A 72,089-nucleotide genomic window follows, 5' to 3' on the forward strand; every position below is an offset into this window, starting at 1 on the left:
ATGCAGGTGGTCATTAACAGATGATGCTGTGATGAATAGAAAAACAGGTACCCAGGATTGGGCCTCTTCTTTGTGGTAGACAAAGTGTTACATTATCTTTAATTGGCCAATTGTTCTGAGAAAGAGAAAATATGACCTGCATTTTTATCAGTGAGGAGTCTAAGACTCAGAGGTCAGAAGCCACTTGCCCTGGTGGAACACCATTCATGGCGTGGAGCAAGGTTTTAGGGGACCTCTCTTCAGTACCTTAGAGCACGTGCTGAATAGAAAATCACGACCATGCCTCAGAATGGTCATTTAAAAAACTTTTAATTATTGTACCTTTTGTTTTCCATTAATGTAAAAGAGAATACAAGTGTAGAAAGTACATGGTTTACACACAGCACGTGTGTAAACAACAACAAGAATTTCAGAGTAATTTCTGACAAATGCATTTGCCTGCACTATGTGTGTGTAAACATACATGCCTTCACTAACAATCAAAAGGTCAGAAATGGGGATAGAGAATAATAGCTTTCATGATACGGCAGTGTCTAAAACACCCTCCTATTTTTGTGTGTTTGCGTTCTATGTTTTGTTTGTTAGTTGTGTCTTTCAGCTGCAGAAATCTGTCATCACACTGCTCACTAGTTCCGTTTTGCTTTGTGTCTAACCAAGGATCCAGAGCACTCAGAAGTAGGAGCATGAAACAGGGAAATGCTATCTGAAGCTCGCTAATTCCATAACCAAGGAGAGGTGATTAGAATTACTCCATCTAAATATGTTTCATATAGCTCAGAAACAAAGAAATAACAAATAAGCCTGAGACAATGGTTTAGATGCATGCCAAATAATATCTATCTGCTCAAAATATTTTTATGGGAAAACTATAAAACAAACATGTTAATTTTCCCATGAATTTGTTAGGGATTAGAATACATTAGGTTACTAAATAGAAAAAAAATGGTCTTTCTCTATTGAAAATGGAAGAGCTTATAAGATAATAAAGCAACATATCATTTTTTGGCAAAATACATATTTTGATTGAATATGACAATAGTAATCAAACAAGGTGTGGAGAGATGTGGTGAGGGGCTCCACCCACAGGGCCCCCCCGGCCGCCATGGATGAGAATAAGTCTATCAAGACAGGATCTGCTTGGGGAGGAAAGGTGGCCAATCTCTCAAAGGAGAAGGGCCAAGAGCCTTTTCCTCAATGGGCTTTTATTGGGTTCATTTGCACAGGAATACAGGTAAAGCTCATTAATCATTGTCAGGCAATAAGGATTAAACAATAGATAACAAAGAACTCTGAGGACCTATTTTGAGTCAGGGTCAGATAGCTAAAGAGCAATAAAACTTTTGAGGAACAAACTCACTTCTTGCTTGGACCCTTATTTAATTGAGAGCATTCTAAACAAAGCAGGTTTCATAGGATTTTACACATTCTTTCTTAGGCCTGATCACCTGGGGAACCTGCCCTTTCCAGCATAGGGCTGTACCACCCTCTGTCATTGTTTCAGGCTTAAGTCAGGCAGGGGAAGTAAAGTAGCCAAGAGATTAGGAGATTTCTCACAGACAGAATGAGGACTCAGGCTTTATCAAAGCGGAGGCGCGAGGGTCCATCACCCCCTTTAGCTGTAGCCCCCCAAAGTCTTTCCTTGGGGGCCTCCCACATGATCATGCCTATCTTAAGTCATTCCCTCCTTTGGGGAATCTTACCCATCATTGGCTAACTGACCAAGCATTGGGGGCCAGTTATGGATGAAGTGAAAGGAGCAGAAGCAGTGCTCCTGCCAGGGAGGTAAGCTTTGTCTCCTTAGTGGCTTCTGGTCCAAAGGTCGTCCACTCAGCCTTAGCCATGGGGGGTGGTTACAGCTTCTGGCCCAGGCAGGGCGGTTCCCAACAGAGAGATACATTTTGGTAGTGTGCATGCACAAATTCTTTCCACAACAGGCAGTTCAGGTGCTTGCTGCTGAAGGATATAGGAAAAAATAGGAACTAAAGCAGTCCCTTACTTGTCCTTCATGTGAGGATGACACAGCATCAGGCAGGTATGAGTCCCTGCAGACCTACTGTCATACACTCTACAGAGCTCACAAAACACACATTCTCATTCTCAGGGCCCAGGGTCTAAGATACCATCAGTGTCTTAACACACCTCTTCCATGTCTCAAAGGAAAAACTAGAGGGGGCAGAGGAGGGCCCTCTGTCTGCAAAAGGTTTGAACAAACTAATTGAGGTCAATAAATGGTTTATTGATATATTCCATGGGCTGTGTGTTTCCTGTGTTAAAGTGAACTTCTCCCTTTGGTAACAAAGGCCCCCTATGGCAGGAAATATCAGATTTTTAGTATTGTTTAATCCAACAGGTAATTAGACTGGAGATCCTGGCTTGTCAGCAGCTGTTGGTGTATTAGTGCTGCTCTGGTGTTTCACTTATCAATTTACTATTGATCTTAATGGAAAGGTAGTTAAGGACACAACTGTCTTCACCTCTGAAACAGGACAAAACTGACAAGAAATAAAAATATGAGCACATTTACAAATGTGACAAATTTGGTTCTCTCATTTCCCTTCCAGCTCCGCTTAGAACACTTACATTCTGCAAAGAGCAATAAATAGAAGTTATAGTAGATGAATTATTTCCTTTCTTTTCACAAAAGAAGAGCAAAAACCACTAAAGCTTGCAAAAAATCTACTCCAACATGCCCTGATGAATTTTTATTATTATTATTACCCTTTTCTGTCTTAGCTGCTAGTCATCTCCTTCTGAATAGTTAAACAGAAAAGTTTTGCAGTGAAATCCAAATTAGTTACATCATTAGAGTTAATTATGTTAAAGAGGGAAGAGGGACTTCAATTTGCAGCTTTTACTTCTAGAGTTCTCCAAATAATAATTCACACAGAACACAAACACTTTCAATCGTGTGATTTACCGTAAGTGCCCTCACCTGTCTCTGATGTGGGAGAAATGGGCAGGAGCAGCACATCTGAAATCCTCAGAGCAAGTCCTCAATCATAAGTTAAATCCATGTATAATCAAAACCTGACACCAAGTGCTTTTTGTAACTCATGTCCAGGCCAGGTCAAGGTGCAAGAATAAACTGTGGCATTAGAACACTGCATCACGATGCTTTTCCATAACACCCTCATTTGGCCCATTTTCACTGAACTCCCTGCACACCCCAAACTCAGCCTACAGACCAGCTGCTTGTCAAGTTCTCTGCATATGTGATTTTGATTGCCCCATGCTTTGTTTCATATTGCCATTTAAATATTTGCTATTACTTCAATTTTCTGACTTCAGTCTGGCCTCCACACTTATCACTGGGATATGAAGATGTCTTTATGTTAGTCTCTCCCTCCTAGTACTGTGCTTCCAAAGATACAGATTAAAAAGAATTTTGATTTAATTGTATCTTAATGTGGATGTTGTCAGCTGTGGATGTTTTTTTCTAAATTTCCATTTGTGTTCAGGCTTTTCACCTCTCAACCTGAGTCCAAACTTTTCGAGAACAAAGGTTAAAGGTTATACTGCTGAATGAGTGGCCCGGTCACATACATGACAACTGATTGACCCGTATCATCAATGGTACTTTCAACACCCTTGGCAGCACCAAGAGAACTAAAATCTTAGTTACCCTGACATAGCCAATGAGTCAGGAATATAATGGTTTCAAGGTGGTTTTAAAAAATAGCCCATAAAATCAGTGCAATCATTGAAATTGGTAAGACTCATTTTTACCCCATAATTCAGTTTCTTCCCTTCTTCTTTAAAAAGTAAACTAGGTCAGCAAAAATGTGAAAGTGTTGTATAATAATCACTACAAATCACTTAGAGTTCTGGTTCAAGGGGTTTTAACCTCGTAATAAATTATTCTTCTGAGATGAGACTCAGAGTTAATTATGTCCATTACTCTAATTTTATTTTATATCTAGAGAGGAACTAAGGAGAAGAGACCACAAATAACTCACCACCAGCAGCCTCTACATTTCCCCTAAGAATATTGGAGAATATTGTAAATGTTCCAAACCATATCTGGCAGTGAGCCTTTCATTTTATGCTGAACAAAGGACTAAAAATGAACTGGTAGGAGGGCTGGGAAGTAATTTTTTCTATTTGTAGACATCCGTTAGAACTGCTTCTTTGTCATCATAGCACTGCCCTAGTCATCAGTAAAAGGGATCTTTCCCTGTGGGCCAGAGTCTGGGTGTTTAATCTGACTGGGAAGCACTCTGCCTCAGGGGTCGGAACTCTCCTCCTATAAAAGCCTAATTAACCAGAAACCACATAATCAACTAGAATTCTCCCTGGAGGAATAGATGACTCACAAAAATCATATGAAAGGCAGCTTGATCGGGAATTTTCACAAAAATTGCTAATATCCCGGACTTAAAAATCCACTCAGACACTTGTGCTTCCTCTACACAATGAAATGAAGTTTCTTAATTACCCTCACAAACCTTGGGAACTTGAGTCATTAAAAAGATTTAATTATGGTTATTAGTCTCTACTCACTTGTGATGGAAATGTAACTTGACTATTTTAGAATGATATCTAACCACTCAGACAGACTCTTTCTTTGCTCAATAAGAATATTTGAGCATTTGCATAGCTCTTTAGCTTTTGAGTAATCGATGTTCTTTCTACACATGTTATTTTACAGTATCAACTTAAAATATACACAAATAGACATTATCCTACAGTACATTTAAATAAGTTTTTAAAACGCTGTTAGCATTTATACTTTCCCAAATTAATTCCACTTCTTTTTCATTCATAATCGTTGGAGAATTAGTCCAGATCTTCTCTTCTGTGCTGTGATCAACTGAAAGATAAACTGTTAATGCTTCATATTAAATTTGAAGGTGAGATGTATATGACAAGCACACAGGAAATCCTTGCACCAGCTAACCTCTGTTACAAGAGTCCTGGATGTTTTTCAGGGGCGCAAGCATCAGTTAATTTGAGCCATGTCCCCCCACCTCAAAAATAAGTCATCCTTGAAGAAGGGGTTTGCCAAACTGTCTGTCCTGACTCTAACTTATACACACGACAGCTCTGAATTTCTTCTCTAATGATTGCCTCAAAAGTATTGAGTAAGTCACATCTTCATGCGTGAAAGCACATCCCATAAGACTATCTTAGACAGGCAGCAATATTTCCTGGACAATGTCGGTTATTAAGAACGGGTCTGGGGCCCTGACCAGTGTGGCTCAGTTGGTTGGGTTCCTCCTGCAAAGTGAAAGCTCACAGGTTTGATTCCTGGTCAGGGCACATACTTGGGTTTCGGGTTTGGTCCCTAACAGGGCACGTATGAGAGGCAGCCGGTCAATGTTTCTCTCCCTTTCTCCCTCTCTTCCCCTCTCTATAAAAGTTAATAAATAAAATCTTTTTAAAAATGAATGTGCCTGGAGATTTTTACATAGTGACTGTTCAGCCAAGGAGTGAATGGCTGTCCCCATTTCCTGAGGAGTCTTCAGGAGGGACACTATGGGAAATCTCCTATATCTCTATGAGAGAGGATGAGCCACTTTCCTCTCTGATCCCACCACAGAAAAGAAAGAGCTCCTGCCCTTGCATCCTATACTCCCCATGAGTCTTCTGGCCCCTTTCTGCCTCCTCTTCTGTCTTCTGCTATTGAGATCGATTATGAGTTTAAAATTAACCTGGTAGGTCCAGTTCTCTCTGTTCTTCATAACTATTGAGGGTCTGTCTGGCCCCAGGCTTTTGTGACTATCTTTAGAATGCTAAGTGTTTTAACCCCAATTTTGATCCCCAAGTGATAATTCAGGGTAATATAAAATGTCTTCCACACACAGAATATCATGTTAAATCCATACAGCAAAAGCTTTTTCATTTTATAAGCACTTAACTTAGAATTCCAGAACAAGAGTTCATCAACAAAGAAAGTAATAAAGAAATTTATAATTTGCAAATCTGTTATAAGTAAATATATATACATATTATATGTAAATTTATGAGGTCTGTTCAGAAAAAGTCCGGCCATTGTTTATATGACAGTGTACATGACATTGATGTAACCTGGCAGTCAAGGAAAGTGGACTGGAATGCACATGCATGAACAATGACAACTTCACTGCACTAATTAATGGGGGGGTAGACACCATTGAATGAGCATGTGTACTGTGTGGTCGTTGCACTCAAAATGACTGAGCAAGTAGAGCAACAAATCTGCATCAAATTTTGTGTTAAATTTGAACATTCCTTTGCAAAAACAATACGGATAATTCAGAAGGCTGAAACTATGGGCAACTGGTGATTTGGAGCTTCATCATGACAACACACCCACTTCTTGTGCAGAGTGTTTTGGTAAAACATCAAATCACCCAGGTTACTCAGCTCTGCTACAGACCAGATTTGGTACCCTGGGACTTCTGACTTTTCCCAAAACTAAAATCGCCTTTGAAAGGGAAGATATTTCAGATTGTTGATGGGATTCAGAGAAATACAATGAAGCAATTGATGGAGACAGGGAGAATTGTGTGAGGTCCCAAGGTTCCTACTTTGAAGGGGACTGAGGCATCATTATCCTATGTACAAAGTTTCTTGTATCTTGTGTCTTCTTCAATAAATGTCTCCATTTTTCATAGTATATGGCTGCATACCTTCTGGACAAACCTCGTATATAACATGTATTGTATATTGTTTCTTTTACATATATAAATACTATAAATAAATATATAAAGATATTTAAAATAAATAATAAATAATGTATAATAAAATACTATACATAAATATATCAATATATTCTTAAAATAAATTTAAGTATCTAGAGTTGCTAGAACCATTGAATAAAAAGTAAATGGAAAGCCTCATAATGAATGGGCCAGACCCCTTAAACCAAGGGTTCCCAACCACCCCCCGACCATGGTCACAGACAGGTACCAGTCTGTGGCCTGTTAAGAACCAGGACACACAGCAGGGGGTAAGCTTAAATATAATGCACTTGAATCATCCTGAGACCACTTCCTCCCATCCCAGTCCATGGAAAAATCATCCTCTATGAAACTGGTCCCTAGTGCCAAAAAGGTTGGAGACTGTAGCCTTAAACCATTGATCATTACAGAAAGTGAGCCATTTTTAACAGAAAAATTAGATTTATAGAGGCAAAGAGATTCAAGAAATAACCATATGAAGTCTTTCCTGGATATTAGATAACATTAAGGAGTTGTTTACTTTTAGGTGTAAAAATAATACTGTGGTTAAGTTTAAAAAGTCACTATCTGTTTAGAAATGTATACCAGATACTTATAGGAAAAATGATAGAATGACTGAAATTTGGTTTAAAATTTATTTTTGACACTGGAATCTTCATAGTTAAAATAAGCCCACTATTTTCTTATTGTTTTCTCAGACCACTGTTAATAGGACAGTGAATATGTTGGCCTCTCATAACCTCAGCCAGGTGTCTAGTTGGGTGGTTCTGGTAGAAATATGAAAAACCATCATTAGCCTCTTCTGAACTTCCAAAGAGCAAAGTGACCATAGACACCTGCTTTAGAGGGCCCACCCGAACATTACCCAGTCCCCTCAGATAGCAATGAAGGGATGACTCCAGAGGCAAATTCCTTTGAGTCCTTGCATGCCCTTTTTCTAGACTATAATAATAACATGGTATTTCCCAGCCAGATGACTTCATGTTAGCATTTACAGACCTGTGCATTCAGCCATGGTTTGGTAGGTGTCAAGTAGTTCTGAGCTTAAATGTGGATGCACCTATAAGGAAGGACATTTGGTTGAGCACATGTTCCAAAAAGAAATGTTTATAGGATAATACACTGCACCGGGCATCACTCTAAATACTGAGAATATGAAGAGAGAAATAAAACCTCCTGTGTTCAAGGTGATCACGTTCCAGTGTTATTTTAGATAGATTACCCCAGATGTAAATCCTGAAATGCAGAATTGAGAACAGCAGTGGGGTATAAAAATGAGCAAAGAAAGAAATAAAGCCATGAGAGAACAGAGTAATTAGCAGGAAACCACTTGGAGAAACCAGAGGTCCATTCCAACAGTACCTCCAGGAGACAATGTGAAACAGGCTCCCACATCTGAGCAATTGCCAACAGAGTTCATCATCAGAACTTGGAGTTCAAAAGGGTTTAGAAATTTGCTTAAGTTGCCACTTCCTGGCATAATGAGAAAATCAATGTGCCTTGCCTCTTGAAATCCTTATCAGTTCAGAATAATTCAACAAGAATGTGCCATGATCACTGCAAGGACTTGCTCATCAACTTGGAATCAGAGATCTCTCACAGAGAAAAGTGTGGTCATTTGTGCATTAGGACCCTCCACACTTTGTGTCTATAGAAACAAACTCCAGCATTCAGTTTAAGATTCATTTGCAATCATGAGTGATATTCTGGGAAGCACAGAAGCTCCATTCTTCTCCATAATCAAACAGATTAGGCAACCTGTGTATGATGGTGAAGTTTACTTTGAGGCTTGTAAGAAAGGAAAAATTTTAAGAAGTAAAGGAAACATGAAAGAAAAAGTGAGACTATAGTTATGGAAGTGTTTATGTACAAAACTGAAACACAGGTATGTAGTAATTACACAACAACAAAATATGACCTGAAAGTCTGTCCATGCAGTGTGGTCCTAGAGAAGAAGTGGAAGAAAGAAGGTCTAATGAGAGGACAAAAAACTGTCTTAGGGTGAATCACTGTGAGATGAAGGTGGAGATGAAGGTAAGTGACAACACTCAAACCACTTTCTCTTCTACTGGGAAAGAGTTACAGTGATTCCATAAGTTGCAAATGTGATTTAGAAGGGTAAGGTAGCTTCTCTTGTTAGTGGTACCATCAGTGATGCCCAAAGGATCTATGGGCTTCTGAAAAGTAGCCAAGACCTAACAGTTCAGAGACATGGCCCAGAACAGTGTCCAGCAAACTCCAAGGTGTGGCACTTGGACACTAAAGGGCAAGCCTATACCCTCTGGAAATACCTTGATAAAAATGTGTTTACCTAGGTTTTGGAGATGATAAAATCATAGTACTCCCATTACTATTCTAAGGCAACAAAGAAGCTGTGATACTGCAAAACATATCAGCACAAGAAATTCTAAGTTTTTCTTTCCTTCTGGGGCTAAGCAGATTTACAGTATCGATAATGTGGGGTAAGATAAATGGCCATTTAACCTCAAGCTAGTATAAACCTGAACAACATTACTGTACTAGTCAGTAGAGGTGGTAGACAATTTTGAGTGAGCATGTGTACTGTGTAGCCATCACATTCAAAATGACAGAGATTAGAGCAATGGATCTGTTTAAAATTGTGCATTAAGCTTGAACATTCCTCCACAGAAACTAGTTGAATGACTCAGAAGGCCACAGCTCTGGGCAACTGATGATTGGCAGCTTCATCACAACAACAACCCCACTCATGCATCATGTCCTGTGCAGAGTATTTTGGTGAAAGATCAAATTACCAAGGTAACTCAGCACTCGTAGAGCCCAGATTTGGTATCCTATGACTTCTGGCCTTTTCCAAAACTAAAATAACCTTTGAAAAAAAAGGGGGATTTCAGAACATGAGTGAGATTTAGAAAAATACAATGGTGTAGCTCATGGCAACTGGGAGAACTGTGTGAGGTCCCAAGGTGCCTACTTTGAAGGAGACTGAGGTATCATTGTCTTACGTATAATTTTTCTTGTGTCTTGTATCTTCTTCAGTAAATATTTCTATTTTTCATATTACATGGTTGGATACCTTCTGGACAGGAAACCTGCATGGAGAGAGACAGACAGACAGACAGACAGACAGACAGAGAAGCAAAAAACCAGCCAAGGGAGATCATAGGGAAATTCAACATATAAAATTCAACATACAAAAAGAAGAGTTACGTAGGTGTGTTTATTTTCATTTTACAACATGAAACCCATTATCTTTCTTCAATGAGAAAAAGCATTTTCTTGTGTTACATAAACCATTACTCTTCTAGCAGGTATACTAGGCACTATGTACTCATTAAAACCCATACATACTTGAAAGGCATATGCATTAAACCTATCTCAGATATTTTCTTTCCAAAACATCAGATAACAAGCTGTCTTCTACTTCAGATAAAATTATTGATTTTAAATTATTTTTATTAGTTTTAAAATTTTATATAATAAAATGAATATTTTTTTAAAAAAGCATTAAAGAGACATCGATATTTATGAAGAGAAAGACTAAGAAAAAATTGCAAAAATATTTTTAGCATCTTTATGTTTTAGTATTATTTTAATATTTTAGATATTAGTATAAATATTTTAATACCTTCAGTCAGCCATGAGTTTGTGGACATACACCACGAGGCATGGGCAATTTAATATAAAAATCAAATCATTTTAGAACCATGGTCAATATCCTCAGATTGATTTTTGTACATTACTAAATCACAATAACAAAATTCAGGTTCTCTGAGGCAGTCTATAACATCAGTGAAATATGATGACACCCTCTTAAATCACCACTCAATAGCCTTTTAGTTCTATTTTATCAATAGTGTTATTAACCTCACCAGTAATAACTACTATCGATTAAGTACATAACATTTGCTGGGATAATTGTTAAAATCATTTATATGTGTTATATCTAATCCATACAAAAATTTCAAGATAAAAATTATTTCTTCTAACTTATTTATTTAAAAAGATTATGGCTCAGGTAATTAACCTGGCTAAAGGCACACAGTAAATATTGGATTTATAGTTTTAAAGACAGGTTAACTTACTCCAAAATAGTTAATTTGTCTATTTTTATTATTCATGAGCTATTTCACAAAGACAGCTTGTTATCTGATATTTTGGAAAGAAAATAACTGAGACTGGTTTAATGCATATGCCTTTCAAGTATGTATGGATTTTAATGAGTACACAGTGACTAGTATACCTGCTGGAAGAGTAATGGTTTCTTATGTAACACAAGAAAATGTTTTTTCTCATTGAAGAAAGATAATGGGTTTCATGTTGTAAAATGAAAATAAACACACCTACGTGACTCCTTCTTTTTGTGCTTGGCCTATGACGAGATGAAAAACATACACACATACATGGGAACAACTTTTTTTAAGATAGAGATTTCAAGAATGTTCTGTCCTCATCTTCTAGTTGGAGATATTGTAACAATTAAATTAGAGACATTTAGTATACAGAACATAAAACTGTGATGGACATTAAGAAAATGGAGCCCTCTGTCTAAGTGTTATATAAGCACAACTCCCAATACCAGATCAGTGAATTAAGTAAAGAAAGGGAAAGATTTCTCTCTCAAAAATTTTGGAGGAAATGAAGGGAGTGACACCCACATATCCTCCAAAGACTGCTCATGTGCTATAGATTAATTTCCACCACCAACCCTGCCCAAACAGTCTCCTCATGAGCTAGCTGCCTCTCTATCTTATGTGCTAACCACAGTTCTAGGTGCTGCTTCTGGATTTTCAACCTGTGCTTTTACTGCCTTACTCCATTTTGCCTTTGCCCTGCCCCTGATCAGTTCCATGAGGAATTTTATATCATTGTTTTCTCACTCTTCCTTTTTTTCCTTTTTTCCCCCTCTCTGAACCTGGGTACAGCTCCTTACTCTTATTAGTTTGCTTCCCCGATCCTCTCAAAATCATTTTTCTTTACTGTAGACATCTCATACTCATTTTTCACTTTTCTACAATATCCTTATTTCTGTTCCACCTTTATTAAAATTCATTCAGCTGTCATTGCTATTGACCCTGCTGAGGTTTTTCTACAATTTTACTTCTGTTGGTCCAGTACCTTTTCTTTTCTAAAAATTTTAAAAAGGATTTTTTATTGTTGTTCAAGTACAGTTGTCTCCATTCACCCCCATCACCCCCTCCAACCCAGCCATTCCTACCACCCACCCTTGATCCTATTGCCTTTTGGCTTTGTCCATGTGTCCTTTATACATGTTCCTAACAACCCTTCCCCATTTACCCCCTCATTATCCCCTCTCACTTCCCTTCTACCTTTTCAATGTTACCTCAAACCTCATAATATTCTCTTTCCTCTTCGTACCCCATTGTTTACATCTCCCTTTTGTGTTTTACTTAACATTGTAAATTTTTCTCTCTCCCTTTCTTTGCCTTGGTTCTATCCCAACTCTTATCAATTCTCCTCTTAATACACAACATTTTCCCCTCTTTTAGTCATCTCATATTCCTTTTGTCATATCTTATAATATCTGCAACCTTCCTTCACCTTTATTAATCTTAGTTCAATTGCAATTGAGACTGCTGATGTGGTTCTTTTAGTTTGGTTGTCTGGTAATACTGCTTTGTTAACCAACAGCTGTACAACATCACACAAGACAAGGTAGGAGTTGTAAATACCACTAAACCCCCTGGATGGAGGAACCCATCAACAAAGCAGATGCCAGCAGGTAAATCCCAAGTACAACAAGAGAGCCCACATAAATGGAAGAAGGGGCAAACCTAGAGTATCCGGACAAGCAGACCAAAGAGACCACACCACTGAGTCCCACAGGACCCCTACTACAGAAGTTTACCCTACAAAGACAGCTGGCAAAGCAGATCATCTGGAATCACAGAAACAAACAAAAGAGTCACCTAAAATGCAGAGACAGAGAAAGAACCTGCAGTCAAAAGGAATGGAAGATTCCCCAGTAAATGAGATAAATTAAATAAAAGCAAGCAAACTATCAGATATAGAACTCAAAAGAATGGCATAAGGATGCTCAAGGAACTCACTGACAACTACAAGAAACTGAGTGACAATTACAACAATATAAAAAAAGAATTAGAAACTATAAATGAGAATCAGGAAGAAATGAAGAATACAATTTCTGAAATAAAAAAAAAATCACTAGAAGGAAATACAAACAGCCTGGATGAAGCAGAGGACCAAATTAGTGAGCTGGAAGACGAAGAAGGAAAATACCCAGGTAGAGCAGCTGCCTGCAAAATGACTAAAAATATATTAAGATAGCTTAAAGGAACTGCAGGGCAACATGAAATGCAACAACATTTGAGTCATAGGAATACCAGAAGGAGAAAAAAGGAACAAAGGATAGAAACCCTGTTTGAAAAAATAATGAGAGAAAACTTTCCAAACCTAGAGAGGTAGAAAACCATGCAAGTTCAGGAAGCACAGAGAGTCTATCAAGATCAACCCACAGAGGCCCACTCCAAGACACATCATAATTAAAATGCCAAGTTTTAAAGACAAAGAGAGAATCTTAAAAGCAGCAAGTGAGGAATAAGATGTAACATAGAAAGGGGCTCTGATGAGGCTAGCAGCTGATTTCTCAACAGAAACACTCCAAGCCAGAAGTGAATGGCAAGAGATATTCCAAGTAATGAAAAACAAAGGCCTCCAACCAAAACTACTTTATCCAGTGAGGCTCTCAATTACAATGGAAGGGGAAATAAGGAGTTCCCAGACAAAAGAAAGCTGAAAGAATACATCTCCATCAAACCAGCACTACAAGATATACTAAAGGGACTACTATAAGAAGAGGGGCCCCTCAGCACAGGGTTCCAGTGGCAAGAAGGTAAGTCTCCAGAACTTCTGGCTACAAAAACCAGTGAAGATTGAGTTGGTGGAAGAAACTTCTTAAGTCCTATTTCTCACAAATGGTTCCTTTTAAAAAACCCAGCATGGACTCACCTATTGAGACTCACTCCCTCTGAGATCTGGCAGCAGGGTAGTAGCTTCAAAGGCACCAGTGGTACACAGGGAGAAACCGAAATATTTGGCATCAAGGTGAACAAAGGTCATTGTCCCTTTTCTAAAACTCCCCTCACAGAGCTGGCAATCTGGTGCCATATCTGAGACTCCATCAACCTAGCTAACACTGACCTGTATCAGAGATTCCCTCAGCCTCCACCCCACACAATTTACAAGGCCCATTCAAGCTACTTTTCCATATGAATGGCTCATCTTGGCTCTTGCTTTACAACCTCCTAAATCCTCTCAAATAAGCAACAGCTGGCCTCAGTGAGTCCCCAGCCCCCATACTACTTGCTAAATGGCCCCAGGCCTGGCACTAGCAGCAGCCAGCCTAGATTCACAGTTTGGCTTCACCTGGGAATGTCGAGGCCAGCACAAGCAAGAGCCATCTCAGATTGCTTTATAGCTCAGGGAGGGTGGCTCCAGGCAAAACGCAGGTGGGGGATGACGTTGGCCTTCACCACCTGGGAAACCACACAGCCAGTGGACACCTACATACCATGTTGGAGCACCATCACCCTGCTCCTGTACAGCTGATGCTCCATGGAAGGCAGAGGTTGGTGGTAACTGGTCACAACCAATCCTTGCACCTGACCAACCTGGGTAAATCTCTCCCATTGGTCTGCCAACAGCAACAGGGACTCAACTACAAAAGGAGGGTGTCCTTAGCTCACAAGAAGGGTACACTTTGAGTTCCCACATTGGGTAATAGGGGAGGCTGTGCCACTGGACCCTACAGGACACCTACTACATTAGGCCATACTACTAAGACACAGAGTCAAAACAGTTCTACCTAATACATAGAAACACAGGGAGGCTGCCAAAATGAGGATACAAAGAAACATGGCCCAAGTGATAGAATAGCTCAAAACTCCAGAAAAAGAGCTAACCAAAATGGAAATGAGCAGTCTATCAGATGCACAGTTCAACAAACTGGTTATAAGGATTCTCAACAAACTTAGTGAGAATCTCAACAGCATAAAAAAGATTCCATCAGAAATGAATTCACTAACTGAAATAAAGAACAATTTACAGGGAAACAACAGTACAGTGGATGAAGTCAAAAATCAAACCAATGAGATGGAACATAAGGAAACAAAAAACAATCAGAAAACAAGGAGAAAAAAGAATCCAGAAAATGAGGATAGTATAAGGAGCCTCTGGGGCAACTTCAGAGGTCCAACATTCACATCATAGGAGTTCCAGAAGTAGAAGAGAAAGAGCAAGAAATTGGATATCTATTTGAAAAAAATAGTGAAAGAAAACCTCCCTAATTTGGTGAACAAAATAGACATGCAAGTCCAGAAAGTACATAGAATCCTAAACAAGATGGATACAAAAAGAGTCACTCCAAGACACATCATAATCAAAATGACAAGTTTAGAGATGAAGAGAGAATCTTAAAAACAGCAAAAGAGCCCTGGCTGGCGTAGCTCAGTGGATTGAGCGCGGGCTGTGAACCAAAGTGTTGCAGGTTTGATTCCCAGTCAGGGTACATGCCTGGGTTGCAGGCCATGACCCCTAGCCACTGCACATTGATGTTTCTCTCTCTCTCTTTCTCCCTCCCTTCCCTCTCTAAAAATAAATAAATAAAATTTTAAAAAAAGAGCAAAAGAAATCAGTTACCTATAGGTGAGTTCCCATAAGACTGTCAGCTGATTTCTCAAAAGAAACTTTTCAGGCTAGAAGGGATTGGCAAGAAATCTTCAAAGTCATGAAAAGCAGGGACCTACAGCCAAGATTGCTCTACCCAACAAAGCTATCATTTAGAATCAAAAGGCAGATAAAGAGCTTCCCAGACAAGAAAAAACTAAAGGAATTCATCATCACCAAACCATTATTATATGAAAAGTTAAAGGGACTTATTTAAGAAAAAGAATATCTAAACTATAAACAATAAAATGACAAAAAATACAAATCTATCAACAACCAAATCTAAGAAACACACTAAGCAAACAAAAAGAACAGAGACAGAATCATGGAAATGAAAAGTGTTTTAATGGTTGTTAGAAGGGAGGGGTTGTAGGGGAATGGGTGAAGAGGTGAGGGAATTAAGAAATACAAATAGAAAGTTACAGAATATCCATGGGTATGTAAAATACAGCATAAGAAATGGAGCAGCCAAAGAACTTATACAAATGACCAATGGACATGAAAAATGATGGGGGGATTACTTGAGGGAATGTGCAATGCTAGGTGGAAGGAAGCAAAGGGAAAAATCAGGACAACTGCAATAACATAATCAATAAAATATAATTTTAAACAAGTTATATCCTAGGAGATGAAAGAAACTTAACTTTTCTGAAAAAATAGAAATCATGTAAAGTATGTTTTCATATCACAGTGAAATTATACTAGAAATCAATAAGAGAAAGAAGCTGGAAGATTTCCAAATACTTGGAAGTTTATAAAAGAAGATTTTTAATCTGTAAATCAAAGCTGAAGTCTCAAAAGAAAGAAAGATACATTTTAATCTAAATAAGAACAAAAATAAAAGTTACCAAATTTTGTGGTGTGTAGTAAAAGGAGTGCGTGGAAGGAAACTTATACCATTAAAAGCATATATTAGAAAACTATAAAGATCTAAAATGAATAACTTAAGCTTCGCTCTTGTCAAACTAGTGAAAGAAGAGAAATTTAAGCTTAAAGCAATCAATGAAATTGAAAATAGGAAAACCATAATGAATGAAAACAAATGCTGGTTGTCTGAAAAGATCAATGAAATAGATAACCCTCTAATCAGGTTTCCTATTAAGAAAGGGGGAAAAGGTACATATTACTAATGTCAAAAAGAAACAGGGTCGCCACTACTGACCCCATGGATATCAAAGAATAAAAAAGGGAGACTTCTAACACAGTTACGCCACAATTTTTATAACATATAAAATAGACTAATTCCTTGAATTGCACAAACTGCCAAAACTCACCAAAAAATAAATAAATAATCCCAAGGGTCCTCTATCTGTTAACAACAGACTTAACTTGGTAATTAATAACCTTCCAAAAGAGAAATCACCAAGCCTGGTGGTTTCATTGGTGAATTCTACAGACATTTAAGGTTGAAATGATAACAATTCTCCACAATTTTTCCCTGAAAGTAGAAGCAGAAAGAACAATTTCTAACTCACCCTGTGAGGCCAGAATTGCCCCTAAAATCAAAACTAGATAAAGACATTGCAAGAAAATAAAAATAAAAACAAATATCACTTACTAACCAAATTACTAAAAAATGTATCAAAATAAATCCAACAAAGTATAAAAATAATTACACACCTTAACCTAGTAGGACTTTTTTCAGGCACATGAGATAGTTTCAGAATTTGAAAATCAATCAGTGTAATCCACCATGTCAACAAGCTAAAGAAGAAAAGTCCTATTTCTCAGTTACAGAAAGAGAGATACATCATAAAATCCTCCATAACTATTGATGTTGACTTTCAAATTGATTTTGAGTTTCAAAGTTTCTGAAAGAAAGGGATACGTACATATGTGATTCAGTGTGATAGTATTATGATATAAAGAAGGCAATAATATTTTTATCATTTTCAAAAAATTTGCAATTAGAATTTAACACATAAATTTTATCACATTACAATCAGTTGAACTTTTGACTAATATTTTTCAGTTAACTCAATAATACAGTTGATAAAGAAATAAAAGTTCATAGGAGAAGGGAAAGCTACAGAGACATTTTTAGGAATAATTAAAATGACATTTTTTAAAGCTTGAATTAGATTTCTCTACAAAAGTATGCAAAGAATGACATATTGCCATTATTTTAATTATTGCATATATTAAGTAGGGCCTCAGTACTTGGAAAATAATTACTTATCCTCAGCAAATGGTGTGTCTTTATCTTATGAATAATGTGAGCCTTGAGTATGATGGTATTTTCTTCTTGGTTTCAGTTACTAAAAAACTCAGTTTATTTTGAAGTTCAATTTTAATAGCTGTGGAAAACCTTATGACTTATTTTCATGACCAGACTTGTCCTTGAATTTAATCTATTTTCTTGATTTTTCAAGACACAGTTTTTCTTCAACTTTTTCTGTTTTTTTTTGTTTTGTTTTATTTTATTAACAGTGTAATGTAAATTTCTGCTAACATTAATTCATTATATCATTTTTCTCTTTAAATCTTTTATTATTTTTTCCTTTCTTATCTCTCCTCATGGTTTTATTTACTTAAGATACATCCCCACCAGATGGTGCATGTGTTACTATTGATGAATTTATAATCCCATGTCATCATCGCCCAAAGCCCATGATTGACATTAGGGTTTGTTCTTGGTGTTGTACATTCTGTGTGTTTGGACAAATGCATAAGGACATGTATCTACCATCATAGTATCATACAGAGTAGTTTCACTGCCATGAAAATCTTTCATGCCCCACCTATTCACCAGCCCCCCCACACACACCATTTTACAAAGAAGCTTATGCCAAGAATTATTAAGTATTTTGCCCAAGGCAAAATAGATATTTAGTGACTGATCTTGGACTATTGATTTCCAGCCTGGAAGCTTTTTCCTAATCAAATATTAATAATAAACAGAGAAATAGCTCTTTACTTTTATATTATTATTGTGCTTAAGCAAAAGTTTCCCCTCTGTCCCTCTGATATAATTAAACAAGTAATAATTTACTTCCAGACATTAAATCTTGGGGATAATTTGCAGTATCTATAGTGGCTTCTTCACCAACAATTCTTTTGAGCAGATATTGATGTTTTTGGCTTCATTAGCTCTTTGCCATCTGCTGCTTTGATGGCATGGCAGTGGAGAGTGAGTGTTGCAGAGCATTTCTGACAGTCAGAGATTTCTTTACTATCTTCTCTCCAGTACAGTCTGCTACTCCAGTTACACTGGCTCCTCCATTGATGGTTCCCTACTTGTCTCACCCAATCAATCTTCCCTCCATGGTGCCTCACATTCCATGAGTTTCCATAATTTTTCAGTGGGCTCAGTCACATCACCTTTTACATTCTGCCAACTGCCATTATTTAACATTTCCAGGTCCTGATGTATAGTTTTGTTCTGCATCAAAGTGAACACTGTTTTTCTCAAAATTTTAAAGAGTTTTCAATAGTCCTTTATTATTGATCTTCCTTAAAATAAGTTTTCTGTAGAAATATTTAACCTTTGCCCTACCTGAGATGTAATTATTCAATTGAATGTCTGTGAGTTGATTTTGCTAGTGGTACTAAAGAGTTTCTAAAAAAAATACTGTGAAAACTTTATGAAAATATAGTTTAGGAATTAGACAATGATATTTTTTCCTAATCTTCATCCCTGTACCTTCTTTTGTGAGTCTTTGAGTTTCCAGACTTGGGGCAGAATTAAACTCATGAATAAGAGAATTTTCTCAGGCCCATGCAAGTGATTTAGTAAATGTGAAGAAGTAAGGTTCATTTCACTATTGTCTAATAAGGATGCCACTATTGTCTAATGAAGATAATCACCATCGCCTAGGAGAATTGCTAGGATCTACTTCTAAGGCAAGTAATGTCATGAAGAAGACAGTGATGATAATGGTGAGGAAGATTTTAGTGGTAAATAATAATTGAAGAGCATCTCTGTATCTTTTACATTTCTCTGTCAATCTAAAACTGCTCTAAAAATTAAATCTTTTAAAAAGTAAGATGTTCATGTTTTTTCAAAAGGAGTTCTACAGCACTGCCCCAACTGTGGAGGGCCTCTTAGGGCATGGGAGGCAGGAAAATTATTGGAAGAGAACAAGGAAACCCTCTTCCCTCCTTCCCCCTAACACACACACACACATTCATCCTTACCAAAAAGAGTTTTTCTCAAGATACATTCATGTTGTTGCAAATGGCAGTATTTCATCTTTTCTTACGGCTGAGTAGTATCCAATATATCCATATATGTACTACTTCTTCTTTATCTAATCATGAGAATATCATGCTAAACAAAATAAGTCAAAAGGAAAAAGTCAAGAACCATATGATTTTACTTATATGTGATATATAAAACTGAAAGCAATAAATGAACCAAGAAGATAAACAAACTAACAAAAACTCAAAAACACAGACAACAGTACGGTTGCTACCAGAAGGAAGGGAGATGTGGGGGCAATAAAAGGAAAAGAGGGTCAAATATATGGTGATGGAAGTAGATTTGGATGTTAAACACACAATGCAATATATAGAGGATATATTATAGAATTATACACTATAAACATATAATTTTACTAACCAATGTCACCCAATACATTTAATAAAATAAATAAATATCTAAGATAAAGAAACAACAACAAAAAAGAGTTCTTTATCAGGACTTTCGCTTTTCTCTGTTTTTTTTGAAGTGATACCACTAACACAAATATATTGGAAAAGTAAAGAACTTGATGACCTTCATAAATAATGGGTTATAGATTCAATCTTATTTTCATGAAAAAAGCAAATTGTGCTCTGAATCAAACTATCAGAGCCTTATACTTGATCTTCTATAGTATAAACACACGCCATTTCTTGATTTCAAACTTTCAGTCTCCAGTACTGTGATAAATAAATGTTTATTGTTTAAGCCATCTAGTCTGTTAGAGCAGCCAGAGCTGACTGAGATACCTGTCTAGCCCCTCAAATCCTGGTTACCTTGTGGAAGAGGCTAGACTTCAATGGTAGGATGATAGTCCCAGGGCCTTCAAGGCCAATTCTTAGTCAGGAAGCTCCATCTCTCTTTAGACTGTGAGAGTACCAGTTACACTGTTAAAAAACCGAGAAAGCACTCACTTATTAGGGGTGAAGAATCTGAAATACTCTTTCTCCAATATACAAATAGGAAGTACTTTGAGATAGTGTTCAATTGTTTTGTTTGTGGTAGTATCCCTTTGTGTAACTTTGTGTGCACAGAATGTAATAAAAATTAATGGAAAGAGTAATCTACTGCTATTCATTTTGAACTCCAAATCCAATCCAGAAGATGGGCCAAGAAAAATCTGAAGAGAAGGGTTTCACTTCTTTTTTCTATGAGGCTCTTTCAACAACAGCACCAAAACCTGTGCGTCGCTCTACGAGGATGAAAACTCTCAGAACCAGGATAGCACGGATACTCCTGTTGGGTTCAGTAGAATTGCAATGTTTCAGGTTTCCAGTTTTATCATTTTCCCCCTCACAGCTTTTCATCCCAGCTCCACTGTTTGACAGTTTCATTTCTATAACTCATTAAATATTCAATGATTCATAATAACAATTTCCCATATAATTTTATTGTTCCCATTCTGGCATCAGCTTCCTGTACCAAATAACAAAAGTATAAATACTTTATTTGAAATAAGGACATTTCAGTTTTTATTTTCATTGAATTAATATTGTCAAAAGAGCTCAATGCAGAAGACTTCCAAATATTACTGAGACAGCGTCACTATTATAACCCGGTACAAATGAGGATTATGAAACAAAAAGCCAAGAAGGCAGGGAAAATTCAACCAATATCACACTAACTGGAGAGGAAGCTAAGAGAGTGTGAAATCAAAGAGTAATCACTTTCCTAAAGGAGTAAGGTGCTGCTGCGTGTCATTACCAATTATCTCAAGGGCACAAGAAAGACAAAGACGTTTGGAAAGTTTGAGCAGGAGGAACTTGGAGTAGCAAGTCTGGGTTTTTCCACTGGAGAAAACAATTCCTGCCTTGCACATAACATTCATAGTGACAGGATTATGCTATCAGGCATCAAAAAATAAATAAAATCCCACTTAATTCTAATGGTACTTACTGTGTGAGGACATGAATTCCTAAATAGCAAAATAGTGTTTCATGAGGATACATGTATGGAAGCCAGTTTATTAATCTTCTACTCAAATATTTGAATTCTCTTTTAGTGGTTTAAAGAACTCTAGCTCAGAAGCTAAGGTTCTCTGAAATTATTTCCTTCTTATTAGCTCAGCATTTGCAATCCACTGTTTGACTAGTAGGGTCTCTGGTGTCCCAACCATCCTTGCTGCACATCTCCACCCCCACGTTGAGTAGGACACCACTGAAATGGAGTCAGTGTCTTCTCTCTTTCTGACTGCACCGAAGCAGCTCAGACCAGACTGTGGGGGGAAGTCTCGTGCAGTAGATGGGTGCTACTGTGAATTCAAGCTCAATGACCTCAAATGAAACACATCTGGACAGATGTCATGAGCTCCTTGTTGCTCTTAGAATATGTGTCAAAATCTTAAATGAACTTCCAGCCTGTGCATATCTTGTCTCTACCTACACACACCTCTATCTTCACTGGATCTTATCTACACCTTCCTGTGCCCAATTTTACACCTGAACTTGATTTGCAAATAGAAGTCCCTCCTGGAATCAAATCCTAACTAACGTCTGTGTCTGCTGAAAACATTTCCATTTTCTTGTTCCTCTTGGCATTGTAGGAACATCCATGAAATTGCAAGCTGCTAAAAAATATCAAAAGTCAACACAACTGTTTAAAATTGTGAAAAACTATGTTCTAGTTGGGAAACTGAAGAACTATGTTTTTTTTGTCAGTTCCCTGAGATCTTTTCTGTTGTGTGCCAACCTTGCCTACTTCCATCTGTGAGTGCCCTTAATGTGTTAGATCTCAAAGATGACTCACTTACTATTATAACCATGCCTTAAAATATCTATAAGCACCCATACATACAGTCCTACTGATGTTTTCTTTCTTCTATCAATTCTCCTTTTCATTATTTTAGTAAAGATTTCATCTATGTTACTATGAAGACAGTGTAGAACTGTGACTATTTCTTTAATGCAGATGCTTCAACATTGTTCTTCCTTATATCTCTTAATTTAGTTCTCTTGAGATGCACCCTTTCAAATTATCTATACAGATTCCTTGTTATTCTTAAATAATATGTAAATTATGTAAATGTTCTGTGAATCTTTCATCTTTTTTGTTATTATATCAGTAAATAGCATGAATAAGATTTTGTACTTTTTTGCATTTTCCATAATTATATTTTTAATTTGCAGAGTACTATAAAATTTCAGATTTTCCTTTGATATTTTCACCTCATAAACTCTGCTTAATTCAAACCAACTAGTAAGTTGGTAAACATTCACATATCATTTTATAGTATTGCAGATATTCAAAGCTAAAAATGTTGTTGGCACTAACAATTCATTACCACCAATGCTGACTAAGAAAGTTGGACTGTATGTTTTAGGAGAGGGAAATGGGTAACTATATATATTCTAGGGTAAGATGAGTGTCAGTGTATAACATTTGAATGTTTCATTTCATACATTTGTCCCAAGAACCTGTTATTGAAAAAATAAGACAAACTAGTTAGCAGGTATGATATAACCTACACACAAACCTATTGCAAAGTATATTTTTTCAGTGCATACAAAACTTTGGTTTATGCCAATGTCCGTGTAGAATGACAATCTGTATTCAAAATCAAATGAAGGGAACTAAAAGAAAATGTATTCAGCCCTGGTTAGGCTGGTGTGGCTCAGTGGCTGAGTCTGACCTGCAAAGGGTTGCCAGGTTTACTTCCAATCAGGGCATATGCCTGGGTTGCAGGCCAGGCCCAGAGTAGGGGTCGTGTGAGATGCAACCAAACATTGATGTTTCTCTCCCTCTCTTTCTCCCTCCCTCACCCCTCTCTAAGAAGTAAATAAATAAAATTTAAGAAAGAAAAAAAGCATTCATTTTTATCAAATATTTCTGTATTAATCAAATACAAATCAATGAACTTGAGAAGACGGTATATTTTATATTTAAAAAAGTGCTCATAAACTATTTTATTCAGAAGTTTGGACCTTTTTTATAACCCTATGTTCAGAGAAGTCTACCACATTTTATCTCTGCTTTTATTGCTGATAGCTAAGTCTTCAAAAAAGTATTATAAAAATATATTTAAAAGTTGTCCTTCTTTTCCTTCTGAATTTTCATAGAAGCATCCCAATTCCTTTGTGTCCAGTCATTATAAACATGCATGTATTTAACATAACATATGTATGTTGCCCAGTTCTACTGGAGAGAGGTGGCTCTTTGATTCAGACAGAAAGGTGGTCTGCATAGCTCCATGACCACAAAAACCACATTTCATGGGGTTAAACCCCTGTGTCTTTTATTTTATACCTATCCTCTCACTTTTATAAAATCAAACCATGATCTCTTATACTTGTTTCCAAAGACTTCTTCATAAATCTTGGATTTTCAGTAATGTCTGAGGAAAAGAAAATTATTGAGTCATTCATTGAATCACCCATTCACTGAAACCTTGAACTGTGTTAAACAGGGGGATAGAAAGGAAAATAGGATTGTCCTTGCTTTGGTTGTAAAGGAGCTTTTATGATAGAATGTTGGGGACTGCCCTGCCTGGTCTCAGGAAGCTTAACCCCCCATGACTTAGGCTGAGTGAGAGACCTCCGGACCAGGAGGCACTAAGGAGACAAAAACTTATTTCCCTGGCATGAACGCTGCCTGTTCTGTGCCTAAACCTCCTAAGCTTGATCAGTTAGCCAAGACGGGTAAGATTTCCCATGGAAGGAATCATCTAAGACAGGCATGATCACATGGAGGCTTCTGGGAAGAGACTTGGGGCTGTGAAAATGAAAGGGTGATGGACATCAACCCCTGCCCCCTCGGCTTTGTCAAAGCCTGAGGGCTTGTTCTCAGAAGTGAGTAATCCAAGTCTCCTGGCTGCCTTTGTCTTCTCTGTTAACTCAGGCCTGCAGAAATAGCAGGGGTGGTGCAGCCCAGACCAGAAATGGCGGACCCCTGGGGTAGTCAGTCCTGGGACATAGAATATGCAAGATCCTGTGAGATTTGTTTGCTGGAGGATGTTATTAGATTAGAATTTGTAGGCACAGACAGGAAACCAAAACTAGCCCTTTGAGCCCTGTTACTCCTTTCAAATGTTAAAATTCCAATCTCTGCCCAGAATCACAGTGGGGGTTCTGTCTGCACCTTTGTAAGTCACCTACTTTTTTAATCTTTTCTGCCAGACTGTGAATCCACAAACTAAGTCTGGATTCTCAATAAAAATCTGCTTGGGAATAAAAACGGCATGCTCTCCACTAGAGAGAGTGGCCATTCTGTCCCTATTTCCCCACAGGACCTGGTTGTCTCTGTGTACATTTTTCTTGTGTTTAGACGAGCATCCGCAGCAGAGATGGATACTGCTGGCCGGTATCCACCACAATAGAAAGGGTTCCAAAAATCAGAATTAAGCTAAAGTAGAAATAAAAATTCATGGATTCAGAGAAAAAACTGATGGTTACCAGATGGAAAGGGATTTGGGGTCTGAGTGAAAAAGGTGAAGGGATTAAGAGGTACAAATTGCCACTTATTAAAATAGTCATGGGATGTAAAGTACAGCATAGGGAATACAGTCAATAATATTGTAATAATTATGGCTGATGTCAGGTGGATACTAGACTTACCAGAGGGATCACTTTGTAAATGATAGAAATGTCTAATCACTATGGTATACACCTGAAACTAACATAATATTTTATGTCAATTATAATTGAAAAACTATAAAGTCTAAAGAAAATAACTTTGCTTTAATGATAAGTGCTGAGAAACAAACAAACAGGAGCTGGGGGAAAAAGAATGCATGTAGTGTGCAATTGTTCAGTTGCCTTTAGTCTGTCTGCCATATATTCCTGCAAAGAAGAAGGACCAGTGATGGAGTGTAGAGGCCATAGGGCTGGAGACGAGGTAGGGCTGGCTCACCAGGGCCTGGGAAGATGGATGCAGGACTCTATTCTGTCTTCAATGACAGATAGAATTAAGGTTTATAATCAGAGTGTGATTTCCTCAGACATGTAAAAGCAGGTCTGATAAAGACAGACAGAGAAGCCATACCTTAACATACTAAACTTATTAGCAATATTGGGAAAGTAATATCTTTTTGATGAAAGTGAAATGATTTCTGAGTTGGGTCATGCAGGTGTTTTAAATCCCTCAAATTGCTATTAAATTTTTAGGTCTTTAAACAATACACAATAAAATTCTGTCAAAATGTAGATAGCAATGACTTATTTTTGGTAACAAGTATTTTTAAAATCTATTCTATCAGTGTAAACACAAGCCAGATGATCAGACATATCAAAGGTGATAGGAGAAGCATAGTGTTGTCAATCACAGCATTGTCAAAGGATGTTTGTAAGACATGCTTCCTGTGACCACATTTGATTTTGCACACTGACCACTCCATGTACATTTTCTTGAATTGAACCTCAACTCTGTGCTCCTGACTCAGGTTCACTTGGTTCTAGTTGAAACAGTCCCATCATCTATTTCCTACAGTAGATTTTTCATACAACTTAGCTGCCCCAACAAGTATTCCATTCACTGAGCACACCTGTGGCTATTTCAATCCAATTAATTTAAAAAATTTTAAAATTAACTCACACTAGCCACATTTCAAGTGTTGAATGGTCACATCCTCTATTAGAGCAGGTAAGAATATTTCCATTATTGAAGAAAAGGTTTATTGGACAGCACTTTATCACAGCTTTTTCTGTTACAACATGCATGACAAGTCTTTGATATAGCAAAGAAAATTGAGCTCTGTGGGAAGTACACCTATTGGTTCCAGGCAACACAGGTTAAAAATTACCTAGAGACCTCATATGTGCTGGAACTCCAAACTATGGTTCCACTGTTAACTCAGCAAAAGGAATTGTGAGCCACCTCCCCTAACAGATACTCATTTAGTTTAGGAAGAAAGCCAAACAATAATAGTAATTGTGATAGTAACAGTGGAGATAATTGTAGTTAATGTCATGCAAATTGCTGGAAAACTGATGCTAATAAAAAACTAACTTCATAATGTCACACATACATTTCAACTAAAGGCGTCTACAAGATTGCAGACCTGTTTAATATTTTTTCTGCATCTGTTCTTTCTGTTCTATTCTCTCCCTATGGCAGTAGCCTCTTACCTTTCATTTCTTTCCTCATCCATATCACAACATCTGCAAAGTGATGATCATAATAATAGCTACCAGTCATTGAGTATGCTCCATGTTCTGGATGCTAATGTGAGTGCTTAACATATACTCTTCCATTTACTTCTAAACCACCATGTGAAGGGTGATGCCACTATTAACTCCACTCTGTAAATCAGAACTAGGTATTTAGAGAGAAAGGTAACTTATTCAAAGTCACACAACTAGAGAGAAACAGACCAGGACCTAAAACTCCATCAGGGCAGTTGCCAGCTCTCAGCCTTTATCACTAGCTCCCACTCTCAAAACCTGATAGGATCATTAATTAAGATTTTTAGATTCTAGGGAAAACTACGGTGGATCTCCCAGAAAAATAATGCCCATCCTCAAAAGTAAAATTTAATTTCAACACTGCTTTATGCAACTCAGCTTACAAAGCAACGCTGTAAAGATTTCTTTCTATATATCATAGCTGGACATTTAAATCATCAACCTACTGTTTAGATCCTGCCTCCGGTCATGCCTCTAAACCTTATTCTGCAGTCCAATTACTCTATTTAGGATGCAAAACCAATGAACCAAGGAAATGACCCAACTTTTTGCTTGTGTAATTCCTTCTCATTGGGAGAGCTCTTGGCAGAGATAACTGCCTATCAAATATTTCTACTTCCCTTCCATAGTCAAGAGATGCTTCTGAGAAGAGATTTGCATCCAGGAACTGCATTCCTCTGCATTTGCTGGTCTATATGGTTACTATGAGTAGTCCTCACTCATGAAACATGAATGAACATGATGTCCATCACCACCACCAGCTCAGAGTTTATGAAGCAGACACTCTTCTCCATTCACTTACCAGCCTTTGCTGACTTGACAAGATTAGCACAAGCTATTTCTTAGCAATCATGGGACCACAGAATGAAAAACACTGTGTCTCTGAATCACTTCTTGAAGTGTCACCTGCAGCCAGGTATGTTTATTTTCAAGTTCAGTAAAGGAAGATTTAAATTTTTTTTATTATAAACCTTTGAGGTTTGGGAACTTATCTATTAACATCTGTTATCACTTTAACTAATATATAAAATTGTATCAGGATAAATGTTGTCACGGCAAAACACTTAAAACATGTGGTTTTACCTATCAGTCAGTCAATGGACTGCAAAAACATCTGATGTGGGGTCAGGAAAGTTGTAGCTGCAAGTTATGTAGTGACAAAGCATTTAGTAGAACCATCACCTGTGTAAACTGGGAACATGGGCCATGTAACTGTGGAGTCTGCAGTTGTCAGCCAAGCAGGTGGAAATGGCCAGTTTTCTCGTGCATTGGGTTTTATTTGGTTTCTTCTTAAAAAAGTATTTATTTATTTTTTTAGAGAGAGAGTAAGGGTGGGATAAAGAGAGGGAGAGAAACATCAATGTGTGTTTTCCTCTCACATGTCCCCTATTGGGGACCTGGCCCACAACCCAGGCATGTGCCTTGACTGGGAATCACACTGGTGACTCTTTGGTTCTTAGGCTGGCACTCAGTCCACTGAGCCACAGAAGCCAGGCCTGGTTTCTTCTATAAAATGTTTAAAAAGCATTATCACAAGCAAGAACTGGCAGATGTTCAAAAAGAGATCATAAGAGATTGAGTCCAGCACACAGGGCTTTATGGGTTGAAACTTCTGGACCCCAAATAGTATGTTTGGAAAAGATTTACAGTAATAGACACCCAGAAAAACTCCTGGGATGAATAAAAATAACCAAATCCTGATTAAGGTGTAGTCTCCCCCACAAATGGTTTCAAATGATCTCAAGGTGACATCTCAGTTGCAGAGACAGAAAAATAAGCCAGCAGTTAGAATGGCATTTGAAGGGCCAGGGAAGGAATTCTGGTAAATGAGACTGGCTGGATACAAGTGGATCTGAAGATTCTTAAATTCTGGAGTGGACTGGATGCCAAAGAAACCATAAGTCCAGAAAGAAAAGCATTTGACAAATGTCAGGCCTAAGACTCCATTGTTAGAAAGCAGACTTTGAACTAGGGTCTAAGTAACCCTCTTCCTATATGTGAAGAGATTGAGGCACAGAGGAGATAAACTTCCTACTCTAAGAGACAGTAAGTAAATGAGATTTAAGGTTTCAGGGGTGGCAGGTGTAAGAAGGGCATTCTGATCTTCCCTATTTTTCCCTCTAAACAAGAGAAGAAACTCCACGTGAAAGATACTCTTCCTATACCAGGAAGGAAAAACATTCTTCTCATTAGAGGTGGTGAGTCCAAGAGGAGAGAAATCTGTACAAACAGAACTTTAAATAACTCACCTCCTTTTACCCTCCCCACACATTTTCCACTTGGCTCTCTTTGTTCCACTCACTATATAACACCTGGCCACTTCTTCGGGTCTTATTTCCCTAAGAGCTTCCGTGTCATGTAAAACTTATAATAAATGAATCTGTATGCTTTTCTCCTCCTGATCTGTCCTATCAACGATATTCTTAGGCTCCACTGGAGACCTTAAGAGAATGGAGATAAAGTATAGTGCTCTCCTGCAGGCCACATGACACCTGGACCACCAAATAAAGTGTCCTAAACCTTAATGTGCGGAATATCACGTGTGGAGCATGTTATGTGCAAATGGGAAGAAAACACTCAAAAAGAAAAAAACTATGAAATTCGATTTGGTGATGGTCATCTTTGCAAAAATCACTCCAGGTGATTGTGATGCAATTCCCATCCATTAACAAGCACTGCACAATCTTCAGCAATGGGGAATAAGGTGGTTTCTATTAAAATATTAAAGTTGTATACAATTAATTCTTTAATTAAATTAAAATTAAAGTTATCTCCTGACCTGAAACATGGTTTTATTCCTTCAGTCTTTTTAATCATTATGTTCACTATCAGTAACACCATAATAATAATAGTAAATATATGTGTAGATATATGTGTGTAAGGCTTGAAATGTTTTAAATGCTAACTAACACTGAGGTTTTAAACAAGTGTTCTATGACTTTCAGGCAAGAATATATTAATCAAAAGACCTTTCTAAGGAAAAAGAGGAAAATTATGCTAACTTTAAAGATGAATTATATCACTTTGTAGATTCTAGTCCAATGAAGCATTGAAATAGCATAGACTGAAATAAAGCCAGATGAGGTGTTATTTAGGAATGTCCTTCTGAATTAGACTTCTTCAGAGCAGAAAATGGTATCTATTTCCTAAAAGGCTATGTGCTATTGAAGATAACGTGTATATGTTGTTTGAAGTTTCTAAGAAATCCATTTTCCCATAATAATGAATGAGTAATTTATGCCTGACAAAATGACTTTGTAATCGCTGAATAAAGATAAAAGAGGAATTTGATTATCCTAATTAAGGATGATACTACAAAGGTGGCTGTGAACAGCGTGGGGCGTGCACAGGATTACTAAATACTATCTGATTATTTGCAAAACTGCTGTTGATTGTGCAGAATTAGTAGCAGACATGTTGATGTCTTTGCAATTGCAGCCAAGTTGCTGTTTTGGTGGGTGGTGATGGGTGGCCACGGGATGAGCCCTGAAGTGTGGACAGCAACCTTGCTGCTCCCTGCATTCCCATACAGCACTGTGCTAGGAGGCAAGGCCCAGGAGCATTTATAAGATAAGTTGATTCAAGACAAAACATTTAAGCACCCTGAGTTTTAAATGGTTAGAGTCATTTGGTAGAAACCATGTCCTAAACATCTTTAATACATTCTAATTCATTCAAAACAAACAGGTAAACAAATAGAAACACATTGAAGATTTTCTAACTTATTTGAGCTAATCTGGGGTTATATCTGAGTACTTTCTCATGAGCTAGAAATTGTCCTGGAAAAGCACACCAGATAGGGTAAAGGATTATGTTCTGGTTGTAAACATGAAAAAAGTTCAGATGGCTTTCTTCTGTTTTACTCCTAACTAGAAAAGAAGCAAGTTTTCACACAGCTAGGGCTCCTGAAGCTACAAGTGAGCTTCCCTGGGGCCTGAGATGGAGATTGTCCTCAACACAGTCACTGAGTGTGCCCTTGGCATCACTCACTTGGGAGGAATGAGAAGGGAAGGGTACAAGACTGGGCCACGGGTCTGGAGGGTGCCACACAACATCGCTTACAACCAGCTGCTCTAAAAGGAGGTATGAGAAATTGCAGTACCAGCTGTGGACACCACTAGAAATGGAATCTGACTCTTACACAAGAAACTACATATACTGGATAAGCTATATATTAAAATGTGTTGATTGCATCAATTATTTGTTAATACCATGAGGATTCTGCAGAAGTCAAAATGAAGTTTTAAAAAAAGAAGAAGAAAAGAGATGAGCAAAGCTCTAAACTGACTTTGGCTGGAGAGTATTTTTCAAGACCCTGTGAATTTAGCATTAGGTTTTTCAGAGCTTCAAGGAAACCTAAAGAAGGAGTCACAGACTGAGATCCCCAAACAGAGGAAACTGAGGGTAACTTAGAATAAACTAGGCTCCAATGGACACACCTAAGATAAATGACAAATGAGAAATTGCCACTCTCTAGAAAAGAATGGGGTAAAAAGAATGCCTGGAAGTCTGGGCAAGATGGAGGCATAGGCAGAAACACTTTGCTTCTTCACACAACCAATAGAAGGATAACAACAAATTTAAAGGCAAGAAACAACCAGAACTGCCAGAAAATCAAACGTCATGGAACTCCAACAACCAAAGAGTTGAAGAAACATTCATCCAGTCTGATGGGGGGGTGAAGATGGGAAGGCAAGTGGAGAGGATGTGCAGCAAGGTGGAGGACTGCAGGCAAGGTGGGGTTGGCTGAATGGGAAACTAAAGACTCAAAACCTCTAGCTGTAAAATACTGTGGGGGGTGTAGCAGCTAGAGAAACTTCCAGTCTCACAGGAGAGTTCATTGGAAAGTGGGGATAGAGTAGAGAGAGCGAGGGGCATTGTTACCTCTCTGATCCCTCCCCCACAAACAATGCCACAGCAAAGAGGGTTGCCTGCCCTGGCAAATACCCAAGGCTCTGCCCCCTTACAACTTAACAGGTTCACCAAGACAAAGAAATATGGCCCAAATGAAAGAATACATCAAAACTCCAGAAAAAGAGCTAAGCAACAAGAAGATAGACAACCTATCTGATGCAGAGTTCCAAACATTGGTAATCAGGATGCTCACAGAATTAATTGAGCTCTGTCGCAAAATGAAGGAAGAAATGAAGGCTACACAAAGTGAAATAAAGCAAAATATATGGGGAGCCAACAGTGAAGGGAAGGAAACCAGGACTCAAATCAACAATTTGGAACAAACTAAAGAAATAAATATTTAACCAGAACAGAATGAAGAAACAAGAATTTTTAAAAAATGAAGAGAGGCATAGGAACCTTTGGGAAAACTTTAAGTGTTCCAACATCCAAATAATAAGGGTGCCAGAAGGAGAAGAACAAGAGCAAGAAATTGAAAACTTATTTGAAAAAATAATGGAGGAGAACTTCTCCAATTTTGTGAAGGAAATAGACTTCCAGGAAGCCCAGAGAGTCCCAAAGAAATTAGACCTAAAGAGGAACATATCAAGGCACATCATAGAGTTACCCAAGATTAAAGATAAAGAAAGAATCTTAAAAGCAACAAGAGAAAAGGAGATGGTTACCTGCAAAGGAGTTCTCATAAGACTATCAGCTGATTTCTCAAAAGAAACCTTGCAGACAAGAAGGGGCTGGAGAGAAGTATTCAAAGTCTTGAAAGGCAAGGACCTACATCCAAGATTACTCTATCCAGCAAAGCTCTCATTTAGAATGGAAGGCCAGATAAAGTGCTTCCCAGATAAGGTCAAGTTAAAGGAGTTCATCATCACCAAGCCCTTATTATATGAAATGTTAAAGGGACTTATCTAAGAAATAGAAGAAGTTAAAAAACTATGAACAGTAAAATGACAACAAACTCACAACTATCAACAACTGAACCTAAAAAACAAAAGCAAAAACTAAGCAAACAATTATTATAACAGGAATAAAACCAGAGAAATGGAGATCACATGGAGGGTTATCAGTGGGGAGAGGGAGGAGGAGAACAGAGGGGGGGAAAGGCACAGGGAATAAGAAGCATAATTGGTAGGCATAAAATGGACAGGGGGAGGTTAAGAGTAGTATTAGAAACAAAGAAGCCAAAGAACTTGTATGTGCAATCCATGGACATGAACTAAAGGGAAAGGGATGCTGGTAGGTGGGAGGGGGGAGGGTGCAGGGCAGAGGAGGGATAAAAGGGAGAAAAAAATTGGGACAACTGTAATAGCATAATCAATAAAATATACTTTAAAAAGTATCCACTTCTTCTTGTGTCATTGGGCTGAAGGCAATGATCCCCACACTCAAAACTCCTAACAACAGGTCACAACTCTTCATATGGAAGTGCCACCTGCATTCCCAGCTCCTGGGTGGTCAAAATCAAATCTCATTTGTGAATTTCATTTAGAAATCCCAACTGGTAATAATCACAGTGAATTTGCATCATTAAATGCAAATTTTCTCTTTGAGATCCCACATTTAATATCAGCAATGTCTCATGTAATATAAGTTTATAGTTAACAATCACAAGTTGGCTTCCAGATAGTTGATAAAAAGTTACTCCTCGTACTTTATCTTGTTGCTTTCTGACTGTTAATGTGGTAGCAATGCTTGTCATAGCTGTCTACACTCTAAACAGAATCAGCATTTCCCACATATCCCTCACATGGTTGGATGGAGATCTCCTTTCTTCAGAGGTTGCCTTCTCTCTATGTATGCAAATTTGCCTGTTTTCTCCTCAGACATGGTATTTATTATTGCACTATTCCTACACTGACATGTAGTATTCAGTATTCCAGTTATTCACAGAAAGTGATCAGATTATTGATCATGGCATAAAATTTAAAGTAAACAAACAAAGATGTAGTCATTCTCCAAAAGACTGGACAAGAAATGTTTTTGTCTTCTGTTAACTTGAGTGCAATGGTGTTGTGAGGGGCAATTTATTTGGGAATAACAGATAAGGCAGTACTCTTGATATTTAATACGTCTTTTGTGTTCTTTTCCATTAATATTCCACAGAGCACGGTGGAAGATATATGTTCAATAAAATATTCTTTAAAAAGTTATGGCCCAATTATCTCTGGATTTCTTTAAATATCCCAAGAACCTGAAAGGCCATAACTACTTGAACAGCAAACATGGATACTGGTTCTGGGGACAAATAATCTTTCTGATTTAAAAATTCACTTATCCCACTACCACTGCCTTATTTCAGAGATGAATGATCAATTTTTAGATTGTCGTCATAAGAGCTTATGAAAGACAGAGAGAGACAAAGTCAATCTTCTATTGACTCTGGCTTTCCACTGCCTCCATAATAAACTCTATTCAAATGTATTCCTATTAGAATGGCTTGCACAGTCTCTATGATCTGGGTCCTGCAGGAATATGTTGCTGCCACATATTCTATTTTATAATTCAAATGTCAGAACTAACCTATATGGATATTTTGCCTTTATTTTGCTTTATGAATGAATAATTTAGGGGAAATGCTTATAATTCTCTTTTTTGGTAACCCTTCAATAGAATATATCAAAACCTCACTTACTTCTTTTCCATGGTTTCATCTATTAAGGCAGCTGCATATGCCAGACTTGTTTTTCTTTTTTTAAACCTATGAAATGTATTGTCTTTTGCATTGTCCCTGTTTAAAGTTTTTATAAAACATAGGTTTTTTGGTATCATCCTTTCCAGGGTAATACTTTGAAGAAATTTTAAGTGATAATTGGTAAAAATTCAAAACAATACATACATATGGAGTGATGTGAAATATAAATAACTCAGTAAATCAGGATTTTTAATGAGTTAAAGCTTCATACAAATTAGTTGAAATGCCCTGGAATCATTGGATAATTAACTTTGCCTACTGCTAAGGGATAATATTTAAGTTAATCATTTTGTACAAGTTCATGACAAAATCATTTGCACGATCTTTCCATGCTGACAGCAGTGTAACTCCCTTTCTCAGTTTCCCACTCATCCTGTTCCATAACTATGCCAAGTTAAGGATGGAATGTTATAGCCAAACAGCTTCATATATTTTCTCTTTTTATTCTCTCCTTGTTGACACCCACATCTCATAAACTGACTACAATGCTGGGATAGCAAGAAGTCTCTATGTTTTATTGCTGCAAGGACATTGGTGTTCTTCCAAAGTTAGAGAGAGAAATAGAATGATAGGAATCACATACTGAATTAAAAAGAAAGAGAAGTATTTGGTGGCAAAAGCAGCCATGTGTTTATCTCAATGACTTTTATGGCTGTATGTGTATGTGGTGTCTGAGGAGGTGTGTACTGTTATTATCTGTCATATTTCCGAAGAGAATAATGTTAGGTAACATGCTTAGTCTTTGGGGGCTGCAGTAACAAATTATCACAGACTGGGTGATTTAATAACAGATATTTATTTCTCACAGTCTGGAGGCTAGAAGTCCAAGATCAAAGTGTCAGCATACCTGGTATCTGGTGAAAATCAGCTTCCTGGTTCACAGATGGCATCTTCTCCTTGTGGCCTCACATGCAGGAAGGGGGAGGGAGCTCCCTGGGATCTCTTTTATAAGGACTGATCCCATTATGTGGGCTCTACCCTCCTGACCTAATCACTTCTCTAAAGACCTATCTCCTAATAGCATCACATGGAACATTAGGTGTCAATATATGAATATAGTGGATGGGGGAGGGGCCACACACATTCGCTAAGTCCATAATATATGCCCAAGATCAAATAACTCATAAATTGGAGAGCTTTGGTACCAACCCAAGCAGCTTGGTTAAGTGTCCACATTCTTAAACACTGAGATGTACTATTCTTATTTTACCAACAAAGACATGCTTTATTTTATTTTCATGTGTAAATAACCTCCCTGAATCTTGGACTACCATTTTTCATATACATCTTATATATCTCAATAAGAAATGAGTGAATATTTGCCTTATCACTTTGTATCTGACTTTGATTTTATTGATAGCTGTTTGTTTGTCCCATATTCTTAGAAGTTTTCAAGTCCAAGACTACCTTATATTTAGATATGTCCCCAATACTCATGATAGCACTTGGCCCAAGGTACTAGCTTAACAGTTTGAAAAGTGAATTAATAATATCAGAGTCTTTCATGCACTTGAGGTTAGAAAAAAAAAAGCCGTTGATGTATTTCCCAAAGACCTTCTATAATACAGTCTTGTGGATCAGGAACAGTGAGATAAATTAGATTAAAGCCTTCACATTTTCCCTAGGTTTGCCCAGGTTGGGATGTTTTTGCTACCTTTTCACCTGATAAATTGTGACAAATCATGCCACCTACATGTTCTGTCTTCCCATAAGTTGCAGCCACGCCTTTCCAGGACAATAAATAAGTCATTTCCACAGAAAAAAATTTTAACTGTGGCAAAAAATGACCCATATTCTATTACATTTAGATAAGTATAATTGTCTTCTTCATAATTCTGTATCTCTGAAAGTTTGAAATAGTCTTAAAATATTTCAGTGCCCAGTTCTAGGTCATATCCTTGCACATAGTTGATACTCAGTGACTTTCTTGAAATACAGTGTTTAATAAATCTTCAGAGACAAAAATTGTCTCTAAATTGTGAAGAAAGTAACAAGTATATTTTAATAGGGACTAAACTAGGTATCGTAATGGAATCTGAATAAAAAAGACAATGCAACCTTTAGACGACAAGAATAGCCTATATGAATTCTACAGAAAAGTTCTTAGAAAATGTAATGAAAAAGGTCCATTGATTAAAAGAAATTGGATCTATTGCTCATAATAGCAACTCATTGATTGAAAAGCACTCCTTGTAATAGCTTCCTTCAATGCAGCATCTGTAAAGCATTAACCTTTTAGCCTCATGATCATGTGAAAGGAATTTTTTGCTTATATTACTGGTCATATGACCCCATCATGACATTTAATTAATTGCATCTATTGAACATAGATTCGGGGTTTACTAAAAATAGAGAAACACCCATTAGAAAAACAGGATATTTTCCCATGTATCATATAATAGAATTTAACCCTATGATCTGTATATTTAGAGATATTTTAGAAAACTTGATTATCTCCAGTCAATTATTTATATAAGTAGATAAATAAGTTTTAAAATTTTTAACATGTAGCATTTGCATTGAGATATATTTAGAAGTTATGAGATGTTCATTTACTCTAAGAGTGTATTGCAAATATAATGTATTATTAATCTTATTCTAAAAGATGAGTTGAAATTATTTTAAATTCCATAAAAATAAAAATTAATACACTAAGAAATAGTTAACACAGTTTTATTATTAATACGAGGCAATCAACATGCATGTTTTAACAAATAAATAACAAAATAGATAAATATTTTAACAAAACATAATATTTTTTCAGCTTGAAACCTGTATTATTTTGCAAGCAATAAAAAGGGATGATAAAATGTTTTTAAAATAAATGTAATTTCATTTTTAACAAAATACATAATTTTATTATTCATATAACAAATAAAATCTATAAAATTCAGGGGTTATATAAAACAAACTACATAACCTTTTATGCCATGTCTCCAAAGAATAAATGACACTTCCCATTGATTGTCTATATTTTCATGTAATTACTTTAATCCTTGTAGAAGTAAAATTAATGACTAGTCTTTTAATTTATATTAAAATTTGAATCTGTGAGTAACTGAAGTAAATTTTATTGAAAATTCTCAAAAGGTGTTTAAAAGCACTCCATTTCCATTGCACTCTACTTTTGTCAGTGTTTTTGCATTAATATATCCACTCTTTCAAATAAGTTTTAATGAATCCAAAAGTTTACAAATGATTTCTGATCTTAATAGAAAAATAATTTCAAAGAAAATCCTCAGCTATTCAAATGTCACTCATAAATACAGCAGAAAGAATTACAATAGAGGAGATAAACAGAAAGTTGTGGTCATAAAGTTTATCTGCATTTGATAAGAATGAATCCATTAATACTATAGAGGATTTTGATTATGGGCTTGCCCTGCATTTGGCAAAATGCTAGAGCTGATAATGCTTTTTCTGGCACTTCTGTAATTGATGGCTATATCTACTGGTATCATGCCCAAACAGAAGCAGTGTCTAGATAATAGCAAACCAGCTGTTGAAAAATTGAAATAATCAGGAAAATAATTTCGACCGCACAATTTTACAAAAATGTTTTCAATAATTTAATATTTGATTGGAATTTTTGTTTAAATGAGAATCAGAAAATTTCTGATTCAACCAATAGAACAATATTTCTGGTTGGCTTTGAAATAAAGCAAACACTATAACTCACAACCAATTGGTAGGAAGAAATCAAATGGCTAATGATAACTCATATTTTTTCCCAATATCCTTCAATCCATGGAAGGAAAGACTGAATGAAATTAGAAGTAATTTGATCAACTAGTCCCCTACCATTTTATCAGACAGGTCAGAACTTTGCCTGAATAGACCAGGTGGATGAGGACAGAAGGACTGCTGGCTTCTGCTTGTGGCCATTGACTCACAAATCTCAGATTGAAAAGAGGGGGGGGAGAGAGAGAGAGAGAGTAGGAGTCTTTAGGAAACAGAATACCAAATATGAGTGAATCAGTGCAATATTCATTGGCTCAATAAACCAACCAAATGAATCTCAGGAACACATGGCTTCATGGGATTTCCTCATTTGTTTATTCTGTAATTCAGCATATTTACTGAATGCCTGCTTTGGGCCAAGTAGTATTGTGAGTTGCATTTGTTGATGTCCAGCCTAAGCTATATTTCAATTCTTCTTTTGATTGTTGCTTTTTATCCTCATCAGGAATGTAACCCCATGAGAGCAAGGACCATAGGTTGTTCGGCTCAGTGCTTTTTCTCCAGCACCCAGAACAATGCCTGGAAGATAGCAAGCACCAGTAAATGTTCGTTAATTAAAGAAATAAACAAATTCATAATCTACCATTTATTAATCAATGACACAAAAAAAACAGAGGTGACATGCAAATGACTTCACTGACAAATGGACAGAAGTGATGATGAGCAATTTTTTTATAGGAAAATAAGCTCAAACACTCTATTAGCATATGAAAGAGTCTCAAACTTAGTAGAAATCAGGTATATGCAAATTGAGATTCAAAAGAAATTCCATTTCACACTCACTGAATTGGCAATATTTAAGAAATATGATAATATAAATTACTGGTGAGGAAATGTATCAATGAAGCTTTAGTGTACTGTTGGTAAGAATTCAAATTGGTAAAACCACCTCAGGAAACAATTTGACATTCTCTGGTAAAGTTAAATATCTGTATATCCTATAGCCCAGGAGTTGAACTTAGAGGTGTGTGCCTTGGAAATGTTTTGCACATATGTACCTGGAAATATTTATAACAATGGTCATAGCTATACTTCTTATCAAAGAAAAAAACTGGTAACAAAGTAGGTGTTTATTAACAGAGTGAATAAGATATAATGTTAGATTTCTACTAGTCAACTTTATATAGCAAAGAAAATGACATATTCATAATAGGTATATTATTATGTGTAGGTGTTCAATTCCCCATCTCTTGCCTTAGAACATTCAATGAATCACCAAGTTTTCTCCACTCTTCTTCCCATATATTTCTCCTACTTTGCTGTGATTAAGCACCTGAACAGCCATAACAGACTCATAAATTTGTCTTAACTACTTTTTGTGTTGTATAAACAAGCTCTCACAAGGCCAATAAAATTCAAAATCTATCCATTCTTCAAAAATCATCCAAAAGTTTAACACCCCTATGGGATAAAATGCAAACATTTTACAGGGTGTATCCAGATTGGCAGGACATGGTCCCTTCCTACATTTTGAGCCTTATTTCCCTGATCTCTCCCATGCATCTTTGGTGCAGCTGTACCTAAGTAGGCACAGATGGGCACATGCTCTTTGACAGTGCCATTCCCTTATGCACTTGCACATACTGTCTCCAAGGTAGGCAGCCAGCATAAAGGATGCGGTATGGACAGTGAAGTCCTCCTGCTTAGGCTTAAATTATTCTCTGCCTACTACTTGAGCAAGTTATTGACCTATCTCTATCATAATTTTCTTTTCTGTCAAATGCTGTTAATAATAGTCCTTACTTCATAAGGTTGTTATGATGATGAATGATTTAATATTTGTGAAGTGCTTAGAACAATTCCTTGGTACTGCATGAACTCCATGTAGGTTGTATAAGAATAACAGGAGGGCCTTCTCCTATGTCTGTTTAGAAATCCCACACTCGGAGATCCAAGATGGCAGAGGGTAAGTGGAAGCTACACTAACCTCTACCCAGGACAAATTGGGAATTACCATTAAGTTGTAGATAAATAATTCTGAGTAACCAACTAAACACTAGCTAGAAAGAAGCTTTACAAACACTGACAGACAGAAGAAACCACTTCATCACAATGAGACTGGTAGGCAGTGCACAGAAGGTGAGAGAGGGCTGGCTGGGCTCCTATGGACAGCAGCTGAAGTTCCAGAGGGATATTTCGCAAGGTGGGGGTTTCCCCTGAGAAGTGTGGGGTCTAAACCCTAAGCTGGGCTACCGAGCTTATAGCACCAGAGACAGAAAGGAATCCAGATAACATCCAACTGTGAAAAGTAGCAGGGTTTCTATCTACCAAGGAGAAACAGCTGAAGACCCACAGAGCCTCTTAAAGGGCCAACACAAAAAAATTTTGTTTGCATCCATGTACCCTGGGTTCTGGCAGAGAGAGCACAGAGTGGACTAGAGAAGCTTGAAGACAGTTTGGGGTTGGTGACTCTGAGGAGAGAACTGATAGAACAGCCACCAGGATCCCTGTGCTGAGTCATCCCCCATACTGTAGAGGTCACCTTTCTTAGGCAGTGTACTCCTCTTCAAGTAGCATCAGCCTGAGAGGAAGCAATAGCCATACCGGCAGGAATCACTCTGACCTGCCCTGTGGTGTGCAAGCCAGTCTGCTGATTATAGCTTAAAGCTATATCACTGATTAGTTTAATAGCTAAGGAGGGTCTGAGATTTCAGATGACCCATCCCTGGGTTCTGTGTTGATAAAAGTCAGACTTGATGCACAGCTTGGTTCTTTCTGCACACAAACGGACCCAGCAGAGGGAGCCACAAGCTGTGGATCACTGATAGCTCCAAATAGATTGCCCATGGCCATTCACAGGCAGTGTCTGACAAAGACCTACACCAACATCTTTGCAAATCTTTTTAATATATACAAACAAATAAAAGAAGCAGCCAAAATGGGAAGATGAAGAAACAGATCACAAACGAAAGAATAAGAGAAGTCTCCCGAAGAAGAATAAGATAAAATGTAGTCAAGCAATTTATCAGATAGAGTTTAGAGGAATGATTATAAGCCACTTTCAATAGCATGAAAAAGACATATAAATCATAAAAAAAGACCAGTCAAAAATAAAAAGTGCAATATCTGAAATAAGTTATACACTGGAAGGAATAAACAGATGAAGTAGAGGATTAAATCAGTGTTTTGGAAGGCAAGGTAGAAAAAATACCCAGGCAGAGCAGCAAAAAGAAAAAAGAGTTTAAAACAATGATGAAAGCTTAAGAACATGTTGGACAACATGAAGCATAACAACATCCACATCATGGGAGTAACAGAAGGAAAAGAGAGATAGCAAGGGATCGAAAACCTATTTGAAGAAATAATGACCAAAAAAGTTCCCTAATCTAGTGAAGGAAAAAGACTTGCAAGTCCAGGAAGAGAGTCCCAAACAAGGTGGACCCAAAGAAGCCTACATCAAGATATATCACAAATGACAAGACTTAAAGACAAGGAGAGAATCCTAGAAGCTGCAAGAGAAAAGCAGGTAGTAGCCTACAAGGGAGCACCAATTGGATTATCATCTGATTACAACAGAAATATTTCAGCCAAGAGGGAGTGGCATTAAATATTCAAGGTGATGGAAAGCAAGAATCTCCATCCAAGGCTACTTTAACCAGAAAAACTATCATTTAAAATCAAAGGAGAAATAAGGAGCTTCCCAAACAAGAAAAAGCTAAAGGAGTTTGTTAACACCAAACCAGTACAGAAACAAAGGTGAAAGGACTTGCTTTAAGAAAAAGAGAAGAAAGAAGAAGAAAGAAAGAAAGAAAGAAAGAAAGAAAGAAAGAAAGAAAGAAAGAAAGAAAGAAAGAAGAAATTAGTCTAACAATAAAATGGCAATAATACAGATCTATCAATAATCACTTTAAATGTAACTGGCTTAAACGTTCCAACCAAAAGACACAGGATAGCAGAATGTATCAGAAAACAAGACCCATGTATATGCTGCCTCCGAGAGACTCATCTCAGATTGAAAGATACACACAGACTTAAAGAGATAGGAAAGGACATTTCATGCAAATGGAAAAGAAAAAAAGGAGAGGAAGCAGTGCTTATGCCTGAACAAAATAGACTTTAAAACTAAGGGTATGGTAAGAGATAATGATAATGATAAAGGGAAAAATCCAACAAGAGTATATAAACCTAGTAAACATAAACCTACATTTATGTAGTCAGCATAAGAGCACCTAAATAGGTAAAGCAAATCTTGCTGAATGTAAAGGAAGAGATTGACAGAAATACAGCCATAGCTGGGAATTTTAACACCTCACTGACGTCAGTGGATACATCTTCCAGACATAAAATCAACAAGGAGATTGTGGCCTTAAATGACACACCAAATCAGATGGATTTAATTGATATCTTCAAAACATTTAACGCTTCTTCTTTTCAAACTATTTCATAAAATTCAAAAGTAGGGAGGCTCCAAAACTCACTTTATGGGGCCGTTATCCTAATTCTAAAACCAGATAAAGACACTACAAAGAAAGAAAATTATGGGCTAATATCCCTGATGAGCATAGATGCTAAAATCTTCATCAAAATATTAGCAAAATAAATACAGCAATATATCAAAAAGATCATACACCACGATCAAGTGGGATTTATTCCTGGGATGCAAGTTTGGTACATATCTGCAAATCAGTAAGTGTGATCCACCACATAAACAAAATAAAGGATAAAAACCACATGATCATATCAAAAGATGAAGGAAAAGCATTTGATAAAATCCAGCACTCATTTATAATAAAAACTCTCAGCAAAGTAAGATTAAAGGGCACATACAAAAACATATTAAAGGCCATATATAACAAACCCACTGCTAGCATCATATTCAAAGGGAAAAAACTATAAGCATTCCCCTTAAGATCAAAAATAATACAGGGATGTCTGCTTTCATCTCTCTTATTCAGTGTAGTACTAGAAGTCCTAGCCACAGCAATCAGACAAGAAGAAATAAAAGGTATCCAACTGGAAATGAACTAAAACTGTCTTTATTTGCAGATGACATGTTACTGTACATAAGGAACCCCAAAGATTCCACCAAGAAACTACTAGAACTGATAAATAAATTTAGCAAAGTGGCAGTATGCAATATTGATACCTAGAAATAAGTTGCATTTTTATATGCCAATAATGAACTAACAGAAGGGGAAATTAAGAAAACAATCCCATTCAAAATTGCTTCAAAAAGAATGAAATACCTAGAAATAAACCTAGCCAAGGGTGTAAAAGGCCTCTACTCAGAAAATTATAAGACACCAAAGAAAGATATTAAAGAAGATACAAATAAGTGGAAGCACATACTGCATTAATGGATAGGAAGAATTAACATCATTAAAATGTCCATACTACCCAAAGCAATCTGTATATTAATGTTAATTCCTATCAAGATTACAATGACATATTTCACAGAAATACATGCATAGCAACAGCAATCCTGAGAAAAAAGAATAAAGTAAGAGGAATGACACTAGCTTATATCAAACTCTATTCTAAGGTCATAGTAACCAAACAGCATGGTACTGGTGAGAAAACACACATATATCTATAGAACACAATAGAGAATCCAGAAATAAAACTTTATATTCAATTAGTATTTGACAAAGGAAGCAAGAACATACAATGGGCTATAGATAGTTTATTCAGTTAATGATGTTAGGAAAATTGGACAGATATGTGCAGAAAAATAATACTAGACCACCTTCTTATACGTCACATAAGAATAAATTCAAAATGGATCAAAGACTTAAATGTTAGTCCCCAAACCATAAAAATCTTAGAAGAAAACATAGCAAAATCTTGGACATTGTTTGTAGCATTATTTTATCTGATATATCTCCCCTGACAAAGGAAACAAAAGAGAAAATAAACAAATGGGACTACATCAAAGTGAAAAGTTTTTGTGCAGCAAAGGAAGTCATTAACAAAATAAAAAGGCAACCTAGAAAATGGGAGAACTTATTCACCAATGATACACCTGATAAAGGGTTAATATCCAAAATTTATAAAGTCCTTTCAAAACTCAACACTAAAACACCAAACACCTAATTAAAAAATGGCTAAAGGACCTGAAGAGACACTTCTCCAAGGAGGACATGCAGATTTCCTACAGACATATGAAAAGATGCTCAATGTCACTCACTAATCATCAGAGAAATGCAAATTAAAACCACAATGAGATGTTATCTCTTATACGCCAGAATGGCTGTCATCAATAAATCAACAAACAAGTGCTGGTGAGGATGTGGAGAAACAGGAACACTTTTGCACTGTTGGTGGGAATGCAGATTGGTGCAGCCACTGTGGAAAGCAGTATAGAAATAACTCAAAACATTAAAAATGGATTTCCCTTTCAACCCAGAGATTCCAATTCTGGGAATATATCTGAAAAAACCCAAAACACTAATATGAAAGAACATAAGCACCCCTATGTTCATTGCAGCATTATTGACAATTGTCAACATATGGAAACAGCCCAAGTGTCCATCAGTGGATGAGAGGATAGAACTGTGGGACATTTACACAATGGATTGCTACTCAGCCATAAAAAGAAGAAAATTTTACACTTTCTGACAGTGTGGATGTACCTGGAGAGCATCATGCTGAGTGAAATAAGCCAGCCAGAGAAAGACAAATACCATGTGATTTCACTCATATGTGGAATCTAATGAACAAACTGAACTAACAGGGAAAATAGGGACAGAGTCATAGATGGAGAGCAAGATGACAGCTAAGGGATAGGGGAGGGTAGGGGTGAAGGGATTAATCAAAAAGGAAAAAAGGACTCAGGAACATGGATAGTAGTGCAATGATAGCTGGGAAAGGGAGGTATAAAGGGACTAAATGTTAATGAAAAAATACAGTAAAGATTACATTTAAAAAAGAAATGTGATAAACCTGTGCATGGATAGTCGTAGCAGTAGCAGTAGCAGTAGTAGCAGTAGTAGTAATACATGAATATTAGAACCACACTTTTTGTTAAGGAAAATAGAATATCAACAATTATTTTTATATATGTAAAATAAATATTAAGAATAAAAATGAAAATAAATTAAAAAAAATTTCTCAGTTCACTTCAAGTCTTTCCTCCTCTGCAAAGTTCTCCATGAATTCTCACATTTCTTACACTTTCCCTGAAAGCACTTAACTGTTGTAGCAGGTAGCATACTGGCTCATCATTGTTTGTTTCCTGCTGCAAGTAAGTAATTTCTCTGAAAGAAGGAATTCCTTTTCATCCATATATTTAAAAAAATTTTTAATTGAATTTATTGGGACGGCATTGGTTAATAAAATTATATTTGTTTCAGGTATACAATTGTATAATACATCAACTGTGTATTGTATTAAGTGTTTACCATCCCAAATCAAGTCCCTTTCCATCACTATTTCCCCTTGTTTATTCTCTTCTACCTCCCCTCCCACTTCCCTTTCCTTCTGATAATCACTTTACTGTTGTCTGTGCGTTTGAGTATTCTTCTGTTGTTGTCTAATCCTTTCACCTCTTTCAACCAGCCCACAAACCCCATCTCCCCTGACAGCTGTCAGTTCAGTGTGTTCTCTGTACCTATTTGTCTGTTTCCATTTTGTTTGTTAGCTATTTTGTTCATTGGATTTCACACATAAGAGAAGTCATATGGTATTTGTCTTTCTCTGACTAGCTTATTTCACATAGCATAATACTCTCCAGGTCCATCCATGCTGTCACAAAAAGTAAGAGTTCCTTCCTTTTTACAGCAAAGTAATACTCCATAGTGTAAGTGTACCATAACTTTTTTATTCACTCATCTACTGATGGGCACTGCTTCCTAATCTTGGCTATTTTAAACAGTGCTGCAATAAACATAGGTGAGCATAAATTCTTTCAAGTTAGTGTTTTAGGTTTCTTCAGATATAATCTCAGATGTGGAATCACTGGGTAATAAGGCAGTTATATTCTTAATTTTTTTGAAGTAACTGTATACTGCTTTTCATGGTGGGTACACCAATCTGCATTCCCACCAACAGTTCATGAGGGTTCCCTTTTCTCTGTATTCCCTGACCCATTGTATATTCTTGCCTCCTTTGCAAAACATTCATTTACCATAAAGTCATGGGTTTATTTCTGGGGTTTCTTTTCTGTTCCATTAGGGATTAATGGTAGATAGATATCATTGGTTTATGTCAGAATGGAGAAATGTTGAGGGTGGGAGTGTCCATTTTGTGACAAACAAGAGTGCCATGGTATGCTGGGACAAGCTTTTTCCAGATTGTGAGAGCTAACTGCTAAATTTTCAGGACTTGCAATCCAGTTGTCAAACACAGACATTATTAAAGATTAAATTGCATGGACTTATTATTAAAAACTTACATTAAAAACAAGGTAACATATACTTAAAACTCATTGCTCCTAATTATTTTACTGTTACATATATTCACTAGGTTATTTATATCTATTGTATCTCTATGATGGGAATAGCATATAATCATGTGCTACTGTGCATTTCTTAACATGACATTCAGTGATTAAACATTGAATGAGAATAGGCAAACACAATAGTCAGATCTTGACTGAATGGTTGGTCAATTACAAAGACTTAAGAAAATGAGGGTAAATGCTAATAATGCAAATTAAATTTAAAAGTGTTAGTGTCAGCTCTATTAATTTGTAAAAAGAACAAAAAAGTTGATGAGATTTTCTTGACCACTATTATCTAATTCATCAAAGAAGTCAATCATGCCTTTGGGGAAATAGTGAAGCTCTGACATATTTTTCTGTTGTTTGACTTTTGAAAACCAGCATCCATGCTAGATCTGTGATTGCTCATCAAGTACAACTATAGATTGCTTATGGAGACAAGAATTTGGCAAAAATCAATGAAAGCCATCTGTGTGAAAATCAATTATCTATATGGAATCTATAATACAATACATTGTATGTTCTTATTTATAAATTATGTGCTACATCTCCTTTATATCAGTAAAATTTATAATGAATGTACATATATAAAATATATTTTTTCCAGGGTCAATTATTAAACATTGACCTGAACACCACTAAGTTAATACAGCACATGTTTTCAGGGTTATGGAAAGCTATATTGAAATTGTGAATGAAATCCAGTTCTAGTTGTAAAGCAAGGACCAATGTGCTCTAAAATACAAATCTGTAAAAGTAAATGGCACCATGGACTAAAAAGCAGCAGTCAACTTCAATTTCATGGCCTGGGAGTGGCAATTGTATATTAGGAAATTATGGTAAAGAAGCATTTCATATAAGAATTAAAAACATCTTTAGATAATAAAAACTAATATTGACAAAATATATATGTCAGGCATTTTTATTTTAAAAAATTTTATTTTTAAATTGCAATTGATGTCAATATTATTTTGTATTAGTTTTAGGTGTACAACATAGCAGTTAGATAATCATATAATTTACAAAGTATTCCTCTCAATATTTCCAGTACCCACTTGGCACCACACTTAGTTATTACAATATTATTGACTATATTCCCTATGCTGTACTTTATATCCCTGTGACTATTTTGTAAGTACCTATTTGTAATTCTTAATCCATTTACCTTTTTCACCCAGTTCCTCAAGTCCCTTCCCCTCTGGTAACCATCAGTCTTTTTTCTGTGTCTATGACTCTATTTTAATTTTGTTTATTTTGTTCTTTACATTCCACATATAAGTGAAATTATATGGTATTTGTCTTTCTGTGACTGATTTATTTCATTTAGCATAATAGCATCTAGGTTCATTCAAGTTGTCACAATGGTAATATTTCATTCTTTATTATGGTCCAGCAATAGACCATGGCATATATGTGCCACCGATTTTGTATCCACTTGTTTATTGATGGGTATTTGGGCTCCTTGATATCTTGACTATTGTAAATAACACTGCAATGAACATAGGGGTGCATGTATTCATTTGAATAGTGTTTGGGGATTCTTCAGATATATACAGGCATTTTTAATGCTATACCTTGCTTAATCCCCAAACTTCCCTGTGAGTTTCTAATGTCATTATCTCTAATTTACAGATAAGAAAACTAAGGTGTAGAACATTTATGTAATTTCCTCCAATTCATACTGTAAAGAATGGAGATAGGACTCAAATCCAATCCTTAGTTTCCCTGAGCTCATGCTTTAAATTTCTCTTTAAAAATGTTCAAAAAGATTCTGCAAATGTTTGATATGATGTGGGAGAGGCACAGGAGGATGGATCTTTGGAGAGGTCATCTTTAGTTGAGTTGCACCTTCTACAAAAGCCCATGAGAATCTAGGGCTGGGGGAAAATGACAATGTCACTGAAATGGATGAAACTGAAGATTAGGTCACATTTGAAAAACTATAATGCTATACTATAATACTATACTACTTAGTATTACAATTATAATATTATAGTACTATAATACTATAATACTTAGTACTATAATACTATAGTTTTATAATACTATAAGACTATAATAGCATAGTTTTTCAAGCAGTCCATCCAATCTCTGTGTTTTGTTGGAGCTGTAATTCTATGATAAACATACTGAAACCAAAGCAAATGGGACATGTATTAAAAAAAACAGTGTCCACAGGGAATTTCCACACTGGGGTCCAGGCAAGGATAAAGAACCATCACTGATGAGTTCCTTTAGTTAGAAGTTTGGTGTCCTCTGGCAAGATAAAGAATATGGTAACACTCCAGAGCTAACCCAGGGAATTTTAAGAATTACCACATTCAGCCCTGGCTGGTGTGGCTCAGGGGATTGAGTGCCTGTCTGAGGACCAAAGCGTTGCCAGTTCGATTCCCAGTCAGGGCACATGCCTGGGTTGTAGGCCAGGTCCCCAGTAGGAGGCACTCGAGAGGCAACTACACATTAATGTTTCTCTCTTCTTTCTCCCTCCCTTTCCTTCTCTAAAAATAGATGAATAAAATATTTTTAAAAAAAGAATTACCATATTCTGCCATGTACTATGCATACCCATGTTTTTGTGTGCATTATACATGGGGTTATTATACCTATTATTATACCCATGGTATGTAGTCATTATACCCATGTATAATGCACACCTTATTTTCCCTTAAAAAATTGAGCAAAACAGTGTGCATTATACATGACAAATTACAGCAACTTGAGATAGTGTACATTTAAAACCATGCAGTGCTTCATAGGTACAAAGTAGGTTCTCACCCAGATCCCCGAAACAGACAGGTGTAGAATATTTTCCAACTTTTAGACTATAAACAAAGGAGACTTTTGGAGAGCTGTGCACCCTCAGTACTGTAGTTTAGTGTTATTTCAGGTGTAAACCTTTTCCCTGATTAAAATATAAATGGACTCAGCCTTTTAAGTCATAAGAAGTTGCCTTTCTTGCATAGGGACCATGCTCCCACTCTTTTATACAGCCTCAGAACACAGTAACGCTGGAATCACCTTGGGATGAGAAAGAGAGGGGCCAAGTTGCCTGAATATATTTTTGGCACAAGTAAATATATCGTTAGGAAATGTCTTCTTCACTGGTACCAAACATGACTGCTTCAGAAACCTCGATTGACGAAAATGGCAACAGACAGAGTAAGGAAGAGTAATATTTTTCTGCTCTGAATGGGCGTGGATGCTCTGAATGTAAATGCCCTTCAGTTGGCTTCTTTTGCTTTTATGCCACAATCACTAGCATTTTCCATAATTCAACAATAAATGAAGATAAATGAAGCAGATAAAATCTGCCAGACCATGTCCTAGCTCAGCTTTTGGGCAAACCAGGCCTCGCTCTTCGGTCTCTACTGTGCCAACGGATTTTGAAGAATTTCTGGCTAACCTTGATAGACACACAGAAGAAAAGCTACAAGGAAATGTAAATCAGAAGACAATTTGCTTGCTGTGGTGATGCTGGGCTGAGGGCAAAATGAAGAGAAGACAGTGGGACAGAGACTGATTGACCTACAAATAGAAATTCTTATTTTGGGTGTGTCTACGGCAAGAATAGATAAGTGGCTGCCTCTAATCTCACTCCCATGAGAAAGCACCATGATTTGAGAAGCTTGCTGACATCGTCTTGTCCTTGCTCACTTAATGAGTTTGCTGGGTCTTTTTGTAAATCAGGAATTTTTAAACTTTATGCAAATCAAAGAGAATTCACTTTCACATTCAGAGATCAGCTGAAAACATGACAAGTGTTCAAGTTTTCTAGGAGGAATGTCTGGCTACATGGAGAATAGAACTCCTCTAGTCTTAAAATCACTTTTTCCTAGAACCTCCACACAGGTTTTCTGAATTTTAGTTGCTACAGAACCTAACCGTTATTGGGCCTAATTAGAAATACAGTTATTAATGTTATGTTAATTAATATTACTGAAAAATTAACATTATTTTTAAGTCAATGGGAAAGTCAAATTCTATGTAATATATTTTATTATTGTTTGAAAAATATAAAAGAATATTCAGACATGCTTTGCTCGACAAAACTTTCATCACTGCAAAAACTTTACAACACAATAGAAAAGCTCCATTACAAAAAGTGCTTTGAATGAAGATGTAAATGTAAAGGAAATTTAAGAGTTATGATCAATTTTAAAAATTATTAAATAGCTCATATGTGAAATCATATACTTCTCTTGACCAAAATACATTTTTCAGCCCAAGAGTAAAGAAAATCAACAGGGCTCAGTATTATTGCTTCTGCCAGTGGATAGTGAATTATTTTTATATTATCAAGAATATGTGGTACTACAGTAATTTTGTTTTAGCAGACCTTGGCTCATTTTACCAAACATTGTGTTAGCCATCTGATACACAAGAGACCACAGCAATGCCAAAAAATGGCATATCCATATGCTTGCATTAAAATAAAAGCCAATAAAGGAACTTCTATGAACATCTTGGTGACTTAACTATTGAGTTTATTTTTACATTGCTTTATTTTGTGTTGATAGCAGATACTATTTCTGCTAAACAATGTGGTATATTTTTAATTGGAGCAAGAGAGGAAATCTTGAATGACACAGAGAAACAGCACTCAGAATACATAACACACTCTAACTTTCTAAGGACGAAAAAGAAAAGCTATTTCATGGCCTTGAAGTATTAGGGTCATAAACTGATAAAATTATCTAAAGAGCCTTAGAGACATCAGAATATTCCCCATTTAAGCAGCAATATGTCAAGGAATAAATTTCCATTTTTAGTAGCTCAGTTCTACTCTCTATAACCCCTAAAGGGGGATGCCGTTCAGTGCATCTTTGTAAGGACAGTACTGTGGCCGTTTGCTGTGCTTATTTAACCAGCTAACGCTGATCACCATGTCTGCCTCCTAAACACACCACAACTGCATGTGATGTGACGCCTTTTGTTATTTCTTCCTACAGGGACTTTTGGAAAGGGTCGAGGAAGATGATACTCCATAGAGCTTTTTGGTTTTCTCCCTTCACACAATTTATATATTGGTAGATATAAGTAATTAAAATATTGTAAATGAAATGGAGACATTAGAGGAGTATTTTGTGATTTCACAGCACAAGTTCCAGTTACACAGCATAGACTATTACCCTCCAAACAAGAAATTGTGTCCATTTATTACTTCACGAAGATGTAAGTACATCCAGTGACTATCATGTTGTTTGTAAAGCAATTTCATAAATAAATGTATTGCTAAAAATCTAACTTTTGATTTAAGTTAAAAATAAATAAGAGCTTACTAATGTCAAATAGCAAAATAATAATCATTTCAAAGAGAAAAGTTCTTAAGTAAGTATTCATTAATTTTTATAATCCTGGTTAAATGGTATAGGCATAATTTCTTACCAATGATTTCAGTAAATCCATTTGGGAAAATAGACTCAAAGAGGATGAATATACTGTTTATGATGAACAACAGTATGAGTCTTAGAATAGTATATATAATATTTTATTTTAACATTATATATTATATTTCTTAGATTAGGAAAAAAGCAGTTGCCTACATGAAAGAAAATGCATCTTAAAAAATACACATGTGAAGAAGGAGGAATGAATAAGCAAAGCAAGGAGTGTTTTTAGGGCAGTTTTACTCTAATGTTGGATACATGTCATTATGCATTTCCTCCAACCTACAGAATGTACACCACCAAGTGTGAACCCTAACGTCAGCTATGGCTGCTGGGTGATGCTGACGTGTCCACGTTGCTTCATCAGTTGTAACAAATTTGCCACCTGCTGCAGATGTTGCTAGTGGGGGAGGCTGCGGGAGAGGTAGGGAGTACATGGGAAATCTCTGTGTTTTCCACTAAATTTTGCTGTGAACTTAAAACTGCTCTAAAAATTAAAGTCTAAAAAATATTTCTTTTGAGAAATCAAACTCATATGACTCCTAAAATAAATATATGTATTTCTTCCTAAGGGATTTTCAAGTCAAACAATTATGCAATGAACATTGTCAACTGTAGTTTAATAAAAATAATGGTGTATCAATGTTGGTTCATTCATTGTGTCAACAGTATCATACTAATGTTAGATAATAGAGTAAATAAGGTGCTGGGTACAAGAGACCTCTGTACTATTTTTGTATACTTTCTACAATTGTTCTAAAATAAAAAGTTTATATAAAATAAAAAGCATAGTTCATTTTTATTTTTGTTTTTATTTTTTAGGTTCAATTGTTGGTAGCTGTGAGTTTGTTGTCACTTTACTGTTTGTATTTTTTATCTTCTTCTTAGGTAAGTCCCTTTAACATCTTGTATAATAATGGCTTGGTGATGATGAACTCCTTTAACTTGACCTTACCTGGGAAGCCTGTGGAGGGTTATCAGCGGGGAGTGGGTGGAGGGAGAATGGAGGAAAAGGTACAGGGAATAAGCAGCATAAATGGTAGGTACAAAATAAGGGAAGGTTAAGAATAGTATGGGAAATGGAGAAACCAAAGAACTTATATGCATGACCCATGGACATGAACTAAGATGGAGGAATGGTGGTGGGAGGTTGGGTACAGTGTGGAGGGGAATAAAAGGGGAAAAAATGGAACAACTGTTATAACATAATCAATAAAATATATTTTAAAAGAATAAAAATAAAAAAACTACATAAATAAAACATGGAAAACAAAATAGAACAAAAATTAGTATATTAGACATCAAGTTAAAATTATAAGAAAATGTATTTCTGAAAGGGATGGTGTTTTATAAAATACAATCAGGAAATTTTTGGACATATACAAGGAACATACAAGCATGCATGCAAAAAAATTAGTAGAAAATATGAAGAATGTGTACATTTAATTATAAAATAAAATAAATCTAGTTTGTATAAGCATTTTTAGTTTGTATGAAATATAAAATACTGCAGTGGACCTCAGTGTACCAAATCGTTACTCTTTATAACTGACAAATAAAAGGAGACAAACAAGTATTTTTCCTTCCATCTCTGTGTTCACTCTCATTTCTATCTAAGTAGGTGATGAGGAAAAATATCCTTTTTAAAAGATGAATTCCAGTTAATAATTACAGAAAGATTGATAGAATTTAGATACAACAATCTTATAATCCATAATAAACTATTTTCTTTTCACAAAATTATCAATTAAGTGGTAAAACCTTGAAGGAAACTTTTGATGGAGAACTTTCTGATCAGGCTGAACATACTCATTAATCTTAGCATCAGGAAAACGGGACAGACACTATGTGCCAAAAACTGTGACGGAATAGAGAGTGTATGGCACCAACTGTGAATCATCTTGTCAGAATAATTAAACCTGAATTTAATAAAAAAATCAGCTCTGAGGATTAGTGTACAAAAATGGAACAAATTAAACCATACCAGCCAAGTCATAAATGTGAAATTGGACATGTGTCTTGGTTTCTCCAACTTAGGTGAGCATAACAATAAACCAGTTTCACCTGTAAGTCAGTGGCATAGAAAGAAGGAAGGAAAGGAACCGTTAGGGCAAGATGAGCCCTCCTGATGTCAGAGGGAGTGTGCCAGAGGCACAGGGTCTGCAATCCTGTGACGGAGTCTGTCTTTCCAGGAGCCTGTACCCCTGGCCTGTGACCTTCACCTGTCTTCTTGGTTATTACTCTCCTGAGGTGGGGCAGGGTGGTTGTGGGGGGCTGCAGTGGGATACTCCCTATTTCCCTCCACACATTAGAAGTGAGATAATACTCTTGCTTTATCATTTATTTACTTAGACAATGGTGGAAATGCACTTCTTTAAATAATTAGTCTTTCTCATACTGAATATAATGTTCATCTTTTAAGAAATTTATATCTATTTGTGGAATCTATGTGTATGTATTCACGCTCTAGCGTCAAGCTATTTAAATTATAATCTCTTAATAATGTTTTTATCCATCAGTTCCTATACCTACATGATTTTTACTTGTCACAAATTTCCTGGCTGATTCTATATTTTATTTTTTTACACATTACCTTTAGGGATGGTTAGTTCAGGTTAACAAAATGGAAAACTTCAATATTTTTCTAGATTGAGTGAAATTACAGAATTATTTGTATAAAAATAAGACACTAATTTTGAGATTTTTACCTACATTAGAAATTTTTATCTAGTTTTTAAAATTTATTATTTTAACAAACAATGAGGTAACAATAATCAAGTGATATTTTGTTATGCTTTAGTTAAATACAACTTGCAGAATGTAAGTGAATGTAAGCCATATGACAGTGGGACTCCATCTGGGAAAATCTTAGAGTTACAAATGTCTTCATCCATGAACTGCAAAAATACATGGACATGGAGTATTTTCTGATACATTTGTGCTCTGGGGAACACTCTGCATAGGAGGAGCCTGCACCAGGATATTGGCCCAGGGGTTGTGCATTTGACCAGCTGCTGACAAGCTCACCATGAAGATGAAGAATTTGGTCTTCAGATATCCAAAATATTTACTGGCAAATTTAGAAAAGAAAAAGTCCAGGTGTTGGGCACTGTTGCTATAGGTTAGCACTGTGGAAAGAGAAGCATTGGACATAGAAAGACCAGCAGACTCCTCAGAGACTGTGAAGGTTTTTATACTTCCTCTTGATATGGACTCCATGTTGTGTCCCCTCAAGATTCATATGTTGAAACCCAACCCCAATGTGATAGTGTTAGGAAGTGGGCCTTAGGGAGGTGGTGGGGTGATGTAAGGACACAGCAAGAATATGCTGTCTGTGAAGCAGGAAATAGTGCTCACCAAACAATGAATCTTGATCTTGAACTTCCAGTTCCCAAAACTATGAGAAATAACTGTCTGTGACAGTAGCCAAAGCTGACCAAGACAAACCTCAACCCCAAAGCCATAAACAGCAGAATAATGTTATTTTGAATCAAGATATCAATTATAAAAATGCTATAATTGTTTCACTCTAAGAATCATTTTCTCGGTTTTTATATAGAGCACAGAGTGCTAATTGTATTTTTTAAATGTTCCTCATCTGATATCAGATTTGTGTGATGTAATTACATTGAGGTTTCTTTAAAGGTCAATAGTCCCCAAAATACACATAAAATACGATAACTGCCGTAACATGAGATGTAAACCTTTAGTTAAGGGATAATTATTTAATTAATACCAGGAAGAGGAGTGTTTGCTCCCACAAGGTACGGAAGGTGTACAGACAGGCAGATAGAATGCCTGTGTGTTTGTGTTACGAACAGCTCTGCATGGTGCTACCTGGAACCTATCACAAAAAGTGTCACGGTGGGATTTGATACCTACAAAATCATTCTACCTTTTCCTCTAAGGTACTCATCTGTGATCAAGGGAGAATAATATGGACTCTGAATTTCTATTCAAGGAATAAAGTATTTCACTGGTTTGCTCTGATGTATATTTAATTGGCTTTAATTCATGCTTGTGTTACTGATCCTATACGTTACCTTTTAGCAAGTGGCACACATAGGTAAGGAATTTTTCCTAGCTTAAAAAAAAAGGATCACCATCTCATGCTCTGGCTGGTAATACTAATCCAAAATTCTTTTTGAAAATGAGGTTTCTAAATTATAATCCAAATACTGGAAGATCCACCAGCAGAAATGGTCAGTAAGCCTGACTTGTGGACTGAGTCATCTCACTGCCTATGTCAGGCTGCCGTGCTATTTGGCTAACATTTGGGGGGATTAACTCAAACAGGAAATTTAGTTTATCAGTTAATTGAGAGATGTAGGTCTAAGAAGATGTTACTGGAGTCACATTATTTTAAATTTAATTAGTCTTCTGCTTTTTTCTTTCTTTTTTCTCCCCTCTTTACAATGAATAAGAGAACAATAAAAACATTTAGAAAAAATGTAGTGTGATACTCCATATTTCTTTCCTCTTTTTTCATCCCTTAGCTTTGCCAAAACAGACCTGAAATGCCTTTCAAAACGGAAACATATAGCATTTCTCCTGAGAATATGATGCTGTAAAATATCAAAAGAGAAGATGGCAATTTAATGTGCTTCATGAGTTCCTATCCATGCACATCTTTGTGCTTAATCATGTGTAAAACCCTCTTAGCTAATCACACACAGGGAGTCAGGTCTGACTTTACGAGTGCTTAAAAAACTCTCTAGATATGTTTTTTTGAAACTAATCTGCATAAAGCACTACACAGGCTTCTCACAGACTGTGAGCTCTTGTTCATGGGTTCATTAACTAATAAAAGTATCATATTAGCAGCTCTGGTTGGTATAAATATATTTACTCTATTATGCTACTCTTTACTTTTATATTTTTACATATGCATCACTGGTGCTATATTGCATCATTCCCAGATCTGGTGATTTAAACAATGAGCATTCACTTAGTACATGAGGGGAGGATCAGTGGTTTAGCCTGGGCAAGGCTGGGCAGTCCTTCTAATCTGGCTGATCTCACTCACACATCTGGGGCTTTGGCTGGATGCTGACTGACCTGGACTGACCTCAACAATGACTTGGCCAACAAAATTCTGCTTCGTGTGTCTCTTCTATACCAGGAGTTCTGCCCAGGTCTGTTCCCCTGACAAGGCAGACACACAAGGCAGTTCAGGTCTAGACCCAGAACTGGGACATCTTTACTTGGCTAGGTGCTATTGGCCAAAGCAAGCCACTCCACAGGACCAGAACCCCAGCTTATAACAGTTACCATCTGAGGGCTGTAATTTAACCAAATAGCCCAGTGAATTATCAAAAGGATGACAGTATATTTTGTCAGGAACCTTGCTTGGTTGTCATAAAATGCCTCAGAAAACAGGAGTTGAAAATAAAATATTAAGTTGAAAACCAGGTTCAATATATGTATGAAAAATATCATATTCAATATATATTTATGTTTTCTTTTATAATTATAGTCAGTGTTTAGTCAAATGTTGTGTTACAACATTTACAACCACCATTGTCCCAAGAGTTTTACCTGTATTAACTCATTTAATCTTCACAGAAAACCTATCTCCACTTTCTAGATGAAGAAATTGAAGCACAGAAGTGACTTGCCCCTCATTCTTATAAGCACAGAACCAACTCATACTGGCTTCAGTCCATTTTTAACAAGATACTGAGTTGCTTTTCAGAAACAACAGACCCAAACTGTAAGTCATACAGCCAAAGCATGCACAGAGGAGAGAACTTTGACCTCCAGCTGCACCAGAGGACTGGGACATGACCAGAACTTGAACACCAGAACTCTTTCAGAAACAAAGGGTCTATTGTCCAGGAAGATCCAGTGTTGATGCCCCTTTACCATAAATGGCCAAGCTCCAAATATCTCTAATAAAAAACTGCCCCACCAGCACTTCTGCATGCTGGCCAGTTTCCCTCAAAACCCTTAGAACTCCTCAAGACACCTAGATCGGGGACACAGGTGTGAGCCTTATCACCTGTCTCCTTGCTAGTTAACTTCACAATGAAACCTTTCCTTTTCTCTAAAGCCAGTGCCATAGTATTGGCTTCTATGTGCATCAGGCAGTGAGCCCTTGCTCAGTAACATCATGTAGCTCTTAAATATAAGAGTCACAATCTGAACTCAGGTAATGTTCCTATAAGACCCACGCTTTTAATCACTATGCTATACTACCTCTTCATAGCCTTCCTCCTGAATAAACGCAAGCATAAACAATATACATAAATAAAACTAACAGATAATCTTAGTACTATATAATTTTAGAATTAAAATATATTTTTTAAAATTACAGAATTGGGCAGCTCCATTTTTAGTTGAGAAAGCAAACCATGAGAAGTTAAATGAATGCCCCTGTTACAATGTCAGTGACCAGCCAGGTCCCAACCTCCCATCTCAGTCGGCGACCTTACAATAACAACACAGGTGGCAGCAAATCAGCATTTGCCAAAATACTAGAAAATCCATAGAGGAAAGGCAAACTGAGAATACTGAATGAAAATTTGGAGAGGCCTATAAGCTTCAATGACACTTGCTAAGACATAGACTATTTCTAGAAAAACTGGGAATGTTTAAGTCTGAAACACTAAAATGAGATTTCACTTGATGTGAAGCTTATTCAATAAAGTTGATTGTGTGTCTTTAAAATCAACCTTAAAGTAAACATTTATCTGGTTAACATCACCCAAATGATATCCTAGTTGGGAAGTTTAAGGATTTATTTGATAAACGGGCATGATGGATGGATAAGGGACATTGTAGAAGAGAAATGCCTGTGAGTCTGTGAGTTTATCAACCAGTTTGTGATTCCTCTGAAAATGAAAACCCTTCTGTAACACACAGGGCACATGGAGACATGGGCTGTAGAGGATATAGCTGGGCTGGGAATCAGGAGAATATTGCTGGAGAGTCTACCTCTACAGCTAACCATCACCTGAGTTAACAGAACAGTCTCAGTTTTATCTGCCTCACCTACAAAATAAGAGTAATACAATCACATACAGAGAACATACAATGAAATGCCATGTATCTTATTTTTATGCATACTTTACATATACATGTTTTATAAACTTTAAAGCACTATATAAACACAAAACATTATAATTGCATATCATTTACAAACATATTTCAAGCCTCCTTTGCCTTCTGCCTCTCCCACTGATTATTTTTCTATTTTTGGTTGAGCTCTATTTTTTTTTTTTGCTTAATTGTTTGAATTATGTGATAGATGTCAGTCACTCTTTTGCATTTCCTCAGGTCTTGAACTGTTGTCCAGGGACCCAGTGTCCACTGACAGACCTGCTTAGGGGTGAGGTGGCAAAGGAGGTGTGGCTCCTGGCTGCAGGCCAGGCCTCGTGAAAGTGCCAGCCAAGCCAAGACCATGGTGTTGGGGACCCAGGCCTAACAAGTGGATTGGGAAATTTCCAGACAGTAGCAATGACCTACTCTCAGATTTCTGGTCTTCTCTTTATCTAAAAGCTGATTAGTATTTACCTTCTGTTTTTCTTTAGAATTTACAAGATGGCTTAGGTCAATTATCCAGATTCACTTGGCCCTCCTCCATCACCTACGCATATTCCCATGTGCTAGGATTAGAAGAAAGTCTGTACCCACATCACAGACACAAGAGATTCCAGTTTAGATATAATTCTCATGTGTCATTGGCCTTTAAGTTGTTTTGTACCAATAGACTGACCTTACAGTTACTTGTCCAAAAAAGTAGGTCATTTTATAAGCACTTCCATCCCAATTTCCTAGATGTCTTTCCTGATTAGAAAGCTCTGTAAACTATGTGCCTTCAAATTTACAGAATCATTATTTCTGAAGGTTTTGCTGTCCTTCATGCTCAGAGATGACATCCGTGATCCAGGGATGGTGGAGCGTGTTCTTTGAGCTATAGAAGTAATCAATTCATTCTTCGCTGCCAACACCATGCCACGTCATCCCCATCATCCAGCAAGTGATGTGTATTTGTCAATACCTAATAGGCAAATAGGGCCCATCGAGTTTAATGGGCCCCAACTTTGTGACCATGGCCAAGAGCAGAAAGCACATTTTACTTAGCAATTCAGGATATATGTGCACATGCACACAGTAATGTGCACACATGAGCATACACATATATAACAAAAAAGTTCCAGAAACAATATTTTGTTTTAGTAACAATTCTCTCTATTTTGATTTTTATCCCTACTTTTTGCATTTACAGAAAGTGTTGATATGCATTAAATTGGTTGTTATTCATGGTTTGAAAAGAAATATTTATCTGGTGTGTATTAATAAAATCCGCAGAAAGTCAGCCATCCCCTCAATAACACCACATGACAGACATCACAAAACATTGATGGCACACTAAGTGAACTCTAATTTTCACCATGAGTGGATTTAGGGTCACAGCTGCAACCTGGGCTGGGCTGAACCCCTCTGTATTTGCTCAGATCTCCAGTCCAGCTGTGGTTCTGGGGCAGCTGGCTGTGAGACAGTCTGGAATGGCCTCAGCAGGTTTGACTGGGGAAAACTGACGCTGTTCCATATGTCATCTTCCAAAAAGCTAACTGGGGTGTGTTCTCCGTGTCACACAAGAAGCCAAGAATGACCAACTGAAGTCTGCAGGGGCTTCCCTGACCTCTGCTTCTACCACCTTCCCTCCTTGCTCATTGGGTAAACAGTCACATGTTCAGAGTGGGCAGATGGGGCATGAATGAAAACTTGAGGACATTATTGTCATCTACTTATCACAGAGACTCTGTGGGAAAAATTTGCACTTTTCATCACTCCAAGCCAAATGAGGTAAAATCAGACCACAGGGAGCATCCTAACATCTGAGAACAAAGGCCTTAGATAATGGCAGCACCTATGTCAAGTCGTTCATGTGAGTCTACCTTCTAAGTTATGCATGGCTTTGGATTCGTGCTGGAGGATAAGGAGATTCTGAATGCATTAATTATTGAATAAAATAGCATGTACAATACCCAAGGTGTGGTTTGAAAATAAAGAAATTATTTCAATGTACACACTCGATATGTGAAGACACTTCTAAAACACAGATAGCCAAGTTTAGCAGACACAGTAGATGGTGGAGCCAATTTTACATCATGAGTTGAAGATATTTTTTTCTCCCTAGTAATCAGAGCAATTGCAAGTCTCTCTGTCATTCTCTCATATTCTTTACAAAGGAAAATATCCACAAACAAGACAAAGCAGCTCTGACCATGTCAAGATTTTTCTGATGAAAACTTAGCAATGGAGAAAACATCAATTTTTGCCGATATCCATTAAAAAAAATCAGTCTACTAATCACTCACAAATAGTGATAGTTGTGGCAAAATTCTTTTCAAATTTATTTTTCAGAAATATCTGTTACCTAAAATTTAAATAATATGGCTTTATGTTTATATTCTTTCTCTGTTATGGGTTATTTCCATTACTTGCAATTTTCATAAAATGAGAAGATTATTTTTGTATGTATGGGAAGCCACAGTGGAGAACACAATATAAAAGGGTCTGCTGCTCTGTGAACTCAAACAGTGTATGCTTCATATGAGTTACTTTAAGCAATAAAGCAAAGCTGTGGACAGTGAAATAAATGCAATTTCCTTTATGTAAAAATGTATGCCAAGTTTCTTTTAGGTCAAATGTTAATTTTCCTGGAAGATAAGTTTTGGATAGTTCATATTCATATATCTTTTAAAAAAATTCTATACCCCAAATGTCTCCCTTTTTCTTTAGTAAGTCCCCGTATGTTTTTTGCTGTTTGTGATCTTTGTGCTTCCAAGTGTGTGTTTTATATAGCTTTCGCCTTGGATCCCCTGGCTTCCATCCTTGAAACCTGTCAAAAATAACTTAACCTGTTTTATTGTGCCCATAAATTCATATGTAACTGCTAGCTAAATCCAATTTGCGTCAATCTATCTTTCTTTGTAGCCTATTCTAAATCTCCCACGTGTTTCACAAAAGCAGAATCCTGTTAGCACCAAATAACCAGATCTGTTATTTTATTCAGTAGTTATTATAGTCACTCCTAATGTGGCAGTGCATAAAGATCCTGGTATCACTACTGATACATTTTAGCAAAAATTTCAAATTTCTTTTTCTGAATATGTGTGTGTATGTTCCAAGGATCCAGGGTTTTGTAGATGTTGGCAATCCCAATATTGCCTTTGTTTTCAACTTACATCAACCCCACATTATAAAAATAAATCACTTGCTCTTTAAAATTTAATTCTAAGGGTGAATTACAAAATAATTGTAAAAATTGAAAAATATTTTAAGCAATGTGTATACTTTAATTGATTTTATTCACATTACTGTTTAGCAACCTCAAGAGATACTTGAAGTATCGTTTACATGGAAGCATTTCCTTGGGGCCATCCCATTTAGAGCAGTAAAGGAATTTCAAATGTACATGCACAATCTGAGATCGACTTTCCACAGCACCTGATGTGCTTATCAATTTTTATTCAACAAAACAGTTTCATGATGAATTAGGCAATACCTGTAACTCTAAAATGCTCTCCTTTAGAAGTGTATTCTCTCACCATGACTTAACCTCACACCTCTATGCTGGTGTTTCTATATCATATCATATCAACATCTACAAGTCTTTCCTGAGGTATAAAATCACATATTTCTCTGCCTACTGGATATTGACTGCTGATGTACTTCAAATTTAGTATAGTCAAATATGAACTTGACATTTTCACTCGAAAACATATTTTTATTTCTATGTACCCTATTTAAAAAACATTCCAAAACTGAAATCTTAATTTCTCTTATACACCATACATGTGAAAGCAACAAGTAACACTGAACTCTGCTATTTTTTAATTTTTACTCCTTTATTTTTATTTTAACTGAGTTACACTAACATTTTATTACCTTCTTTTGTTCCAGTATCTAATATTAAAAGACATTTTGTTTTTTCCGAAATGAAGTTGTTTTTTTCCAAATTAAATCTCATATGGATCATCAGTGTGCATAAAATATAAAATCATATTTATTTAGAACATTTTGAGATTTTTATTCAAAGCATTTAAACATTTGTTAAAATTTAAAACATTTTCTTATTGTAACATTAATCTATGAAACAAAAAATATTTTAACATTTTCAAAATGTTTAATATTTAACTATCTCTCAAGTTATAATAGATTCACTTTTATTTCTACTTGTCTCTGTATTTAGGGGCTTATCCTTGAAATTTTATTAATGTTTTAATGATCCCAGAATGCTTTTCACATAAAAAATTTAGATAACTAAATAAGTAGTGATAGTACATTTTTGTTTTAAAGAATCTACCTACAAGGCACTTCCTTAATTGAACAGCATTCCATATATAGAAAGAAGAAAAAGGATAAAAATTGTAGTGACTTCTCATAAGAAGTCATGAAAACAATAAGACAGTAAAATGAAATATTTAAACATTAAGATATTAGAAGAAAGAGTTCACCAAACTAGAATTCTATGTCCAGTAAACTTATCCTTCAAAGCTGAAAGAGAAATGGGACATCTGAGTTTTAAAAAAGAAATGATGGAACTCCTCACCAAAAGCACTATGTAAATTAAATTTATTTAACTGATATTTGTAGAATACTCCATCCAACAACAGCAAAATGTATATTCTTTTCATGCTCATATGGCATATTTTAGTCCAAAATAGACCACAATCTGAGCCATAAAATGTACCTTAACAGATAACAAGTTTTAAAGAGTATAAATTTTACAGAGTATATTCTCAAACAAAAATAAAATTAACCTAGAAACTAATAACAGAATGATACCTGTAAAATCCTAAATATTAGGGAGTTAAACAACACACTGCTAAATAACATGGGTTAAGAGATGTCTCAAGAAAAATGTAAAAGTATTTGACTAAGAAAATAATGAAAATACAATGCATCAAAAATAGTGGTGTTCAGCAAAAGCAGTGCTTAGAAGGAAATGTATAGAACTAAATGCATATATTAGAAAAAAGATAAAAAATCAATAAACCAAGCTTCCATTTTAGGGAGTTAGAGAAAGAAGAAAAATGTAATCTCATATCTAGCCAAAGAAAAGAAAGGGGAAGTTTTTCAAGTAGAAGAATACCTTAAAAAGTCCTAGAACTATATTTAAATGTAAGGGTGAGACATTGGACACTTTTCTGCTGATATCAGGAACAAGGCAAAAGTATCTTTTTGTACTATCCGTACTCAGCAATGTGCTGCACATTCAAGGTTGTGTAATAAGATAAGAAAAGAAAAAGGTATGCATATTATACAGGAAAAAATAAAACTGTCTTTATTCAGAGATGACATAATTTCTCATATAAAGAATGTCTCTAATGATCAAAACCTTCTGGAAGTATAGAAAAGTTGCAGATGTGTGATTAATATGTAAAACTCAATTGCTTTGTTATATACCAGCAATTAACAATTGCAATTTGAAATTTAAAAAAGAAATTTTATTTGCAGTAACACCCATCCCCAAAATAGTTGAGCATAAATCTAAAAAAATACATACAGGTTTTGTATATGAAAAACTATAACAGTCTGTTTTAAATAAAAGGAAATGACCTAAATAAATGAAGTCATTTTCTATTTCCATGGATTGAAAAATTTGATAGCATTAAACTGTTAATTCTTCCCAACTTGATCTATAGATTCAATTAATCCTAATCAAAATTCAAGCAAGTTACAGGATCCAGCACAAATAATGCCCCCTTTCTGTTAAAAAATCATATGCATGTAATTCTGTAACATAACAATAACACATTTGAGCACACTGTATGACATTTTAGGTGAAATGTTCAAATTAAAACTATAAATTATTACACCCATATAATTATCTTACCAACCACACTCATGTAGGCATTACTTCTGCTAGACCCTGTATTTTGTAGATATTGACAAACTGACTCTAAAGCTTATTGAACAAGTAAAATACCTAAAGTGGCCAACACAACACTGAAGAAAAAAAAAATGTTGTAAAACTCACTGCCCAACTTCAACACTGAACAAAATGCTATACTAATAAAGACAGCCTGGTACTGCTGAAAGAACAGAACCCAGACATAGACCTTGATAAACAGGGCCAGCTAGTGTTGACCCGAAGGACATAACATGTGGGCTTCTCTGGTGGCTGTGCCATGGCCCCACTGAGAGCCTACCTGCCATGAGGACAAAGAAAAGCCAGACATGGATTGCAGGATTCTACCTCTGCTTGAGCCATGCCCGATGCCAGGTGTATCCTTTATTTTACCCCTCTAAATACAGGGTGAAGCGAAAAGTAGGTTTACAGTTGTTTATATGGAAAATAACACAATAATTAATCAATAATAATACAAGAATAAACTCTGCATTTCACATACTCACAACTCTAATCTTACTCTTGCCACACTCTGCATATCAGCCAATAAATTACCTTTTATGTAATTCAGTTTGGGGCATGTTCTCTTTAATTTTCAGTGGAAATAACCTGCTTGCTGGAATCAGCATTGGATTTTCAAGATGTGTAATTGTGTTTTAGCTTTGACCACCGTAACATTGATGTATTCATAGATCTAAAAGGATCTATCTGAAGGGAGACTAGATGTTCTTTCATCTACTGGGGGCTGATGAAAGTTGCTCTTTAAATGACTTAAATCTTTTTATTTCTAAAATAATCATCGGTTTATTAAACATATTAAACATCTATGATGTGTGAGAAAATAGGAAACTCAGAGTAACCAAAACAAAATCCATGTACCCAAAACTATGAAATCTTAGGTATTTAAAAACTGAGGTATTCTGAAAGTGGGAGATTTATCCTCAGCAGAACTACTCTGTGTTTACCATAAATAGTATGTGTGATAATATATCAGTAGTTTCCTTGCCTTCTTAAATAATGCATTGTGACTCTAACTTAATTTTTCTTGGTTTACCCAGTCACCAGCACGCCAGCTAGGAGTTGGGGAGAACATTTTGAAGGTGTGTAGGGGGAAGGATATGGAGCATCTGCAGTCCTTCCTCAGTGCTGAGCCCTGTCCCTCCTCTTCCTATGCCGTCTAGTATTTCTGAGTCATGGACAGCTCCAGATTTCTGTAATTGAGTGGTTCCTCTCCTCGTTTTTGTTCCCCTCCACAGGGACCCTAAACCAGTAATGGCCAAATGAGGCATATAGAAAGATCTGGGCTCACAGACCATGAGTTATCATCTCTCTCCAGTGAGATCGAGACAACACAGGTGACCACTGCGGACTCTCTACAGCCACATGACAGAGTAATTTTATGTCTCTTGGCTATAAGAATAAAAATGTTGGTCCTAAATGTTTATGTCTTTTTATTTTTCTAGTATTTCTTTTTATTGTATCATATAGAAGTATTGATCTGCAGAGGACTGAAAGTAAAAAAATTAATAATAACAAAGCCAGAAATGGTCCATCCTATAAATGCTTGGAGGGGCATTGCCCTGGATGGCACTTTCCATCACTGCTTTTTATTCACCTTCCCTTTATGAGCAGAAACTGGTTCATGTCTTAGGTGTGCTTTTGGCACTTATCTTCTTTTTCCTTACATTAGGTTTTCATGTAAACACGTTAGTTCTGCCATTTTTAACCAGAAACCAAGTTTGAGTGTGTGTTTGTGGTCGAGTTTAGAAAGTGTTTCTCTTGCTCACATAGTCTGACAGCAGTAATATTTGTATTACTTAATAATTACAAATCACCAAAATATGGATTATAATGACACAGACTTATGTGGAAAGTACAGTAAATAGGCTTGAAATGGTGAAATGAAAATTTGTCTATTTCTGAGTGTAGGGAATCTGCACTGATGTGAACTGCTGGGCCTTAACTGTGACACAGTCGCTGATGAATCTTTAGTAGTTCAGTTTCCCAACTCCTGAATCTCTAGTCCTGCAACCCTCCCTCATTCACTGATCACTATAACCATATCTGCAAGCATATTCCCATCATCTTGTGGAAGTCATCGATAATCACCCTTGGCCCCAAAGACTGTAAAAAATACAGGTTTATATCAATAGTGACTTTATGTAAATATATTGCAATGTATTACTTTATGTAAATAGAATTTGAGTATTTGAGGAGGGAGCTCCCTCTGTGTGTGGGTGTTTCTCATATCTTTAACTGGCTTTATCGAATGACTCCTGAATCAGGCAGTATCCCATTTAATAAGTAGAGAGGAGGCCCAAGGACGTGTACAAAATGGAAGGCATTTAGAGGCAGAAGAGGGACAGATAGCAGAACAAATTAGCTCATCTTCCTCTGGAGATGGAAAGGATCCACGTGGCAAGTGATTTCATTGGTGCTGACCAGTTAATTCCAGAATGACCAGTTAAGATTACATTCCTGGAGAAAGTCAAAACTGCAGTTGGTTAGATATTATGTTTTGGATTGGTGTCCTGGGCTTGGGCCCAAAGGCCTGTGGTTTCTTTTTAACAATTCCATCACTACAAGTCAATCAATTACTTAACTTGACAAAACTTTCTAGCCCATCGAGAGGAAGTTTTAAAATATTAATTGACACTATTAAAATTGAAACTGTCTTTTGCAACAAATAAGATTTTTAACCATGTACTTTAATGGTAAGGGGGATAAGGACAGTTATGGTTTTCATTTTACCAATAATAATTACCAATGAGTAAGCTGTGACTGACTGCTGGATGCAAACCAGGCCACATTCTGAAGCCCGACCTTGAACAAGCTATCTTTGCTGGCGAAGCAGAACTGCAGCCTGGTCAGTCTTTTTAAAGAGTGACAGTGAGAAGCAGAGGCACCTGGGAACTTGGCATTGCCATTTCCATATCAATACTGTGGCTCTTTCAGTGATAAGGAACTTCAAATTACTGCTGGGGTCAGGGATCTGGAGTCCTATAGAAATGTCTGCATAAGTCTTATTTAACCCAATCAATATTATGTAATATCAAAATTTAAAAAGTTAGTTAATAGCTTTCTGAAATGTTCCCAACTGAATTTAGGGAGATAAGGGGGTGAAAAAGGACAGGAAGGAGAGAGAGAGAGTTAGGAGAAAGAAGGGTATTGCAAGGAGAATATGGCTTGTGATTCAAACACTCCTTTTAAAATATAATCCATGACAGAAAGAAGTATTTTCTCCATATATTATTAAGATTCTGCATTTTAATTTGCTCATGATAATTGCCTATGAATTCAGAATAATTGAAGAAGAGAATAGAATCATTGAAAAGTTTAAGTTGGATAATTTTTCGAAGACCTGTAATGTTACAATGTCAAAAAAAATCAGAATTTAGCCGTGGTTGGTGTGGCTAAGTGGACTGAGTGCCGGCCTGTGAACCAAAGGGTCACTGATTCAATTCCCACTTACAGCACATGCCTGAGTTGCAGGCCAGATCCCAGTTGGGGGGGGGGTGGCATATGAGAAGCAACCACACATTGATGCTTCTCTCCCTCTCTTTCTCCCTTCCTTCCCTTCTGTCTAAAACAAATAAGTAAAATCTTTAGAAAATCAGAATTTATATACTGACCAGTGTGGTTTAGTTGTTTGGTCATCATCTGGCAAAGCCAAAGGTCGCTGGTTGGACTCCGAGTTCAGGGTTGCAGGTTCAGTTCCCAGTCAGGGCACGTGCAAGAGGCAACCATCAATGTTTCTCTCTCACATTGAAGTTTCTCTTCCACTCTCTCTCCTTTTCCCTCTCTCAAAAAAATAAATAAGTAAAATCCTTTTTCAAAAATCAGGATTTAGGATAAAATTCAATATTATTCTAATTTCTTTTTAAATTATATTTCATTGTTTATGCTATTACAGTCATCCCAGTTTTTAGCCCTTTGCTCCTCTCTACACAGCACCCCCTCACACTCCCTCAGATATAAAACTCCAATAACAAGAATGATTAGTCATTAGCATACCACTATTTTTATGTAAATGTTCTTCCTAAATGCTTCTAAAAACAGTTGTTTTCTTGATTTAGTTAAATATATTCTTATAGTCTTGTTTATATGATTAATTCTCAGAGTAAATTCTTTATTCATATATAGAAGAATGTCAACAACATCTATGTTTTAATCTCTGGATCAACACCCTATCTGGAATAGAAAATCCAAATCAACAAGATTTTGTTATATTAATGTTGCAAATTGCATCATGGGTGCCCATTTTTCACTTCAAAATATGCTTATATAAATATGTTTGCAAAGAAATCATGGTTTTAAGATCCTAAATGCTCAGTTAACCTGAAATCATCCTATGGATTTTGAAACACCCAAAATAAAATATTTTTAATGCAGAGGTGAGCTCAAAAGAATGGAAAACAAATCCATAACATTTCAGAAATAAAGGTACAATTTAAATCAGAGACTTAAGCTTTTGAGTGATGGATGCTCTGAGAGGGTAAAGGAGTACCTGAAAGTCCTGGGGTAGACTATTAGAAATGGAAACTCAAGGGCTGATTTTTATTGTCTAAGAGATAAAAGCAGCCAAGCTTTGGGACCAGAGGAAAAGCTGTGACCAGCATAGGGTAGCCATTCAATAAATATTGCTGAATATTTCACATGGAGAAATGGCACCGACGCCCAAGACTCTATATTAACACAGACTGTGGAAGGCCTATTTACAGAAAAATGGTGAGAGAAAACCATCCTCATAACAAATACAGGAGGTAAACAAGACTCCAAGTTGAAAATTTAAAATAAAATGAGTAGTGGGCATTGTACCTGGCACAAGCATTGCAAAACCTCTTTGAGTGGCCATTCCTATGGAATCTATATGGGAAGTGATACCCAAACCTGTCAAGATGAACTGTGTGCAAACAATTACAAAGTTTACAGTGATCCTCCCCATATGAGAATCAGCATCAGAACAGACACTGATGTTAGACTCAAGACTTAGAGATATTAGGTGAATGATAAAAAATTGGGGAAGATGAAGGAGGTTAAAAGGGGAATAAATGGTGATGGACCAAGATTTGAGTTGGTGTGGTGAACACACTCTACTGTGTACAGAAAATGTGTTGTGAAATTGTGCAACTGAAACTTGTATAATTTTGTTAACCAGTGTCACCCTAATAAAATCAATAAAAAGGAAAATTAAAAAAAAATAAAGTGGGGAATGAGGAGTTGACAGGACTTTTCCTGTATTCCCAGAATTGTAGACCCGATGTAAAGCAGAGGATAAAATGTCATCTTATGAAAAAATCTAAAAAGTGCTAAAAGCTTTTAGTAATCATAGGCTAAACAGCAGGCCCCACACCCCAAATCATGAAGACTATGGAAGCAGGACAGAGAGAAGAGAGAATGCCATCAGAGGGGTACTCTCTCTGGTCAGTGGAGAGTGCTGTGTGTTCATAGAGATGTTCACTTTGTCTTTGGGGTGAGTAAAGAAGTGCTGTGTTCTGGCCCTTCTCCCAAAGCCATTTGAATGAATTCTAGGAAAATCCATATACCTACAAAATGAGAAACCTGAAATCTTATTTCATTTTCAATATCTGCATATTTCCTCATTTTGTTGATCCACAACATGTGCTCCTGCTGGCCCACAGAGAAGAGATTTGGAGCAAAGTTGCAGGTGGAAATGAGACCTGCATGAAGGAATCCACACTGTTACCACGTAACCAAGCACAGGTATCTGTGTTCCCCATACATCATAGAACATGAACTGTGTTGCCAGAAGCAGAACAGTAAAATGTGAGACTGTCATGGGTGGGCCTCCAGTCATGGAGCACTGTCATGGGTGTTGGGAACCGCCCTGACTGGTATCAGAGGCTGAAACCCCCGCCTAGCTAAAGCTAAGGGAACGCCCTTGGAACTGTAAGCTGGCAAGGAGATAAAAGCTTATCTTCCTGGCAGGAATGCTGCTTCTGCTGCTTTATTCATAACTGAACCCCAAAAGCTTGGTCAGTTAGCCAAAGACGGGTAAGATTCCCCAAGGGGGGAACAACCTAAGCCAGGCACGATCACTTTGGGAGGCCCCCCAAAAGAAGGACTTGGGGGGCTGCAGCAAAAGGGGGTGATGGACCCTCGCTCCTCGGCTTTGACATAGCCTGAGTTCTCATCGTCTGGGAAAAAATCTCCTTATCTCTCGGTTACCTAGTTCCCTTGCTCCACCTAAGCCTGAAACAATGACAGGGTGGTGCAGCTCGGTACTGAGAAGTGCGGATTTCCCGGGGTGATCAGGCCTAAGAAAGAACATGTAAATTACTGTGAAACCTTCTTTGTTTAGAATGCTCTCAGTTGAATGAGAAGGGTCTTAGGAGGAAGTTAGTTTGTTCCTCAGTCTTACAGCTCTTTGACCCCCCAACTCAATAGACCAGCAGAGTTCTTTGTTTTCTATAGTTCCTTACTTCCCCCGAATGAGTACTGTACTTTACCTGAATTATTATGCAAAATGAGCCTAATAAAAGCAGGTATGGACGGTAAATCAGCGCTCTCCCCACTAGGGGGGGTGGCCATTCCGTCCCTACTTCCCCACAGAAACTAGTCTGTCTCTGTGCATGTGTTGTTTTTTCTCGCGTGTGTTTCGGCGAGCCATCCACAGCGTTCCGTGGTCACTGCTGGCCGGTGACCCATGTGCAACACATGGGCACTGCTCCAGAGGCAGTGGCTGGGACCTCAGGGGAACTTAAAACCACTACACTAGTGCAGAAACACCTGTTGGGGGATTATGCAGTGAGAAAATGCCCAAGATCCTCCAGAATTCACCACAATACCCTGAGGGGTCTACATTTGCAAATGTGCTGCATAAGACACACCACTAATGGAGAATGCAGTTGCACCCAGATAAGTAAGAGACACTTGTCACTCTCCATTTTTTTCCTCTCCAACTCAACACAAGAAAGAAGGAAAATGAGAAATGGATGAAAACAGAAATAAAAAAGCATGCTACTTATACATAAAAGTATTTTAGGTTATAATATTATAAAATAAGTTAAAATGATTTAATACATTAAAAAGTTAATTCCTAAAATAAAATAGAATATTTTGGAAAAGAAAGGGTAAATTTCAAAGAACAGAGTAGAGTTTAGAAACTCTACTGAGATAATTGATGAGCTTAAAAATGCATTGAATTTAAGTGTTCAGAGCAGAAAAAGTAAACCAAGATTTCAAGCAGAAAGGTGTGAATATAGGGAATTGGACACTTACAATATGAAGTTTGAGGGTCCCCACAGTTTAATTCCAAGTTCCCTCCATGTTTCTGAGATGCAGGGTCAGGAATGTGATGTCATGTTCACTCCACCATAGGCTTTGATAATTATACTACTGAGACAACCACAATTCCTTTTCCACAATACAAAGCTGGTGACTAGATATGAGAAGTTTAATGCCACCAAGAAATAATAATTCTACATGCAATTCCAAACTCCCTTTT

This window comes from Phyllostomus hastatus, unplaced genomic scaffold (assembly GCF_019186645.2).
Source record: "Phyllostomus hastatus isolate PE091 unplaced genomic scaffold, TTU_PhHast_1.1 phas_scaffold_39, whole genome shotgun sequence".
Taxonomy (NCBI): Eukaryota; Metazoa; Chordata; class Mammalia; order Chiroptera; family Phyllostomidae; genus Phyllostomus; species Phyllostomus hastatus.